At 41.2% G+C, this 56845-nt stretch overlaps 2 protein-coding genes across 2 annotated transcripts; one reads left to right on the plus strand and one right to left on the minus strand.

Moving 5' to 3' along the window:
• Positions 1-30254: 30254 nt before the first annotated feature.
• LOC120044342 (E3 ubiquitin-protein ligase RNF26-like) lies at positions 30255-33254 on the plus strand. The gene is made up of 2 exons (XM_038988959.1): positions 30255-30405; positions 30753-33254. The coding sequence occupies exon 2, from the start codon at positions 30764-30766 to the stop codon at positions 32165-32167; it is 1404 nt and encodes a 467-aa protein (XP_038844887.1). The 5' UTR covers positions 30255-30405; positions 30753-30763; the 3' UTR covers positions 32168-33254.
• A 9837-nt stretch (positions 33255-43091) lies between these two features.
• Positions 43092-49331, minus strand: mis12 (MIS12 kinetochore complex component). The gene is made up of 2 exons (XM_038988960.1): positions 49274-49331; positions 43092-44312 (listed from the first exon to the last, which is right to left on the minus strand). Exons 1-2 carry the CDS (start codon positions 49296-49298, stop codon positions 43651-43653), a joined length of 687 nt encoding a protein of 228 aa, XP_038844888.1. The 5' UTR covers positions 49299-49331; the 3' UTR covers positions 43092-43650.
• Positions 49332-56845: the final 7514 nt, after the last annotated feature.

The following is a 56845-nucleotide window of genomic DNA, read 5'->3' on the forward strand; positions in this document are numbered from 1 at the left end:
ATGAAGAACAGTTTCTAAAACTGCATATCTAAGGCTCTGGTCTGTCTAAGAAGTGAGGATAAACGGTAGACATGTTCTCTGTTATCCATTATGTTTTAATTATTATACTGAACAAAAATGTAAATGCAACATGTAACAATTTGCACAATTTTACTGAGTTACAGTTCATCCTTGTGAAGATACTGGAGGAAACAGGTACAAAAGTATCTATATCCACAGTAAAACGAGTCCTATATCGACATAACCTGAAAAGCCGCGCAGCAAGGAAGAAGTCACTGCTCCAAAACCGCCATAAAAAAGCCAGACTACAGTTTGCAACTGCACATGGGAACAAAGATGGTACTTTTGGAGAAATGTCCTCTGGTCCGATGAAACAAAAATAGAACTGTTTGGCCATAATGACCATCGTTATGTTTGGAGGAAAAAGGGGGAGGCTTGCAAGCCGAAGAACACCATCCCAACCGTGAAGCACCGGGGTGGTAGCATCATGTCGTGGGGGTGCTTTGCTGCAGGAGGGACTGGTGCACTTCACAAAGTAGATGGCATCATGAAGACGGAAAATTATGTGTATATATTGAAGAAACATCTCAAGACATCAGTCAGGAAGTTAAAGCTTGGTTGCAAATGGGTCTTCCAAATGGACAATGAACCCAAGCATACTTCCAAAGTTGTGGCAAAAGGGCTTAAGGACAACAAAGTCAAGGTATTGGAGTAGAGGTCGACCGATTATGATTTTTCAATGCCGATACCGATTATTGGAGGACAAAAAAAGCCGATACCGATTAATTGGCCGATTTGTATATATCATACACACACACACATTTTTGTAATAATGACAATTGGTACAATACTAAATGAACAATGAACACTTTTATTTTAACTTAATATAATACATAAATACACACACACGCACACAGCTCTGAAGTGACAATGATACTGAAGAGTCTGCTTAGGAGACAAATACTCTCAACTGTTTGAATAAAAATAGAGTTTAAGTTACCTGTGATGAATGTTGAAAACAAAAACTTAAATTTCTATATGCAGGAAATCCTATTTTAATAATGGGCATGGTAAGAATTGACAACCAAAGTGCGAGTCATAATTCCCATGACACCTTCTAGCAAAATCTGAAAAGCGGTTCCTTTATTTATTCCATAGGATATTTTTAGATTCACTTAAAATACGGTCTGTGTTTCGTGTAGGCTTACATCACCGTGCCAATTTTATAACTGTGTAGATATCCATAGGACAAGGTAACTCTGATCAATATTGGCTAAATATAAGCGAAGATAAAAAAAATTGTAGAGTGGATTTATGAAAATATGTTGACAAACGTTACCTTTTCCTAGTGAGATTTACACGGGTATCAAAACGTCGAGGCGGTTTAAGCCTGCACGAAACACAGACCTTATTTGAAGTAGATCAAGACATTCTCTATGGAAGACATGAACGGTAAAATAACGAAGGAACCCCTTTCAAATTCAGCCGCAAGTTAATACAGGAATTATAACGCGTCGACTATTTCTCTCTAAACCATATACCTTTGACTAATCCGGAAACTATCACCTCGAAAACGAAACGTTTATTCCGTTCCGTATTTTATCTAACGGGTGGCATCCATGAGTCTAAATATTCCTGTTACATTGCACAACCTTCAATGTTGTCATAATTACGTAAAATTCTGGCAAATTAGTTCGCAAAGAGCCAGGCGGCCCAAACTGTTGCATATACCCTGACTCTGCGTGAACGCAAGAGAAATGACACAATTTCACCTGGTTAATATTGCCTGCTAACCTGGATTTCTTTTAGCTAAATATGCAGATATAAAAATATATACTTGTGTATTGATTTTAAGAAAGGCATTGATGTTTATGGTTAAGTACACATTGGAGCAATGACAGTCATTGATTGATTGTTTTTTATAAGATAAGTTTAATGCTAGCTAGCAACTTACCTTAGCTTACTGCATTCGCTAACAGGCAGGCTCCTCGTGGAGTGCAATGTAATCAGGTGTTAGAGCATTGGACTAGTTAACTGTAAGGTTGCAAGATTGTATCCCCCGAGCTGACAAGGTTAAAAATCTGTTGTTCTGCCCCTGAACGAGACAGAACGTTCCTAGGCCATCATTGAAAATAAGAACGTGTTCTTAACTGACTTGCCTAGTTAAATAAATAAAATAAAAAATAAAATATAAATAAATAATCTGCAAATCGGCGCACAAAATACCGATTTCCGATTGTTATGAAAACTTGAAATCGGCCCCGATTAATCGGGTCGACCTCTATATTGGAGTGGCCATCACAAAGCCCCGACCTCAATCCTATAGAACATTTGTGGGCAGAACTGAAAAAGCGTGTGCGAGCAAGGAGGCCTACAAACCTGACTCAGTTACACCAGCTCTGTCATGAGGAATGGGCCAAAATTCACCCAACGTATTGTGGGAAGCTTGTGGAAGGCTACCCAAAACGTTTGACCCAAGTTATACAATTTAAAGGCAATCCTACCAAATACTAATTGAGTGTATGTAAACTTCTGACCCACTTGGAATGTGACGAAAGAAATAAAAGCTGAAATACATCATTCTCTCTACTATTATTCTGACATTTCACATTCTTATTTGGCTAAGGTGTATGTAAACTTGCGACTTCAACTGTATCAGGGCTCTATATTGCGACCATTTTACTCGCTGTTTATGAGTTTGACAAGGCGGGCTTTAGTGTGTAATTAAGTGCCACAGTCCCTCAGTGTGCCCTGACCCGCCACAGCAAAACAAGACCTCCCTTCAAGTCCTGTTGTCAGGAAGGACGAGTCAGATATGAAATCTGGGAGACAGCTGGGAGGAAACTCAAGATAAGTTACAAGGAGCTGCTCTCTCCTCTAAATCCAAAAAAGAGCAAACAGATTTTTTACTAATGCTGTTAAATCAGCATGTGTTCTATTTTCATTCCAAATTAAAAAAGACACAGAGGTCAAATACACCAAACAGCTATGACATGAAACAAAACAAACTGATTGAAGTTGTCAGTTCTGATTGTAACTTATAAGCATTGTATTTCCAAGCAGGGAGTGCTTGCATTGCTAAAGACAAATGGGTACAAGTTGTTTGATGACAACATATTATTGGTCTCTGCATTCTAAAATATGCCATTGAATGTACCATGATTTATTTAGGACATAAGCAGAGTTTTTATGACAAATTCCAGGTGTACAGATATCCTGCAGGATACATTTCAGGGTTTAAACCTGAGCTGAGCCTTAGGTCACATTACCACTTTCACATTACTGGGCTTCAAAAAGTACCATAGAGAAGTGCCTCAGATCCATAAGCAACTTTGTGCTGAAGTATATTTTAAATTCCATCTGCTTAACAAAAAACCCATGTGTCACTGCCAGGCTGCTCCTCTGTGTCTAGGTCTAATCTGGTAACACAGACTGCCTCAGTTTATTATCACATTTCCTGGACCCTTCAAACGACTTTAAACTTAAATGGAACTCTTGAGAAAAACAGACACACTTGGAGAGCAAATGTCCCCTCAAGTTTACTCCAAACTGGCTGAGTTTTGTAGTAGTTTTGTGCATTGACACTCTGAAGCACCCCTGAACAGTTGTCTCTACATAAATTCCGCCACACTAAACGACACATTACAGAGCCTGTCATAAACTAAAGTGGTAACTAATGTGGTTACATAAAGTCTTCTCTAAAAGCTAACATTTAGTGACATGGACTCCATAATGGAATTGGAAATAAACTGGGATACATTATCAGTGAAAGGTTGTGGACGAGCTCTGAACTGACTAACCCAGAGAAACCAGGGTTGGCTGCCGAAAGCAGTTGGCTACTGAAACTGTGTTGTGATTTTCAATGAATCATTTGCATCCGTGTGTGAGGCAAAAATCTGAAAATAGGAAATTATTTTCCTCATCCTATTACGTTCTTTCCTTTCCTTCCTTTTTGTCATTATGCGTCTGTTTCACTCCAAATATCATGGTATTTCTGCTCGTCTTTTTTAAATGACTTCACAAGCATGAGTGGGATGAATTAATGCATATTTTTATTATAAGATACACGATTCCGGTTCTCCTTGGAAAATCAGCTGTACTGGATGGATAAGAGGGTTCATTGTCCCACATTCATCAATGCTAAATGGAAAATACATACTCACACAGATTTTAGGGGCAGACTTCTATAGATAACACAAACAAATTGCTGAGTGCAGTAATATTCTGGATTACTTCCATTATTTGATCATCAACACCCCGTCTCCACCCCCCCCCCCCCCCATCTCTGTCCTCTCTCTCATGATCCCCTTGAGACACACTTAAACAAAGAGGTCTGTCCCATGGGTGTCTGGGCCAATGACACGGTGGATGAATAAATGCCCTGAAACTCAGAACGTCCACCCAGCCAGTTAATAATAATAATAATTACCCTATGAGCCTCCTGAGGGTATAGGAACACAGAAAACAAAGTTATTTAGCCAAGTTTTGCCCTTTGTCATCACAATGCTCATTGCCCTCTGCAGCAGCACGTGTGCTAGTCAAGTAGCCATAAGGCAACCTTAACACTTAACCACCACGGTGTGACTGTTTTTACTTTCTGCTCATTGTTGCATGGCATGCAAGTGCAATCCATGATGCAATTACCCTTGAATCAGGGTGGGTGGTTCCTCTACAAAAGCTCTTTCCAGTGTTTAAGGATTTTTTTTGCACTATTCCATAAACCAGAGTTATTCTGATAAGGTGCTTTCTTAACAGCAAATATCATGGCCTGGAAGGATACAAGTTATGTTGAACAAGCAAAGCTATTGCAGACATTGAACTATGGAACACTTTTGACCATTTCCTTTGGAAAATCGATTCACTATGCTGACACAAAGTGGTCACTTTGAGACAACCCATTCTACAGATGACCGAAATTAATGTACTATAAGCAGCATTTCCTGTAACAGACCAATTCCATCTCTGACACCAAAGAAACTGATGGAACATCTCATAAATTGACACCCTATCCCCATACATTCTGTCACTAAGCTATATCAGATGCTAAGTGTCCTGCAGTCACATTCCAATTAAGGTACCTTCACACCATTCATCCTAAGGGGCCACCCACTAAACACCATAACACAAATCATTTTGTCAATGGTAAGGACAGTAGGAAAGTGAAGGAGGACAAATACAGAAACAGACGCTTTTCCTCAAAGAGCCAGTGTAAACATGAATATTTATGTACATATGCACAGCCTTTATGCATATCTGTCATTTTGCCAAAGCTGCCATTACATACTCATCCGGGAATCATTTTAATTAGGTGAGGCACATGTGAAAGTTTGGGATGAGAGCTGCTGGTGGCAGGAATTTGGCATGGCGCCAGAAAAAGCATCATGTGTTTCACCAATTGGCTTCTCGTATTCACCTGTCTCTGCTTAGGCCCTGCACCAAGTGCCAATCTGCCAAGGGTTTAAGATGGAGCCAGCTAGCGTCTAAGAAGCAAGGTAGCATGGTTAGTGTCATAGCTTCTTTCCACTGGGGTTCTTGACAACTCAAAGTACCCTTGCTGAATAGAGTTCTAAGTTTGGTTTGGCTGGCAATATCGAAAACCATGCAAAAACTGGGCCAGCTCTTTGAGTTCCGCTGGTTTCCTAATGTTTATTTGAAAAACTGCCTCCGGAGAGCAGGACTGAGGAAAACCACTGCCGGGGCTATATTCAGATAAAGAATATTCATGAAGTTAAAACCTGCAATGAGCCCATTGTGCAAAAAAAGCAGCTAATTTGCACACAAAAGCTCTTTCTTTCGGGGGGATTTTTTTATTGTTGCAATTTGAGCCAAGCAACTTCTGGTAAAATGACACAAAAAACAAATACTCCTCAAAAATTTGTCTTGGAGACTTTCTGCGAATCTGATAGCATATTCCAAAATGAAAGTAAGTCATTGGTTAAACTGGTATCTTGACATAACCCTAAGAACAAAATGCGTTAGCAAAGACTCATTCCTCAAGACAATGATATGGTTTAAGGGTATGTTCAGAGAGAGCATTCAGAGAAGAAGGTTGGGAGTTGCATTGTTCTATGACGAAACATTATCATATCTATTACAATAGAGTCCAGACCAAAGATGAAAGTAGAACCTCTATCTTATGACACATTGCCTTGGTCGAATTTCACAAACCCTCAAGTGTGTCCCTTGAGCATTAAGGACAATAGGTGAAGCTAAGTCAAGCTCACATTCCAGCACCCTCACAGCATACTTAAAGCTTTAAGCCCATGTGACTGTGAGTAGTTTTTTTCCTATCAAACTGGGCAGTATTACCGCATGCCCCCAGCACTTACATTAAATGTACTCTGGGGAGACAATGCTTACATAAAACCTTAAACGTGTGACTCCAATGTTCTATGAATAGTTGATTATTATTTTGCAATATTTGTCAATATCCAGGCTGTATCACAACCGGCCGTGATTGGGAGTCCCAAAGGGCGGCGCACAATTGGCCCAGCATCGTCCGGGTTTGGCCGGTGTAGGCCGTCATTGTAAATAAGAATTTGTTCTTAACTGACTTGCCTAGTTAAATAAAGGTTATATTTAAAAATAATAATAATAATAAAAAATTTAAAAATGGTTTAACATAACAGAAGCTGAGGGAAGTCAGTTGTGGACAAAACAAAGGAACTACTGGGAACTGTTCTGAAAACAAGCCCTCTCTTAACCTATTACCTATATACCTTCTATCTTCAGTCACCAGTGACGTTTTAGCAACAAAAAAAAATTGTATAAATAGGGGAGTTTTAAACCGACTGTAAGACAATTATTATAATTTTTTTATCTATCCAAACTGTTTGGAAAGGTGCACGATACCAAGTTACATTAGACTGCCTATGTCTGTCACACAGACTACGCTCTTAACTTCTGATCAATCGATCTGGACATGATATCAGCCTTCTCTCTGCTGCCCATTCACAGTACAAAGGAAGGGAGTAATAATCCCAGGCCAAGACGACCACAAAGTGCCATGTAGAAAACAAATGTCCTTGAATACACTCAATAAATGAAAGGAATTTAAATTACAATTCATATCAACAATGAATCTCTCTTTGACATGACTGCACATTGCCCCACACCTCCACCCTGTCTGTCCCTTTATCTAAAAACCACTGGTGCTGTTATTCTGCTTTGGATATTTCTATGTTAATCAATACTGTTTACTACAGCAACAGAAACACAGAGGCCTGGCAGCCTCAGGCTCAATCCACCAGGGATACCAGCCAAACAAAGACAAGGGGGGTAGAAAGTGGGAACAAGGGGAGGGGGGTTAGGCATGAGAGATGTGTGGGAGGACATGTTTTTGACTGCGGAGGATAGGGGGTGGAAGATTGGAGGGGGAGGTCCACTGTGGTGTATGTTTTCTCTGTAACCTGAGCAGCGTAGTACCCCCCTCCCCTGCCCATTCCCCCTCCAAAATCTGCATTGTCTGTGAATTTTGCCCCTCCAAAATCTGCATTGTCTGTGAATTGGGTGCCAGGTGTGTGCAGCTGCTGGTTGTTGAACTGTGTTTGAGAGACTTGGGGCAAAGGAAGAACAATGCGGGACTTTTCAGCAAGATCTCTGAGTCCCTTTGGAATCATTGGGATCTCTGCCAGGGCCGAGATCCTGGCCCAAGAGAGTTGCCCAAGAGAGTGCCATGTGTCCCACAGATGGGCGCTCCAATATGAGGGGACATACTGTACAGACGAGATGGCTAATATTGCCCAAAGAGAGTTCAGGCACTAGCTTTAATGGCTATAATGGCATAAAAATGAGGCGACCCAGACTAATGCCTATCATCGATATAATGTACTGTTATACACATTTACAATGCTAATAGACCGTTAATACCAATGTAATTACCACAGCTGTGGGCTTCATCAAGGCTCTGCCCTGAGAAAACCACAAGCAAAGAACAGTCACAGTGTAACCTACTAAGACATTTGTCAACTATACAAAGACATATTTGCAAACAGCTGGACGCAAAGCTTTTGGCATACAAACTTCCTTTCCTACCGCCAACAAGGTGTGAAAGTCCTAAGCACTTGCACCCTACTGCTTTTTTCCTGAAATTAACAGGAAAATAAATATTTTCGCAAGAGCAGTATGCATTATGTGGTTTTTCTACAGAGTGCTAGATTTGCCCTGAAAGAGTGACTGCCCTGGTATCTGTCAATGATAAATTCTTCACCCCCTGGATGCACTTGGATGATTGTTATTCACTCTCACGCCCAATTACCATAGTTGATCTCCCCGTCTGACTTTGATAAACAACCAGTATTTTACAGAAGGCGCTAGATACTCCAAGGCTAAAACTTCCGGTGTAACATCTGGCTATGATTGGGAGTCCCATAGGGCGGCGCACAATTGGCCCAGCGTTGGCCGGGTTTGGCCGTCATTGTAAATAAGAATTTGTTCTTAACTGACTTGCCTAGTTAAATAAAGGTTAAATACAATTTAAAAAATTCCATTCTCATGAAAGAGGTGCCCTGAATAAAACAGTTAAATCTCAAGCAGTTTTTTGTCCGTTTTCTGGCACGAATGCGATAAGTCAATGCTGAGGAAATTCCCTCCAAGAGGGCAGGGATAAATCTAACCACTTCATAAAGAGCAGCTGAAATCCCACACTAAAATCAATAATCCACATTCTGGAGATACTGTATGCATGGCTAAGCCCTCAGCTCAGGCCGGGGTGCCCTGACTGCTGGATGCCTCTTTGATATACTGTCTGTGCCTGGTTTATTTTTTTTACAGTGTGGCAAAGACGTCCAACCAAAATCTAAAGCTATGGGTATGTAACCACAATCATTTGTGGGTGGGCTTACGACGAAAGTATCATGCTTCTAAAGTGCAAGAGGTCCAATAGAGAAGGTAAAACCAAACAAACCAAGACTATCTTGTCTTCAGATCAGCACACAGCCTCTAGACCCGTCTACAGGTCTAGATGCATTTGGGATTAGGATGACCCCCCTCCTATAATGAAAGCCCAGGTGGAGCAACATGGGGCCCTTAGAAGCTCCTACTCATTGTTTTGGTCCACACTTCGGCGGGCAACTTCAAATGGTGCAGGGGAGTGGACCGATTTGGGGCTTCCCTCAGTCTCCGTACTCCTGTCTCACCTCATCATTGCTCAGGGGGCTTATCACAGCAAGGCTCAGGGCCTAACTCCATGGCTCCTTGGCCTTGATGAATGAGCCTCCAGAATGAGAGGTGTCATAGTCGTCTCAGCTCCTGAATGCAGCTGTCAGGGCTGTAGACGTCCGAGGTCAATCAGAATAAAAGATCCGGAAATTTCAATTAATGGTTTGGTAAAGTCCCAGCACCAAGCAAAAAGTAATTGGCAATGTAAACTGCGATGCTTGGCCAAAAAAGTCTGCTGAGATGTGCTGCAAGTAGATTAGTACAGAGTGCACCAACAAAAAGACTTTAAGCTTTGAGACATTCAGTCTCTTATCTACTCGATATCAAATAGGCCTATCAGTTCAAGAGCATATTCGCGACCAATACCATTTTTGGTGTACATTTGTGTCAGTATTTCCTGAGCCTATGGGCTCAGACAGCACTCTCTCTCTAATGAACACAAAGAGTCAGTTTATTTGAATATTTGCCTGCCATGGCTAGCTGTCACTCAGGCTAAAGCAGTAATGCTGTGTGGACGAGGCCCACAGCATCACACATCCCAGCTGCCTCTGTACAGCACACGGCAAATCCACTAAATTTCCACAGCTGCCCATTTCTGTAACGGAAGAGACATGAAAAAAAGATAGATAAAGTCAAGAAAGGTATGAGCCTATTGGCATTGTATGTTCTCATGGCAGTGTCTGACTGCTGGAGCTAGAAGATCATTGTTCAGCTAAACTTCTGTTCTTTCACTCTTGGCCTCAAAAAATACTTCAATTTTATAGATTATGCTTTCCTCTGTAGGAAAGCACGGCTTGGATATAATAATTAATCTGAAGTTTGCTTCAGGATCAAATAAAATAAAATTTTATTGGTCATGTACACATATTTAGCAGATGTTATTGCGGGTGTAGCGAAACGCTTGTGTTCCTAGCTCTAACAGTGCAGTAGTATCGTAAAATAATGGAATTAAGAAATATATAAATGTTATGATGAGGAATGTCGGAGTGGCATTGACTAAAATAGAGTAAAATAGAATACAGTATTTACATATGAAATTAGTAAAGCAGTATGTAAACATTACTAAAGTGACTAGTGTTCCATTAATAAAGTGACCAGTGATTCCATGTCTATGTATATAGGGCAGCAGCCTCTAAGGTGCAGGATTGAGTAACCGGGTGGCAGCCGGATAGTGATGGCTATTTAACAGTCTGATGGCCTTGAGATAGAAGCTGTTTTTCAGTCTCTCGGTCCCAGCTTTGACGCACCTGTACTGACCTCGCCTTCTAGATGATAGCGGGGTGAACAGTCCGTTGCTCGGGTGGTTAATGTCCTTGTTGATCTTTTTGGCCTTTCTGTGACATTGGGTGCTGTAGGTGTCATGGAGGGCAGGTAGTTTGCCCCTAGTGATGCGTTGTGCAGACCGCACCACCCTCTGGAGAGCCTTGCGGTTGAGGGCTGTGCAGTTGCCGTACCAGGCTGTGATACAGCCCGACAGGATGCTCTCGATTGTGCATCTGTAAAAGTTTGTCAGGGTTTTGGGTGACAGGCCAAATTTCTTCAGCCTCCTGAGGTTGAAGAGGCACTGTTGCGCCTTCTGTTTATACTGTATTGAGACCAAATCACTGGACACTTTAATAAATGGATCACTAGTCACTTTAAACTAGAGGTCGACCGATTATGATTTTTCAACACTGGTACAGATACCGATTATTGGAGGACCAAAAAAAGCAGACACCGATTAACTTCTTTGGGATAGGGGGCGGTATTTTGACGTCCGTATGAAAAGCGTGCCCAAAGTAAACTGCCTGCTACTCAGGCCCAGAAGCTAGGATATGCATAGAATTGGTAGATTTGGATAGAAAACACTCCTAAAACTATAATTTGGATAGAAAACGTTTCTAAAACTATAATGTCTGTGAGTATAACAGAACTGAAATGGCAGGCGAAACCCCGAAGACAAACCATCCCCCCAAAAAAATGTCATCCTACCACTGATTTCAATGGCTGGCACTTTTATAATAGGGCAAAATTGTGCCCGATTGCAGTTCCTAGGGCTTCCACTAGATGTCAACAGTCTGTAGAAAGAGTTTCAGCCTGGTTTTTGGAAAAATGAGCCAGAAATTGTAGTTTTTCTAGGTGGCTCCAATTTTGGCTGTAGTGTTTCCAAGAGCGTAAATGAGAGTAAAGACAATAACGATTCTCTGTCTTAAATTGTATAATTTATTTGCGTATTAGGGTACCTAAGGTTTGAGTATCAATGTTGATTGAGTTTACTGGTAACGTTTGGGATTAATTTTGTATGCATTTTGAAGGAGGGAAACCGAGTGGGTTCTTGACTGAAGCGCGCCAGCTAAACTGAGTTTTTATGGATATAAAGAAGGACATTATCGAACAAAATCCCCATTTGTAATGTAACTGGGACCTTTTGGAGTGCCAACAGAAGAAGATCTTCAAAGGTAAGGCATATATTATATTGCTTTGAAATCTGACACGGCGGCTGGATTAACAACAAGTTAAGCTTTATTTTGATGTATTGCACTTGTGATTTCATAAAAGTTTAATATTTATAGTAATTTAATTTGATTTTGGCACTCTGCAATTTCAGCGGAAGTTTTCAAAAATGGGACGCTAGCGTCCCACTGATCCGCAAGAGGTTAATCGGACGATTTAAAAATATATATATATATATTTGTAATAATGACAATTACAACAATACTGAATGTACACTTTTATTTTAAGTTAATATAATACATATATAAAATACATTTTGTCTCAAATAAATAATGAAACATGTTCAATTTGTTTTAAATAATGCAAAAACACAGTGTTGGAGAAGAAAGTAAAAGTGCAATATGTGCCATGTAAAAAAGCTCATGTTTAAGTTCCTTGCTCAGAACATGAGAACATATGAAAGCTGGTGGTTCCTTTTAACATGAGTCTTCAATATTCCCAGTTAAGAGGTTTTAGGTTGTAGTTATTATAGGAATTATAGGACTATTTCTATCTATACCATTTGTATTTCAAATACCTTTGACTATTGGATGTTCTTATAGACACTATAGTATTGCCAGCCTAATCTCGGGAGTTGATAGGCTTGTAGTCATAAACAATGCAATGCTTGAAGCACAGCGAAGAGCTGCTGGCAAACGCAGGAAAGTGCTGTTTTAATGAATGCTTACGAGCATGCTGCTGCCTACCACCGCTCAGTCAGACTGCTCTATCAAATATCAAATCGTAGACTTAATTATAATATAATAAACACACAGAAATACGAGCCTTAGGTCATTAATATGGTCAAATCCGGAAACTATCATTTCGAAAACAAAATATTTATTCTTTCAGTAAAATACGGAACCGTTGCGTAAAGCAGTATGTAAACATACTGCAAGAGATGTGACACAATTTCCCTAGTTATAATAAATTCATGTTAGCAGGCAATATTAACTAAATATGCAGGTTTAAAAATATATACTTGTGTATTGATTTTAAGAAAGGCATTGATGTTTATGGTTAGGTACACTGGTGCAACGACAGTGCTTTTTTCGCGAATGCGCTTGTTAAATCATCACCCATTTGGCGAAGTAGTCTGTGATTCGCTGATAAATTAACAGGCACCGCATTGATTATATGCAACGCAGGACAAGCTAGATAAAATAGTAATGTCATCAACCATGTGTAGTTAACTAGTGATTATGTTAAGAATGATTGTTTTTTATAAGATAAGTTTAATGCTAGCTAGCAACTTATCTTGGCTCCTTGCTGCACTCGCGTAACAGGTGGTCAGCCTGCCACGCAGTCTCCTCGTGGAGTGCAATGTAATCGGCCATAATCGGCGTCCAAAAATGCTAATTATGAAAACTTGAAATCGTCCATAATTAATCGGCCATGCCAATTAATTGGTCGACCTCTACTTTAAACAATGCCATGTGGTTTCCAGTTTGCATAAAGTCCAGTGTAGTTCCTTGAGGGCCGTCGTGGCCTTTCTTCCCGGAGAGTTCTTTATTCCTGTCTGCGCGATGTACTGAGTACCCAGCTGGCTGTATGGACGTGGACAGTATATCCAGAGAGAGCCATGATTCTGTGAAACAGAGTATGTTATAGTCCCTGATTATCTCTAGAAGGAGATCCTCGCCCTGAGCTCGTCTACTTTATATAATCGTAATATAATCGGAAGCGGTGGATGGTGTGCACGCCTCCTGAGTCCGACTAGAAGTCCACTCCCGAATACCTCTTCTCTGCCGGCGGCGTCTTGGAGCAGCCTCTGGGATAAGTTCAATTGCCCTGGTGGGTACGAACAAAGGATCCAATTCTGGAAAGTCGCATTCCTGGTCGTAATGCTGGTGAGTTACCAATGCGCTGACATCCAAAAGTTATTTCCGGCTGTATGTAATAACACAGAAAACGTTCTGGGCAAATAATGTAAGAAATAACACACAAAAAATATGTTGGCGGCATCATTAAGGGTTAAGCATGTTTATCTATTTAGACCAGTGGTCACAAACCTTTTCTGAGTCAAGATTACATTCGCAGTCAAAAAGCAAGCCGAGATCTACCACTCAGATGTGTTATTTAAACATGAATAAAAAAATGTAACATTAAACAAACAAAAAAATGCTGTAGGAATGAGGTTTGTGCAGTAGGAGCAAATAATTTGCTCATTAATTTACTGGACTGATGCTACCTGCATCTGATGGTCATGGTGCTTTCAAGACAACTGGGAACTCTGAAAAAACGAGGTCAAATCATGACGTCAGTGAACTTCAAGTCGGAAAGTCGGAGCTCTAGAAAGATGCCGAAGTTTCTGAGTTGGATGACCGTTCAAAACTATTTTCCCCATTCGGATCTTTTTTTTTTTTTTGAGTTCACAGTTGTCTTGAACACACTGAAGTCGGAGATTTCCGAGTTTCCAGTTGTCTTGAACACGGCATTAGTCTCAGCAAAGGGAGGGAGAGAGCAGCAGACGGTCCGCCTCTCATGGTCCCTGCCTACTCTCTCGTTCCTTTCCTCCGGTGAGACTGACCTGATGGTCACCACATCTGTCTCAAGCACAAATTCATGTTGTTCCTATGACCAGAGAAAATGAAATATCGATATTAAAATAGACATGACAATGCGAGCTGCTAATTATAATAAAAACACAGGGCTATCGATACACTTGGCTACCCATTCATTGCAGCTGCAGCGCAAGTGGAAGTAGAGAAAAGCAAGTTCTATGTTTTGTAATAGTGTTGAATAAAAACAGTGTTAACAGTGCTGAATAAAACTTACGACATGAACTCACTCCTAAAAACTGCACCTCTTTGCTGTATTCTTTGATAGTCTCTCTCTGGTCATGGATTTAAAAGTTATTAAATCTCACGTAGGCTAGTATCAAACTTTGCTGTGGCCGGGGTCGTGAAAGCTGTGGAAGCTGCAGGTAGGCATGGTAATTTGAACTATCCGATTGGCCAGTGCAGCAGGCACACTCAATTTAGCCACAGATCTCCCGGTCCACTGGGAAGGCGGAGTTTGTCTTTTCAGACAAATTAAATTGTTTAAAATGGGAACACTTTGCCTACACGGTGCACAGGGCTTCTGAATGAAGTGTACCCACCGCCAACAGCGCAACACAAAAAAAGTTGCGCAACCCTCCATCGTTGGCTTTTCTACAGAAATGTTTGGTGATCGACTAGGAATGCCAGTTGGCATGACCAGTTGGTGACCACTGATTTAGACCATCCAGAATGAATTACCCTGTTGCTGCCCCCTGTTGGATGTCTATGACATTATATCATATGGTGACTGAAGTGACGATTAACATTCAATTGCATTATGCTCTAATGAGCATGCTGAGTTCCCCCATCAGCAAGTGACACGTCGATATCTCAGCCAGGGGCTCTGGTTAATGACATTATATCTTATCTAGATGTATGTCAGAGAACCACTAGCAGATGTGTATTACTATGCCATGAATGTTTACATTCATGATGAATAGTGTGTAATCTGGGGAGCTGTTCAAATGGATTTTAGGGAGGGCTGAGGGCTCCTTTCCTCACTAAAATAATGACTGTCAAAATGAAGAAAAGTTTTATTCCGTCTCGAAAAACTCTCTCGCTCCCTCCCCCCTCTTTCTAGAAGAGGGAGATCATTGAAGATGTGAAGAGAACATCTTCCTCCACCAAAGATCCTTTAAAAAGGTCCATTGAATTTCCTTCTGTTGTTTTAAAAGTGTCCTTTAAGATGCCTTCTTTAATTTCATTTTTTGGGTCATCTGAGTTCAGTCCCGAGTACATACTTAAAGGACTGTAATAATTCTGAGGTTTTAAGCTGTAAGGAGAAGCAGGGCTCCATTGTTGACGAACCTAGCAGTGTGCAAAGAATGGTCTCTGAGGGGGAACAGCATCCCATTGTGCTTCCATCAGTAGAGGTCAGGGGCTGCTCCATCAAGCAGGAAGCAGGCTCCTTAATGAGTGGGCATAGGTCTACTGAAGCTCCTATGATGGGGGCCAGTAATGTACTTCCATATTCCAATGATGGCTTAATTTGAAGTTCATTATTTCCTTCATCTGAATTATTATTACTGGACAATGCATCAAGAAATATGGAGAGAAATGCAACCCAAAATGCAACCATACAAATAACAGCAGGTTATGTGTCATTCAAAGAAAGCCAGGCCTGTTTTCTCTGCTCAGTGAGCACTACTTTCTTGTTTTTTGTTTTGATGATTTGGTTCTCCAAAACTTCATTAAAGAATCTCCAACCTTAGGAGCCTGATTATAGATTATGTGTCAGTTACTGTTAGTCCTGAAATTACCTCATGTTTTGAGTTACAGTAAAAGGCATGCATGTTCAATATCAATTCTGTTTTACCTGTATTTTTCAATATTCACACAGTAGGCCAATTTTATTGAATTCCTTGTTTTGAAATGCAGTTATCTTCTATTAAGAATTTGTAATACAAGTACCTTGATTAAGGAGCGAACCCTTTATTTCAATTTTCGCCTAAAATTACATACCCAAATCTAACTGCCTGTAGCTCAGGACCTGAAGCAAGGATATGCACATTCTTGATAACACTTGAAAGGAAACACTTTGAAGTTTGTAGAAATGTGAAATTAATGTAGGAGAATATGACACATTAGATCTGGTAAAAGATAATACAAAGAAAAAAGTATTATTATAATTTTTTTTCATCATCTTTGAAATGCAAGAGAAAGGTCAAAATGTATTATTCCAGCTTAGGCGCAATTTCGATTTCGGCCACTAGATGGCACCAGTGTATGTGCAAAGTTCTAGACTGATCCAATGAGCCATTGCATTTCTGTTCAAAGTGTTGTATCAAGTCTGCCCAAATGTGCCTAATTGGTTTGTTGATACATTTTCAAGTTCATACCTGTGCACTCTCCTCAAACAATAGCATGGTATTCTTTCACTGTAATAGCTACTGTAAATTGGACAGTGTAGTTAGATTAAAAATACCTCAATGAGGATGGGAATCCTACTCACAACGGTCCCTGTTTAGGTTCTCCAGAGGGGCCAAGGGTTTCTATCTTGTCAATAATCCAAAAACAAACAGCTTTACCTCATCTTCCAGGGGGCAAGGAGGATTAAGTGGAGGTGACCCAATTAAGACAAGGTTAAAAGAGGAAAAAACTGGGTTCGGAGGCTAAATTAGGGATAAGGCCAGAGCAGAGTGAGTGTTGTCCTGTTGTGAAGTGGTGGAGGGAGAGGGGGAGAATCAATCAAATGTATTTATAAAGCCCTTTTTACATCAGCCGATGTCACAAAGTGCGATACAGAAACCAAGCCTAAAACCCCCAACAGTAAGCAATGCAGATGTAGAAGCATGAGAGGGGGGAGGAGAGGGAGGGCCACACCATACTCAGGTAGATTAATGAACAGGTGAGTGTCAGCGGAAGTGTTTCCCCTATATGCATTTAGCAGCAGCACACCAGGATTTGCATTTTGCATCTGTACACCATGAGGATTTAGTGGATGGGGAGGAAAGGTTGTGGGGGCCTGGTGACCAGCAGGGTCAGACCATAAAAAGAACACTCACACACACTGTTAAGGTGAGCTGCACTTAGTAAAAGCAACACTCAAACCCAACCCATCTTCGCTTAGAGCGTGCATGCACACATACATACACTTGCATGCACAAATACAAACTCACTGTCCTGTAATTCCTTATGATTTTTATCAAAGCAGGCAAAGTACACACAACACAGCTTATATATTTTTTTTAAGGCGCGTGGTTGCCCAAGAGATGAAAAACACAGATATGCCATTGATAGCTCTGGAAAAACAACTCCTAATTAAACCATTTATACCTCTTGATCGTTGGAGAGGGCTGTCTGACATTTAAAACCAGCAAATATCATATGATAATATTGGTGAGCAAAATATGTTCATAATGCAAAAACACAACAAGGTTTAATACCCAGAATTCCACATTTAACACGATGCATGATGATTGACAACGTGATTTCATTGTCACACTGGCCATGGTGCCAATTTAGCTACGGTAATTAAAACCGTATAACTAATGAATAGGCCAATTAAATTCACTAAAACAAAATGACACGGAAAGGAAATGTTCAGTTAACTCTGGCTACACGTAGGCTACGTCAAGTTTTTTCTAGTTTGGGAAAAGGGACGCTTTTTCATTTCCCAAAAACATGCGGCTCCAACGGTTCACATTTCAACATTTGCATTTTGTACAGTTGCACTTGCTCCTAAAATAAGCAACAACATCTTAACTCAAAGTGTGTAGCCTATTATTACTAAATAACTGTCCACAGCTTCGCAGAAGAGTCAAATATATGCTACTAGGTTTTAATGTGATTGCAACGAAATAAATTCCATTTACATTCAAAACAGCCAAATATCGAAAGCCAAGGTTAGGCTGCTACAGCATCCCTCACTCAGTCGAAGTGCATCCCATTCAAACTGTACCCCTTGTAAACATTCGTTAAATCCGCGAGAAAAGTTTCCCAAAATCTAAAACAAAGAAAACATACGTTATTTGTCTTACTTACCATTCCAGCTGAGGGAACAAACAAGAAGAAACACCAATATGAACGAGTTCTTTGGGAAAGCCATGCTGTTTCTCCCGTCTTATCCAGTCCTTTCCAAATGAAACGTAGTTATTAGTCAACTTGGTCCGCGCGCACAAAGAAAGAGCGAGTCAAGTCTGGACGGCTGTGAAGAAAAGGGAGGGAGGGAGTCGAGCTGCAGAAAAAGGTTTGTCGTCTATTGTACTGTCTGTAGTACTTTGTACTTTGATTTCCAAATTCCATCCCCCCTTCCTCTTGTATTTAGTGGGTAACGGTAACACGATTGTTTTTCTTGCGAGAAAAATGTATCTATACAGCTAAGCCTACCATCATTGCCTGGAATAACACCTCTTGGCCAAAATGGTATTCTCTAATTTGGCTATATTTACATTGGGGTGTATAAGGAACTAGGTGCTTTGATAAATGAGAAAATGTGATTTATTGTGCACATTAACCCTAAACCATTTCTATGATGATATACCTCATGAATAATAATCCAATCATGTAATGCAAGGACATAAAAGGATTGGAACAATCAATTCACATTCTATTCCATTAAAATAATCCTTTGTTCTCTCTATAGGTAGAAATACTGTACATTTGAAAAATATTGGAAGAAATACATTGTCCACCAATGTATTTCTGTCCAACATAGTAGTGACCCCAACTCTCCACCCTAGTAAAGGGGCTTCTCTGGGGCAGATCAGCTTGCAGGTCGTTAACAACCTCTGTTTTTTTCATCACTGGACTGTCACCTCAGCTAACAGCTGCAGCAGAAGGGGCTCCAGAGTAAGGCTCCCACTCCAGCTGTCCTGCGGGGTTGGGTCCCCCTCTATAGATCACTACTAGCCTGGCCTGGGACACATTGCAGGGGAATATAGGGTTACAAATGGAGGGAAAATCAACCCATTGGGCAGAAATTAAGAACAGTCTTCAGTGGCGGTAATAGAGCTATGTTGAACAATAGATGTAACAGGACACAATATGTTCTGTTTTTACTTTATTTTATGCTGTGCAGGATATCTTGTTCAGCAAGACATTTCCTTTTTGATGTATTAAAGCATTCAATCTCCTCAATTATAGTATATTTAGACTTCTAAATCATGTTTATACTTTATTTATACTTCTCAGAAGGACCACATCAGAAATAATGGTAAACAATTAGAGAATGTTTAGTTTTTACTCAAGATGTTCCATTTACAAAATGGGCTCTAGAGGTACCGTCTACACTGACAAATGTACTCTCAGTGTAGTTAAGGTCACCTTCTACATCCATCACACACTCCGCATGCATCACACTGTGTGAGTGTGTTTGTTCACCTGCAGATGCAAAAGCACTCATCACTGTACACAGCACCTGCAGATGCAAAAGCACTCATCACTGTACACAGCAGCAATTCACCCTGCAACCACCCCTGCCAAGTGCACCAAATCTTGGTCAGTGAAAGAGGGCAAAAAGGCAGAATGTAGCACAGTCCCTTGAGGCCAAGGTACATTCTACAGAGCAGAGAAGGCAAATCTGAAGCAAATGAGAAAGGGCCTTTGAAGTGGACATAGAGCCCAGGCCCCCTCTGAAATCCCTTATTGTTCCTGTGATAGAGGCAGAAAAAGACGATTCCGTGTTGAAATGTCATTTTCTCCATCTCAAATCAATTGTATCCCTTGCCCCCTCTGTCCATCTATCCCTCTCTCTTTTGCCCTCCATCAATCTCTCTCTCTCTCTTTTGCCCTCCATCAATCTCTCTCTCTCTCTTTTGCCCTCCATCAATCTCTCTCTCTCTCTCTCTCTCTCTCTCTCTCTCTCTCTCTCTCTCTCTCTCTCTCTCTCTCTCGTATCAGAGTTTCCCATCTGTCTCTCACACTGTTGTGTCTTCGGAGAGCAAACAGAGAGGGAGGGGGAGATAGGAGGGAGTGACGGTGAGGATTTAATGGTCAAACACCATTAACCCACACACTGATTATTTTACCAGGTGACAGGTGCCAGTTCAGATGATCTGCACACTCTCGTTAAGTCTCCAAGTTGACTTTTCCAGAATGATTGTGGGCTGGAAAGACAAGTGTGGTTTTTGTAGACTCAAGTACAAGTGTCTCATAAACAAGTCAAGATCACTGTGACGAAGAAGGTTGTCACTCCAGTAAAATGAGGTTCAAAAGTACAACTGGACCGATACCTCAAATCAATAAATTAATTATTCAAGAACTGACAGGTTGACAAGAGGTTGAAACTGAAGTTTCTATCTCAATACAATATTTGTGCTTTCCAGTCTCTTGGACATATTTTTGTAGAAAGAAATGGTTAATGGTGAATAAGATTAAAAAGTCATTATTGAAAATTCACTATCTTGTTAGATGAATATAATGCATTTTCTGCAAATACCAGAATGATCACCATGATGACTAATCATCACATTCACAAAACAGATGTTCTGTATTCCTCACCCTAGTTTCATATGATGAATCCACTCCCGTTGGGTTTACCGTTGGCATCGATATGAGTCAGAATCATTTATTCTACTGTCAAAATTGACTACAAAGTGTAAATAGGAGAATTTTGGTCATAAAGTCATTCTTGTACAAAAAAAAGAGTTTTGTGAGACTTTTGGTCGTGACTGCATCACAACATAAATGAAGGTTGGGTATGTTTCAATCCTGCCCACAGCTGGCAGCACACAAGTAATCATCAATTCGGAGTACAGCTGCATGTGACCCAATCGTAATGCCCATGGTAAATTTGGGTTCACTTTGAATATCTCTATGGGCTAGTTAGGGACCATCAGTAAATTACACAATGTACATGGGACAATATGTCAAAATTCTAATAGCTCCAAATTGAAACTCAGCCAACAATACATGAAAGATAAACTGAAGTTTCTATCTCACTACAGTATTTGTGCTTTCCTGTCTCGTGGACATATTTTTGAAGAAGGAAAGGGTTAATGGTGAATAAGATCAAAAAGTCTATCAGGAATCAAGGTAAGACCCAGATGCGGACACGTTGAATAAAAAATGGTTTAATAGTCTAAGGGGCAGGCAAGAGACAGGTCAAGGCAGGCAGGGGTCAATAATCCAGAGATGGGGCAAGGGTACCGGTTGGCAGGCAGGGTCAGGCAGAGTGGTCAGGTAGGCGGGTACAGAGACAGGACAGGCGAGGCGAGGGTCAAAACCAGGAGGGTGAGAAAAAATAGAGGCTGGGGAAAAAACAGGATCTGACAGGACAAATGCTGGTAAGCTTGACAAACAAGATGAACTGGCAACAGACAAACAGAGAACGCAGGTAGAAGTACACCGAGGATAATTGGGAAGATGTGCGACACCTGGAGGGGAGTGGAGACAATCACAAAGACATGTAAAACAGATCAGGGGTGACAAAGTCATTATTAAAAATTCACTATCTTGCTAGATGAATGTAATGCATTTCCTGCAAATAATTATCACCTTTATGACTAATCATCACATTTACAAAACACATGATATCTCTATTCCTCACTCTAGTGTCATATGATGAATCCATTTCCATTGGGCTTACTGGGGTGAGGTCAGGTGCTGATGATGTGGAGTACATGAGAGGGAGAGAGATGAGCCAACAGAGGATCAGGATGAGCTCTGAGGTGTGACTGGTTTCCGTGGCTGCCTGCACAATTCCCTATCATCAAGATCACAGAATACCATGTTTTTTTCCCATGTCACTCGGTTTGATTACACACACAAAGAAAATCTTCTATTAAGTTCCGAATAAGGGTTATTTGGCTTGTAACCATAGCGGATCCCTTTTTGATACTATATAGATACTTTTTTAAAGATTCTATAAAGCAGGGGTTCTCAAATTGGGGTCCCGGGAGGTGCTATTTTTACATTATAAAAAAAAGAATATTGTCAACAACAACAGATTAAACTAATTCATTTTGGACAAGGGTTCTGTGGAATAAGTTTAGAGGGAGTAATACATTACAATAGAATGCAATATTATTAATCTGCAATTTATGTTCTTAACCCTGGGCAACATGGGCCTGGGAGGCTCACAGGGATATTCGTATCCACATTATTGTGGCAGGTAGCCTAGCGGTTAAGCGCGTTTCGCCAGTAACCTTAAGGTTGCTGGTTTGAATCCCTGAGCTGACTAGGTGAAAAATCTGTCAATGTGCCCTTGAGCTAGGCACTTAACCCTAGTTGCTCTGGATAAGAGCGTCTGCTAAATGTCAAACATACTCAACCAATTTTTCAACTCAATACTTCTTGTATTCCCCCCAAATTATATATAAAAAACAACAACATAAATGCACTGTAATTTAAGCAATTTTTCTATCTGCCTCTTGGCAAAATGTTTAGAATTGCAGGAAGTTTGTAACGGCTTTCGTCGGTGGAAGAAGGAGAGGACCAAAGCGCAGCGTGGTTAGTGTTCATCTTAATTTAATGATAAACAAAAAACTGAACACTTCAAATACAAAACAACAAAAATTAAAACCGAAACAGTTCTATCTGGTGCAGACACACAAAGACTGAAGACAACCACCCACAAAACACAATAGAACACAGACTACCTAAATATGGTTCCCAATCAGAGACAATGACTAACACCTGCCTCTGATTGAGAACCATATCAGGCCAAACGAGAAACCCCACATAGAAACAGAAAACATAGAATACCCACCCAACTCATGCCTTGACCACACTAAAACAAAGAAAATACAAAAGAACTATGGTCAGAACGTGACAAAGTTAGCTTGGGCTGGTGGGAGGAGCTATAGGAGGACAGGCAAATTGTAATGGCAGAAATAGAATTAATGAAATCACAAAAATGTGGTTTCCATGTTTGATGTGTTCGACATCATTTCCTTTATTCCATTCCAGCCTTTACAATGAGCCTGTACTCATATAGCTTCTCCCACCAGCCTCCTCTGGCTTGAAAACTGCTAAATGTTCTCTCCTAATTTTTATTTAACTATGCAAGTCACTTAAGAACAAATTCTTATTTACAATGACAGCGTAGGAATAGCTGGTTAACTGCCGTGTTCATGGGCAGAATGACAGATTTTTACTTTGTCAGCTCGGGGATTTGATCTAGCAAGCTTTCAGTTACTGGCCCAACGCCCTACTCACTAGGCTACCTGCTGCCCCCTATGCCAAGAGGAGGGCCTTAAAAGAGCAACTAATAATTTAGAAAACAGCCTATGTGACATCAATATGAATCAGAAACATTTATTCTACTGTCAAAATTTACTACAAAGTGTAAATAAAGTCAGTCTCACCCAAAACGGAGTTTTGTGAGACTTTTGGTCGTGACTGCATCGCAACACAAATTAAGTTTGGGTTGTTTCAAACCTGCCCACAGCTGGCAGCACACAAGTAATCATCAATTCGGAGTGTAGCTGCATGTGACCCAATCATAATGCCCGTGATAAATTTGCGTTCATGATGGATACCCCTATGGGGCTAGTTAGGGACCATCAATAAATTACACAATGTACATGGGACAAGATGTAAAAATTCCAATATCAAAACAATGTCAATGATTTGAAAAACTCAAACCAAATGTATATTGTAGAAATTAATTTACAAATACTGAAAGCATTCAATGAAAGAGCTAAAAGTTGCCTAACTAGAGTTAGGCTATCCAAAGTCAAACCAATTTTGCCATGGTCGCACAGCAGCTGGCTGTAGCAAATTGGCTAAATAATTTGTATAACTCAACCCACCTGCAAACACACACAAGAGTCACCCACATCAAACCACACTCTGAAACCAACTCACATTTGAATTCAGTCGTCCGAACCTTTAAAATGTTTCTTCCCAGGGCAGGGCCCAAGACTTGGTTCGTCCGGCAATGCACTGCCGAAGTCATAGTAAAACTCGAGTTGTGTTCTGATTCTGAGGGGGTCCCTGGTGGATTTGCTATCACAAAAGGGGTCCCCAGCCAGCCCCAAAGAGTTTGGAACCTTTATGGTGCTATATAGAACCCTTTCCTAAGGTTCTATAAAGAACCATTAATAATAAAGGTTCTATATAGCATCAAAAAATGGTTCCTCTATGGTTACAACCCATTTTGGAGCTGTATAGAACCTATTTTTATGGTTCTTTATAGAACCTTTATGGAGAACGGTTCTATACATAACCCTCAATCTCAAAAGTTCTTTGTAGATCATTTTTAAGAACCATACAGGTTTTTTTTATATTCTTGTTAGCCATATTATATTATAAAAATTCCTTGGGCGTTATTGGGTTGATTGACAAGTGTGCAAATCAGGTGTGCAACATGTAAAACAGCTGGGGTTCCTTGTGGAGAGAATTGAAAAGTACAAATTTATACCATACATGAGTCTTTCACAAGACATGGCTACTGGCCGTTAGTCATATTTAATATATAACATTGCAACACAACATATTAGATACATTGGAATGGTTTGCTTGCACAAACATTTGGTTTGCTTGCACAAAAAAAAAGATGTGAGGAAACCACTTACCAAAATATTTGAATGAGCCACCACCCCTAAATTTGAATTATCACTAAAAGAAGAAAGAACCCTTTTCTAAACTGCAAAGAACCATTGAAGGGCTTCAACAGTTGATTGAGTCATTATGGTTCCACAAAGAACCATCGCCCTTACCAAAAAACACTTGAAGAACCCTAATTTGTAAGTGTGTACAGTTTGCAGTCACCATGGAAATCCCTAACAAAGCTCTGTTTCACGTACTCAAAACAACCATGAAAAATAGTGAATTGAGAATTAAGAGGGAAGAGCTGCTGGGATCAAAGTCATGCTAAAGGTGCTACTCTCCTGCCAAAACTTGCAATCAATACAGGAATCTTCTCCCCTACAATGTTTGATTCTGGTGGTTGGTGTTTGTCTTGAATAAGACCCCCACTGTATGGACTTACTCACGGTAATGATGCAGCATCGGGAATGTGTATTCTTCTGACAAAGACCACCTCCATGGCCATGCAGGTCACACCTGAATAGTCATCTTATACCACAGCGGGAGGTGTTCTGTCGCTAGAGAATGCTGATGAGATGATATCAATGACTGTGTGAGTGAGAACCCTAATGTGCCTGTTCTTAAAATAAAGTATATATTTTGTTTATATTTTCACTGGGTTGATTGATTTGATGGTGAATTCATTAATTAGTGATAGGGTGTGGCTGCACTTGGTCATACTCAAGCACTTTGGTGTACATTTCAATTAAAATAGTGTATCTCTTTTACACCACCAAACTTTTTATTTTTACTCTTTGGTCCCCTCTTCACCTTGCTGTTACATTCGGCACCACTGTAAAACAAATACAAAACAACAGCACTCTACAAGACAACAAAACAGCTTGTAAAGACAACACAGCTGTAGGCCTCTGGATCAAATTCGCCACAGCACCAGGTACGGCAAAGAACCTAACACAAAATGGCACATATTGTTCAATGATATTCAGTGTGGGGCAGCTGATGTAGGCTGGTGATACAGAGCTAACATGATTATCCTGAGCATTCTCCTCCTTGTTGCCGGGAGCGGGAGCTAGCACTGGCAGGTCTGGTTACACAGATTGGGAACAGAGTGTATCTCCACAGGGGTGTCAGACTCGCCAGAGCCAAAAGCGAAGATGACATGCAAGAGCTGAGGACAATGTCAAGGTCCTTTTTCCTCATCCCCCCCCAAGTTCAGATACTGTAAGGTTATTTCTGAAGTTTGTGCTGAAGGTTTTGGGCTCCAAAGATCTTAATTATAGGTCATAGTGTACAAAAAGTGACCTTGACCTCTCGTTGTTCTGACTTTTAAGGATTATTATCAAAGTTAATCATGTATGTCATTAGCTGAAGCTGTATGATCCTTGTTCCCATGAAAGTGTGTGTATCGGGACTGAAATTCACCTCAGGGTATCACACATTTCTCTCATCTCAGTTGTAGCAAACATTTCACTAATGTGTGAGACACAGTGGGTAGGTTGAGTTTAATCTGAATGGTAACCAACATTATGCCTTCTTGAGGATACTAAGTTCTTTCTGGTTATAGTGGCTAGTTTTCCTGTAGCTTATTCAACCAAAATCTGAATTCATCCAGGTCAAGACAAGTTGAAAATCATGTTAAATGTCTGAGTGAGTTAAGCAACTAAATATTCATGCCACAGTAGGACATTTCAAGGATTGTGATTGGGGATTAATTAAAGTAAATTACAATCAGTAGTTATTTAATGCTCATAATCATTAGTTAGGTTATGTTTTATTCACATGACTAGTCATCAGAAGTACTCTGTTAATAGGCACCATTATTCCAGAACATGAGGCATAGGATACATTCAAAGATCAAAATGAATCCACATTGTCAGAAGGTGATTTTCAGCTCGTGGAGCATTCTCTCTATACGGAAGCTCTGACAATACTGCTTATCGTTAATGGAGGTGAGTTCAGACACAGGTGCAGGATTGTGGCAAGAGCAATGGGCTAAACAGGTCTAATCTAGAGGTTGCAATTGAGTTTAAATCAGAGTCCATGACACATTTGTAATGATCATTGCCTGGTCTAGCTGAGGGGGCCTTTTGAATCATTGAGCCATTGTCTGATCTGCACTTTAACCTTTATTTACAATGACGACCAAGCACATCAATAAACAACACATCAATAAACAACAATTACACTACATATCTATATACACATAAATTACACAATACATGAAAGAAAACACAAAATCAAAACACATTCATTTGAAACAAACATTCTTCAGTAAAACGGCCCTCTAACATCCGCCTGAATTGCCCTAAAGGCACCAAATACATAAACTTGATGGACTTTTGGAGATCATTCCACATGAGACGCACAAAAAAACTAAAAGCAGATTTACTTAACTCGGTGAAGATTGAAGGGAACTCCAGGGTTAGCCGTCCCTAAGTCTGGTAACTTATACGTCTGAAGTTTAGCAATGAGGTAAGTTATGGTGGAAGTTCATGCAAGAGGCTTTATAGACAAAAATAGCGTAATGCATCGATCTACAAGACTTCCAGGAGGGCCAGCCTACTTTCTGATAGAAAATGCAATGATGTGTACTGAACCTATCACCCATAATAAAGTGCAATGTGCTATGATAAGGCCAATTGATGAAAGCCTCTGAATAAGTAATGAGTGATACACAGTGTCGAATGCTTTAGACAGGTCAATAAAAAGGGCAGCACAGTGTTTCTTCTTATCCTGTCTCTTCTTCTTCTTCTTCTTGTGTGTGCGGGTGGGTGGAAAGGGGGTTTCTGGGGGGTTTGGGGGAGGAGTGACTGGTGACTGGTGCCAGTCTTCACATTGCTCAGTTACAATGACATGGCTTGTGCTGAAGAGGACTCTAACATCTACGCTGACCCCTTATAACAGCCGTTGCCATGGTGACCCAACATAATTAACAAATGAAACACCTTGGAGTTCCTCAGCTCAGACACATCAAGGTCTGGTTGGTCAGGTGGAGAAAGGGGTGGACTGTAGGCTGAATCCCAGACACAATACTGGGTAGGGTAGAGGACAGGGGTGGAGCCAAAGTGGGACCCAGGTGGCCACTTGGAGCCAAATATAGTGTGTTAAAATGGGATCAGGGCACCTCTTAATCATCATTAGAAGGCTAGACTCTTTACAATAATTTCTCTGTTATCATATTATACCATTTCCCAGTTCTGGCTCTTGTCATTTTTCCATTTACATTATAGTGAGGGTAGCAGTTGTAGCTTATTGAAATTCAGCTCATGATGGTTTGGTGAAGAGTCGGAATATGTTTTTTTGATGCTGTGAAAAATTCAACCACATACTGTAGGTTCCCTATCAAAAGCTTCTTTGAATAGTCATTTCTTATATAAACTATGGGCAACCCTTGCATTTTAAAATGTTGGTATTAATAATTTATCCCTCCCTCATAATAAAGCTGTTACTTAATTAAAGATGAACCGTTTGTTGTAGGTTATGTACATGTGTTGTGTTAAATTGTTTCTGTAACATTTTCAGTTGTGAACAAGGGTGTGATTGTAAAAGCTGTATGCTTCAGGTTAGCCTCGAGACTTCGTTGACAGACCATTGATAAGGTCCCTATCCCCACACCCAGCCCAGGACAAGGGCAGCCAATTCAGTAGATTTCACCTCCGAGCATGGCCTATGAGCATCGACCGAGGAAAGCAATTATAGCTCAGCTGTTCTTGTAAAGGGGACTTTCACAGGCAGAGAACCCCCAACCCTCAAAATTGTCAGATTGACAGAAAATATGAATGCTATTCATTCATTTGTTCAGTTACCAACTGAAGGCTTGCTCTATTTAGGCTATGAAGATATAATTTAGCCTGAATAGACTATAGGCAATGTTGTTCTGTGTGTCCTTGGCTGTATGGGAAAAGATACTTATCATCGCAACAATAAGTTGAGTGTGCTATTACCCCATTCTATTATGTCTATGAAACCAATTGTTTCATTAGAATCATTGGCATTAATCTATTGACCAATCTATGAATGTCAACTATCTTTCCTATTTGATACATTGAAAGGGTTTATATCAAACATCAACCTAGGATACCGACAGTGCACTTCCACCAGCAGAGTCTTTAAAAGCCTTCCTGTTCTCAGAACATCTTAAACATTAAACATGGACAACTCTTTCAGGGTGAGACAGTGGAGGCATCCAATTGTGCTATTAGTGAGGACAAGTGTTGAATGCTCCGAAGGCCTATATGAGGAGTGTTTAGTAGGGGTCCTAATTGGCAGGAGAAGGGTGTCTGATGCCATTTTTCCACATTGGGCTTGAAGGAGAGCAGCAGCTGTGATAAGATGGGCAAGAACAACAAACAGGAGAGGAGTGAGAGAGTGAGAGTTAGAGAGATTGCAGCTGTCTGAAAAATGTCTGGGAAATAACAAAAGACTAACTGTGGACATTAGGTTACCTATCTATTAACCTGGAGGCTCATCCATGGAATACCATGATGTCACTTAAAGAGCAAGAGGGCTTGATGTATGGTTTAAGTCATTTGAAGAGGGCAACACCCTATTCTGGACTCCAAATGGAGGCATTTTGTTGACTGGCTCGCGTTAGTCTGTACACTACCACATATTTTTAGAAAGTCGAGTAACATGAGTGGGGAAATAGTAGTATAGTGGGGAAAACACAGAGGCGGGTGCAAAACAGCTCTCTCTTCTAAGACAACATCACACACGCACAGCTGGGATGAAGGAACATGACTGATTATGCTTTTCAACCCTCCAAAATAAGCCATATATTCAGGTTGTGCGATGATTTGATAACGGCCACGGTTGGCTGCGGTTCCAGAGCAGACAGGATGGGGTGGACATGGGTGTTAAGCAGTCAAATTTGTGATTTTTTTTTGCCACTTCCATTATGACTGTCCTCAGGGCAAGCTTGCTGGTGAGATCAATCACAAATAACATACATTGGTGCTGAGGGATTTATTGACTCATAATGAGATACAAGACGTCTATTAGAAATAGCATGTTAGTCTCTCACAACATGGACTAGGATCTGCCCAAGATACATTTTCTCATTCTAGAGTCATTAGTGAATTGTTGAGTGAGATTACTTGGGATATCCTACAGTACAGTGGTGTTAATGGTGTTACTACTTGAATGGTGTTGCCTCAGGTGAGTGGGTGGGTAAGTAAATACATTAAATATATCAAATTACTTGGCCTGTATTGTCTCTTAAAGCACAGAATGACAGGGGGTGACATGAGTGTGCAATATCTCACAGTTTTGCGGTTGGCCACTGTCTAGCCAGGAAACACCAGAACATGGGAAACTATTGAAATATACATGTGAAAAGAAACTGTAATGGCACTAAATATGTATAAATATGTTTCCACTGTCCATGCAAAAACAGGATAATATGGACATGACAGCATGATAAAAAAATATCTATGATTAAGAGTATAAGGTCACTATGATTGGTGATAAACGAACTACTGTTACAATTTAATTATTAGTTAGAATATAATATTTGTATTTATCATTATTTTATTCTTTGTCGTTCTTATTTCTTTCACAGGCATCAAAGTTGAAGCAGTCACCATCACAAGATCTGAGTTCGATTATTTTGTCTAGATAGGCTTCTCAAAATTGAATCTTCCTGTCTGGTTGGTCGTGTTTACATGGATGGCTAAAATGACAGCGTCTTTAGATTGGAGCCTGCAAACATTTTTATTGATTGTGTCAACCAGGGTTTATGTCAATCCAATTATCCCATTGGTAGCAATTGGTTAGCGTGTTATATACGCTATGTAAGGTGAGATCCGTTTTCTATTTTAGCTGCTATAGCTAGATAGCATAATTTGCTAACTAGCTAGCTGATAGTGGGTGGGGTTTCCATTAGCATTAGAAGTAGCATACTAGAGATGTTTTTTCTTCAATGTGTCATTTTTCAAATTTCTGTTAATCTCAGTTCATGTTATGTCATTGGTAATCAGGAATTATAGCTTTAACTAGCCACTTAATAATGTTGCACAGCTTGAAAGTTAGCTAACTATGCTGCTTAGCCTAACTGATAGCATGCTAGCTAACTGGTGTGTAAGCAAGTTTTTAAACGTAAATGTAGTTCAATGGCAAACTTTAACACGTTCTTGTCTTCTGTAGGGAACACTAATATGGATGTAGTGAACTTTGCTTCCTGTGCCATTGGGAAATGCCTGGATACTTTTTGCCTTCTACTGGACTTGGTCATCTGGTTTGTGAATTGGCTAGGCCGACTTTTCTCCAACATGGGTTCATCAATGCACGACCTGCAAGTGGTCCCGAGTGGCTCCATCTTACTAGAATACTGGAACTGTGCACTGTTCTCTTTCCTCACTGTAACAGAGGTGGTCACAAGCACAGCACACGGAGCTTTCAATCTACTGGAGGGATGGCTTCAGACCTTAGGAGGGGTGTTCGAGAGTTTCAAAATGGTGGGCCACCTCTCTTCTCATGTTGCATGGCGCACCAAGGAGCTGCTACACCGCGGACTCCTGTCTGGACATACTGTGCTTAAACAGACTTGTGACGGTTTTAGCATCGCGTTCAGCCTCGTTCTCTACTTTGTCAACACTATCGTCAACATTCTCCTCATTGGTACCCAGAACTGCTTCTCTGCAATGGTAGGGGCCTGGGAGGCAGTGTCAGGCCCCCTGCATAAAGCCTTGGAGCTGGCCCTCACACTTCTCACCTTCCTATACAGCTGCCTGGTGGGCACCTCTGTACTGCTTTGGACACCCTGCCAACTAGCTCTTGAGTTTCTGGGCTCCCTCGGTCATGTCTTTATCACAGTATTCATGCTCAACATCTATGGCTTGCTCTTAACAGCGGTCATTGTTGCTTTGACCTTGCTATATCTCAACCCAGAGTTGCCTCGTCATGTGGCCCAGCAATGTCTTCACTTTGTCAACACAATCCCAGGAATGCTAAGTCTACAGAGAACCATCTATAGACTTTACCTGCTGGCCATGGAGCAAGCTCAAGCTCTTCAGGACAATGCTGCTGGACCACAGGCTATGGGGCAGGTGGCCCAAGCAAGACAGCCAAGGGGCAGAACAGTACAGCCTTCTGTGGACCAAGGTGGAGTGGGGCACCTAGTTCTGGATCCAAGGGCCCCAGGTATTCCTACTGACCATACAGGTACCCTTCTTCCCCCAGAACAGACTGGAAGAGAACAAGTGGAGTTATACTCAACACTTCAACACCTCGACACTAGGTGGGATGACATCAACCTTGACCCAGACCAATACCACCACCAGTCTACAACAAGGACTCCAGTGAAGCAGCAGCCTGCCTCTGGTCAAGGCAGCCAGGCCTCTCCAGTTGACACCGGCCTCCTCAGCCTATTGAAGGAGCATGAGGAGAGGAAGAAGTGTGTAATCTGTCAGGACAGGGTCAAGAACGTGTTGCTGCTGCCCTGCCGCCACCTGTGCCTGTGTCGCCACTGCTCGGCCATCTTGCTACAGCAGCCCCCCCAGCAGCACAGCTGTCCCCTCTGCCGACAGGCCATCACACAAACCATGGACGTCTTTCTCTGAGGGACCTGGTAGTGCACTTTGGGGTACCATTTCAGACATGCCCCCAGAGTTAAAGAGCGGGACACTGATAAATACATAGAAAGAAATGCAGCCAGTCTGAAAACAACTCCAGTTAGCATAATGGGGATGGCTTCAGCTTGACTTCCAATGGGCTTTAAAAGAGCTTCTGCCATATTACTTATTTCTTTTGTACATTTTAGATCTACGAACACTGAAGGGGAAGACTTTAAACTCAGGATAATGAGTGATGATAGACCTCCACAATGTATAGCTGTGCTGATAAAACACAACTCTTGTCCACTGTCATGTAAAAAATGGTACTGTATGTATGGTGCCTATTTAGTGGGGTGGAACATTCAGATAGACATGAATTTTATAGAATAGCATTGACTGTAGAGTTTTGTTGGCTCTGTGCAGTACATTGCTATCAATGCTCTAACCCAAATAAGCCCATAGGGTTTCTGATGCTCACACTTTGCTTCCACCAGTTCAATTAATTCATATTGCAGCTTGCATTTTAGGCGTTTGGTCCTTTAGGTCTAGTTTATATAATGTGGACATATCCTTGATGGTTTTCCACAGTTGCACTAACTATATTGCACTGGCTACGAAGCTGCTGTGCTGTCTTGTACAGTGAACAAAATATTACGTTTGTAATTGAATAGACTTTGAATACTTCCAGTTCCATCTTTCAGGCACATACTGTATGAGCGCTGCACCTGTACTGTCATATATTTTATATAGATAACTTATAAATGACTTATAGGCCTATAACAATGTATAAATTGTGAAGATGAGGAATAATCCCATTTGTTTGAGAACTAATAAATTCAGAGCGAACTAGACTAACACTGCTCTAATATATTTAAAGGAACTGATTATCATCCATACTGTATATGTATACTGGCAAAATGTTACACTACCTTAAGTTTGTGTTATGATTTGATGCACAAGGTCATGCATTTTTCTATGTTTTGTACTTATAAATGTTTTTTTAAGTTATTCAGATACATGTGTTGTCTATTCATTACCCTTGTCAATGTTTTTGTATCATATCAAATAAACATGCAACAGGCTATGCCTTGTAGGCTATAGTTCCATATTTTTCATGTGTATATGCCAGTGTGTATTTATTCATCAAAGCTGAAATCTACGGAAGTCCAGAGAGGACATATTCATAAAAAATATAATTCCCTCGTTATGTGGAGATCACGACTTATCTCATGATCACTACATACGAAAACAACTTTTGTTATGTTAGGCTTCTTGCAGACAGCCTACAAGGCAGCATCCTGATTTATCATTCTCTGAGGCTGCTATTGAATCTGATCAGGATGCCAGGAATAGATCACGCCCACTCTTGATCATATATACATAATGGACTGATTGCTAATCCGCCTGCAATGAGCTTTACCTATGAAACAGCCTAGAAGTCAGCATTTTGATTTACCATTCTCTGTTGAATCTGATCTAGCTCTGAGGCTGCTATTGAATCTGATCAGCCTGTCGGGAATGTAGCTCACCCACTCTGTAAATGTAAATATTATCCATAAAACATGAAGTGTCCCTTACAAGTATACACATATCAGTTATGCATGCTAACAATTAGCATAGATAACTGGCTAGCTAGCTAACAAGGCTAACTAGCTAGCTAGTTCGCGCACAAGACTAGCCAAGTTAGCTGTGTTGTTGCGTGCTGTGGTCTTGGGGGTGGCACACAACCTGGGAGACCGTGCTGCCTGTCAGGTATCGTTCAGGTCTTAAATGTCTCTTAGCTCAAAGGTAAGGGACAATTAACTTGCTAACATTCTAACTTATAAACTGATAATGAGCTCCAAACACAAATGAAAGCATGGTTAGCATGAAATGTACCATCCCTTAGTGTAGCAAACAATAAAAATGTATGCATTGATCCACCATGGGCGCTGCCGCCTCAGCCATACTGTCAATCTATCATCAATACCTCCACTCCTATTTATAGTTTCTCGGGATCTCAACAAAACAACTTTTATGTCGTGATCATGAGAAAATTGTTTTGATCTAGACAAAAAAACGTTTATGTCGTGATCATGAGAAAATGATTTTGATATTGTAAAGGATGGTTTTGTTCTCTTTTAACATAAATATATGCCTTATAGAAGTAGGACATGTTAATCACAAAACATAGTGTGACTGCAGAAAAGCTGTTGTTAATCTAGGGTGTCGACTGTGCAAACCACAAGGTTGAGACAAGATGGAAAAATGCTGAATAACAAGAAAACAGGAACTGAGGAATGTGTAGGGAAAATGCTGAATAACAAGAAAACAGGAACGGAGGAATGAGTAGAAACCAACAAATCAGCTCAATCTTCACAAGAACCATTCCGGACATTTCAATCCTGAGTGCTGTGACTGGACACCACCGATAGGCTAGCAAGTTTAAACCACGCTAAGCCTCTACTGTGACAGGCCAACTCTAAAGTTGGAACTAACTCTGGAACAGTATAAAATAAGATGTCTGTACTATTTCAGTCAGTTCTCTGCTTTACCCTGCGTGGTGATACAGTGAACCCGTATATACGAAAATTGCATTTACCATTCTGAGCTTATGTTAAATAAAAATACTTAAAGTATATTCGGTGACTTTGAATCACATTTTATCCTGATACCAGATTTGATTGACGCAACCTTTCACAATATCGACAAAACTATTGTTATGTTGTGATCATGAGATAAATAAATTGTCAACTCAACATGAGGGAATATTTTTTTTATTCATATGTCCTCTCTGGACTTCTGTAGAGATCTATATTTTAACCATCGATACAATTTGTCGAGGGTTGCGAATACATTAGTAACACTTCACCATACCTTTATTTGTCACATACTGGGGACTAAGCAAAACTGAAATGTTAACACCACTGCAGATGGTGTGTGTACGCCATAGGGCATGGTGGTAGACTATTCATATGCGTTTTATTCATTGACATAAATCTGGATGATGGATGTCTCACACACAGTGACCCCCAGATATTTTTGGCCAAGGAAATAAATATGCAAACAATGCAGTTTTAAGTGTTTCGCTGTTTTGGTAATCATATTCACTGTATGAGCTCTGATTTGTCATTGTGTCATTTTAATGGTACTGTGAGACTGGTGTGGGCTACAATGATCTTTCACCTGCTCCCCTGTCTACTATTCAATGTATGAAGAACAGTAGTTTAATACACAGCAGTTCCTTGGTTGAAAGTGCTTGAATCCAGGTTACACTGCAGTGCATTCTATCTGAGAAAAGTTTGTATTGGCTTTACACTTTATCCATCAACTAGTATGAAGCATTAAAACGTTCATAATTGATTGAATGCCACCCACACTCAGTCATTACTACCCCGTATTATCATTTAAACACCATTGGGGAATTGAATTCAGGCCTTACGTTTTTCTCTTTCAGCACAAGAGAAAGGACATGAGGGAACAGCAGGGGGGTAAACTGCCCCTTCCTTAGTGGGACGTCTTGCTCTTGAGGCTGGGGAGTGGCCCTGTTCTGCCCTACCTCTCTCTGGACCAGCCGTTATTCCCCTCCTGACCTGGCACTGGGCCAGCAGGGCTGCCATTACGGGGCCTTAGTTGGTTCTGGGGGGATAATTGGCCAGCAGGAGTCGTCTCTGGACCCTCCAGGCTGAGTGACAACTAGGAGAAAGAGAGCCGCGACTCCCCGTGTCCGCTGTGACAGCTGCCTCACCCAGCCACTCATGCCTCGCCCATTGTCTGAGGTGTCCTAATAGCTGCCTATGTAGAATAAAGAAAAAACATGCACGTCTTTTCATAATGAGGCATATTTTTGGAGGGTTTTGTCGTGAGGTGCAAATTGCACATTCTCATTGAAAGGTTTTGGTGTCCCATCAGTTCATGCTGACCTCAAAATTGCCAACAGACTATTTGCTTCACCATAATTTCCTATCGCCTCAATGTACACAGTGGATACCTTTAAGGACACATTAAGGATACCTTTTCTTTCCATGACAGACTGACCAGGTGAAAGCCATGATCTCTTATTGATGTCACTTGTTAAATCCACTTCAATCAGTGTAGATGAAGGGGAGACAGGTTAAAGAAGGATTTTTAAGCCTTGAGACAATTAAGACATGGATTGTGTGTGTGTGCCATTCAGGGGGTGAATGGGCAAGAGAAAAGATTTAAGTGCCTTTGAACAGGGTATGGTAGTAAGTGCCAGGCGCACCGGTTTGTGTCAAGAACTGCAACGCTGCTGGGTTTTTCACAGTTTCCCATGTGTATCAAGAATGGTCCGCCACCCAAAGAACATCCAGCCAACTTGACACAACTGAGGGAAGCTTTGGAGTCAACATGGGCCAGCATCCCTTTGCAACTTCATATTAGGATGGTGTCCTTTATGTTTTGTACACTCAGTGTATATTCAAATTAGACCTCTTCAGAGACTGTATTCTATGTCCATCTCTAGCTGTCCATTGCCTGTCCGTAAAGTCAAGTGTCGGGAGTTTTGGTAACCATGGAGCTCCATATAGACAGAGAGAAGCTCGGGGGGGGGGGTCCTCCTCCACTCCCAGACTGCGGGCCAGGCAGAGCGGGTGGGTGCGTAGGAGGGCTTTTGTCTTCTCCTCTCCCTAACTCTAGTGGGCTGCCAGCCAGGATAATTCAATCTGTCACCAGCTGTCTGCTAGGCTGTACCAGGGCCAGTCCCTCCCCCTCACTGCCCACCACTCTCTGACTGGGTCAGGTCACACCCCAAAGGCCAAGGGATGAGCCTCTGTCTGCTGGGAAGCCCTGTTCCAGGTTATCCACAATTAAATGGTGGAAAATAAGCCTACTTACAAAGTAGCAAACCGTCCCTAACTATAGTATCTGTTTACAGGCACGATGCATCATGGAGTATTGGTGCTAACTATTTATTGAAACTACTTTATGTTGTAATTTAGGCAGTATGTTGCCATTTTTTAATTGCTCCAAAAAACAAATATAATGAGAATGTTTATTTATCAAGGTTCAGATCCTAGATAAATATTTTTCTATAATCACGCTTGATACTTTGTGTTAAGTTTTTTTTTCTTTCTCAAAAGTCTGAAATGTTTCCTTATATTTTGCCAAAAAATTACAAGCTTGAAATTGGGGTTTCACAGTTATTTGGGAACAGAAGTATGTTTTAATTGATTTTACACTCAGGAAAATTTGGAATTTTTTGCCACCGCCCCAGAAGACAGAAAATCCCTTTGAGGCAAAAGCCTAAAAAGTGATGGTATTGTTAGCTTTCCAGAATCCCTGAGCTGCTGCTAAGAAATGACTAGAGTCTGCTTGTATTTGTGCCAGTCTTTTCTTTCAACCGAGACCTTTGAGAAATATCCCCAAGCTGTGAGCTGGACATCTAAATGGTAGGCAGAAACCACCTTGTCTCTATTGTCCTAGCAGTAAACATAGATCAGAGTATAACATCAGTGTAATTACAAGCTCAGGCTCAACTGGCCAGTAAAAACAAATAGAAAAGCTATGGGAACAGTGGTGTCTGGGGTATATGAAGGCGAAGGTTAACCAGTAGCCTTGTTCCATTAGGAGGCTAGGGAAAGGAGCAGCAGCAGGAGAGCAATGGCCTTTCAGCACCCTGGAGAGCAGGCCAGTGCCACCCCAATCCAATGACACAGTCTGTCCTCAAAGGGCAGCCACGGAGGAACAAAGGCTTGGAGACCGTTGGGAGGGGATACACAGGAAAATAAATGTAATTGAACATACTGGATTGGGGAAATGTGTTTTGTGGCCAACAGAAATTCCCAATACAGTTCTGTAATTGTAGGCATATGACAAGGAAAACTATGGTGGAATCAATGAATTCTACATCAAAATACACGACATGACCAAAAGTATGTGGACATCTGCTCGTCGAACATCTCCTTCCAAAATCATGGGCATTAACATGGAGTTGGTCCCATCTTTGCTGCTATAAAAGCCTCCACTCGTCTGTGAAGGCTTTCCACTAGATGTTGGAACATTGCTGCAGGGACTTGCTTCCATTCGGCCACAAGAGCATTACGGAGGTCGGGCACTGATGTTGGGTGATTAGGGGTTCGATGGGGTTGAGGTTAGGGCTCTGTGCAGGCCAGTCAAGTTCTTCCACACCGATCTGGCCAAACCATTTCTGTATGGACCTCGCTTTGTGCATGGGAGCATTGTCATGCTGAAACAGGAAAGGGCCTTCCCCAAACTGTTGCCGCAAAGTTGGAAGCACAGAATGGTCTAGAATGTTATTGTATGCTGTAGCATTAAGATTTCCCTTCACTGGATCTAAGGGGCTTAGCCCGAACCAACAGGCCCAGACCATTATTCCTCCTCCACCAAACTTTACAGTTGGCACTATGCAATCGGGCAGGTAGCGTTCTCCTGGCATCTACCAAACCCAGATTCGTCCATCGGACTGCCAGATGGTGAAGCGTGATTCATCACTCCAGAGAACATGTTTCCACTGCTCCAGAGTCCAATGGCAGCAAGCTTTATACCACTCCAGCTGACGCTTGGCATTGCGCATGGTGATATTAGGCTTGCTCGGACATGAAAACCAATTTCATGAAGCTCCCGACGAAAAGTTATTGTGCTGACGTTGCTTCCAGGTGCAGTTTGGAACTTGGTAGTGAGTGTTGCAACCGAGGACAGACAATTTTTACGCGCTACGCGCTTTAGCGGTCCCGTTCTGTGAGCTTGTGTGGCCTACCACTTCGCGGCTGAGCCATTGTTGCTCCTAGACGTTTCCACTTTACAATGACAGCACTTACAGTTGACCAGGGCACCTCTAACTGGGCAGAAATTTGACAAACTGACTTGTTGGAAAGGTGGCATCCTATGACAGTGCCAAGTTGAAAGTCACTGAGCTCTTCAGTAAGGCCCTTCTACTGCCAATCTATGGAGATCGCATGGATGTGTGCTCGATTTTATACACCTGTCAGCAAAGGGTATGGCTGAAATAGACAAATCCACTCATTTGAAGGGGTGTCCACATACTTTTGTATCTATAGTGTTTGTGACTAGACTTTTATTCATTTCATTTAAGAAATGTTTGTTTCAACTCCACCAAAAATGGCACATAGCTGGTGAAAGAAGGCTACGCTTGGCTACTTCAGAATGCTGTTTGACTGTCTGGAAGAAACTTAAAGCACCTAAGGTGAATAACAAGCATAGTTTCTGCTGCCTGCATTTTCTGGTTGCTATAGGAACGCGAGTGTAGTTGAAACCACAGAAACCCTGAATTTGTGTAATCATTGCTTGAGTGTGGGGAACTCATGCCAGGGTTATTCCCCATGTGCCATGCTGAATAAAGATGAATTCTCTTTTTAATCCATGTTCTGCCAGCCACAAGCGTACTGAAACATACTGTACCCTCAGAGTTTTTTAAATTTTTTTTTTTTTTTTTTTACCTTTATTTAACTAGGCAAGTCAGTTAAGAACAAATTCTTATTTTCAATGACGGCCTAGGAACAGTGGGTTAACTGCCTGTTCAGGGGCAGAACGACAGATTTGTACCTTGTCAGCTCGGGGATTTGAACTTGCAACCTTTCGATTACTAGTCCAACGCTCTAACCACTAGGCTACCCTGCCGCCCCAAATGTGCCTAGTAATGTGCCTAATGTGCCTAAAGTAATGTGCCTTTTATGTCCATGTAAGAATTGGACAGAATATATTTTTTATATAAATGTGCATATTTGAGTCTTATGTGTCTATAATTCAACTGGGCCACTATGTAAACCTGAGTGGGACCAAATTGTGTACGTTTCTCAACGAGGAAATAACTAGCTAAAAGTAGCAAAAACTGTTTAGCCAGTTTTGTTTAACCAGCAATTTATGTATGCATAATTGAGCAGCTATTTTCCATTGATTGGCTGCATAAATTGTCCATGTAAGTTTAGCCCAAGGAGAACTTTCCACAAGCCCTATTGATCATCCATTACTCATACACTTTATGATCTTATCTCAACATCACATTTTCTAAAAGGACTTACCAATAGATGGAAGCACAATGGAAACGGACAAGAGATCATAAAGAATTGGAACTACCTGATTTAAAAAATAAATAATATGTTTGCATATTCACACTACAGGCCTTCTGTAATCACAATTGTAAATTGTTCAACATGCTCTTGAACAGTGCTGGAAAAAGTACCCAATTTTCATACTTGAGTAAAAGTAAAGATACCTTAATAGAAAATGACTCAAGTAAAATTGAAAGTAACCCAGTAAAATAATACTTGAGTAAAAGTCTAAAAGTATTTGGTTTTAAATATACTTAAGTATCAAAAGTAAAAGTATAAATCATTTCTAATTCCTTATATTAAGCAAACCAGATGGCACAATGTTTATTTATTTATTTACCAATAGCAGGGGGCACACTCCAACACTCAGACATCATTTACAAACGAAGCATTTGTGTTTAGTGAGCCGCCAGATCAAAGGCAGTAGGGATGTTCTCTTGGTAAGTGTGTGAATTGGACCATTTTCCTGCTAAGCACTGAAAATGTAATGAGTACTTTTGGGTGTCACGGCAAATGTATGGAGTAAAAAGTACATTAATTTCTTTAGGAATGTAGTGGAGTAAATTTTTTTTCGAAAATATAAATAGTAAAGTAGACACCCCCCCAAAAAAACTTAAGTAGTACTATGAAGTATTTTCACTTAAGTACTTTACACCACTGTTCAAATAAAGTCAAATTCTTTCCCTTCTTTTGATCTCTGAATCACATTTGAGTTACTTCACTATGTCAGTATTCACATTATGCAATTTAACTGAAAATAAAGCTTACATTTCTGTAGCTACATCAGCATAAGACCTAGCCAACCGTAGAGAAACCTCTGACTAGACCCACAATATTGATCATACTACCCTCCTTGCATATCATGACATTCAAGATGTCACCCCTGAAGAGTCACTCTTCTCATTGTGCACAGGTCATGAGTAATAAGGGCACCAAGCAAACCTGCACATACTCAAATCAGCATTATCCCTGTATCCCCCATTGCACTGAGAAAGAGCTCTCACTCTATCACTAAACTAATGGGGTCTCTCTTCCCCCACTCCACCCTTCTTAATCACCCCATCCCAGATTGAACTTCATTAACATTGCCCTCCTGCCTCACTCACTGGCTCCCTATCTGACAGAAAAACTATTTTGTGCCCACTCAGGGATAGCTGCTACTCTGCAGCCCTGTCAGCAATGTGTCCTGGCTGAGTGAGAAGGTGGAAAAAGAAAGATAAGTTATTTATCAGTGGACTTGAGCCCCAGTGTAATCCAAGAGTGGCAGGGTAGGGAGAGAGGGGGATTGGGGAGATGCAAAGAGGGAATGGGAAAGAAGGGGATTGAAGAGAGAGGAAGAAGGAACGAGAGAGAAAGGTGGGCTTACAGTAGGCAGCCGGTCCAGTCTTCCCATTCCACCCTACTGATGAGAGGCTCCATCCCTGCATCCTTGGGCTCGTTTGGGTGCCCCCCTGCTGCTTTGGCTTTAACGGGAGAGAGAGATGAAAGAGAGAGAGAGGGTGGGGCTGCTAACCCAGTCCCCCCTCCCCCATATTCAGACCCCTCACTGCTCTCATCCTTTTTATTCTGCTCAGGCTCAGTGCTAGCCCTCCAGCAGCACTACTTCTAAGACATGTCACTTTTTGGGAGAGCAGAACTACTGTACAGTATACTCTATGTACCATAACATTCACAATAGTTGTATGGAAATTTGGCAAAAATGTAATACATTTTTCAGACGGTACCAATTCTTTGTGATCTAAGTTTCCATTGTGCATACTCACATCTACTGCATCGGATAAATACTTAGTGCTTTTAGACGTCTTGGAATTGTGAGGTGGCTGTGGAACATTCATACATAATAAACCACAAAATTGATATGCTGAGTAGACTAAGATGTGAAAGTATTATTTGAACTTTATTTAACTAGGCAAGTCAAAAGGCCTCCTGTGGGGACGGGGGCTGAGATAAAAAATAAAATAAAATGACAAAACACATCACAAGAGACAACACAACACAACATAAAGAGAGACCTAAGACAACAACATAGCAAGGCAGCAACACATGACAACAGTGTGGTAGAAACAAAACATGGTAGCAGCACAAAACATGGTACAAACATTATTGGGCAGACAACAGCACAAAGAAGGTAGAGACAACAATACATTACGCAAAGCAGCCACAACTGTCAGTAAGAGTGTCCATGATTGAGTCTTTGAATGAAGAGATTGAGCTAAAAGTATCCCAAGGCGTCAGAAATCAAAAGAAACCAGACATATGTCTCATGTTTAATTATGAGCATGAAAAGGCTGGAACCCGACTTCACAGACATGTTATGCTACTTTGATGTTACCTGACTGGATCCACCACAACAGGCTAACAATTGATTCAAATAATTATACAATGAATTTAGAATTGGGTTGTGTGCATGCATGTAAATGTGCATCTGGACATACTGAAAAGAAAAAAATAATTTTGTGAACAGAAACTCTTCTTACAGCATGTCCCCAGCACCAGAACATGTTGGATGTCCAATGCATATTGCCTTGTTTGGAGGGAAATCTGTACACCTATTTGAATGTACTCTCTGCTGGTAAAATGTAGGCCAACATTCAATTAAATGTGTTTTTATTGTACTTTTTAAACATAGGAATGTAATTATAGCCTGGTATCCATTAACAGGAAGGACCCTTTGTGAATATGGAGCCTGGGGTTCCAGCCATGGACATCACACAACTGTATGATCACTGCTGGGACTCCCACCAAGACCATACTGTCAGAGCAGCCCACTGTCAAACCAGCTACTTATCAGTCAGTCAACATCATACAGCATTAGATATCACAGACAAGACTGCATCTGACAGAGAGACCATGATGAGAAAGGATTGGAATGATTTAAATGATACCGGATTTAAATCAGATGCGATTGCACAATTACACTTTTATTCATTCAAAATTATTAAAGTGTTGTACATTTATAATGATTTTGCCAAAAAGATATTACGGCAAAGATATCAAAAATAATTCACACTGTACAATGGCACTGCTTGGTCAATATACATTTGAGATGGCAATAACAAACCAATGCTTCCCCCTTGTGGTGACTATGGCTCCAAAGTTCATTCACTAATTAACATACATTTATAAAAAATTATTTTCAAAGATCCAGAGTTAAGACTGGGAGATAAAAAAAAAAAAGACTAACTGCTTGAGCCTCTTACTACTCAAATTGTGGATAATATATTTTGAATGTATAGAAAACCATCAAAAAGTAAATGTATCAAACCAAAGATGAATTATGGTTTAAAAACTGCTCACATTCTTGTTTGTAAGACTTGTGTCTGACAAATTGTATAATTGTTAATACATCCAAAAGGCATAGAATTCTATTTGTCTTATGTCTGACAGAGGGCGCTATTCCAAGTCAGAATTTTGCCACACCTGCAACCTACCCTTCTCACAACACCACTAACAAGTATTTTACACCATGTGGGTCCATCCTACTGACGAGTCCTCATCCAGTCTTTTGCTTTTCTTATTGATCTCTCCAATGACAGCCTGCAGTTTCTTGACCGACTGCATCATCACACAGAAGCTGTTGTGAAAGCTGCCCATTCCGTCCTTCATCCATGCTGCCTGTAGTTCTCCAATCCATCTCAGGATCCCATCCAGCTGCTCTTGGACCTCTCTTTGCTCCTCAAGTTCAGCCAGCAAGGCCTGCCTGGCACACACTTCCACTTGGTACGCTTGTTGCAGCTCCGCCAGGGAAGACTCCAGCTTAAGAACCTCCTCTAAACGTTGAGGGTACTTTTTGTGTGGCTGGTCGTCAGGCAGCAACACATTAGGCGGGACTGAGAGGACGTTGTTGACCAAAACGGTTTCCATGCGACCAGACAGACGCTTGAAGCGTTCCTGAAGGAATATCTGCAACTTTTGGGTGCATTCTCTTGCCCTTAAACGTAGTTGCTCTCCATTTGGTTCAGTCCCGCTTAGTTTTCTCACGAACACTGCTTCTACGACAAGCAGCAATTCATTCAGGCAGTCCTGAAAGGCACTGTATACTCTCACCATGCAGGTCTGAGGGGTGAAACCAAAGAACTGTGCCTCGTACAGCTTGAGGGAGGAGGGAGACATTGCCTCCTCTAGAAAAAAAGAAGGCAGAATATTGTCTTTACATTGGGATGCACAGGGTTCATACATATTTTGACAGATAGAATTTCCTTGACAAACTGTTGGCGGCATTACCAACAATTGGCGCTTCCTTTTTATACGTACATAAAAAAGTTAGCGTAATGTGGTATCGACACTGGAAGGCTGCTCTCTGATCCCATGCACCATTTCCTGTCGTTATGCAAGGCACTTAACCCCCCCCCAAGTACTACATTTGCACACACTGTATATAGATTTTTTCTATTGTGTTATTGACTGTATGTTTGTTTATCCCATGTGTAACTCTGTGTTGTTGTTTTTGTCGCACTGCTTTGCTTTATCTTGGCTAGGTCGCAGTTGTAAATGAGAACTTGTTCGCAACTGGCCTACCTGGTTAAATAAAGGTGAAATAAAATAATTATTTTTTAAAGTAGAATACCTGTTACGCAACTGTATAAAACATGTGGTCAATCCTCAGTGTGGAGAGCTACTGGGTGTGCAGGCTCTTGATTAAGCCCTGCTTAAAACACATCTGAGACAGTTTATCTAGGTCCGGTTGAGCAGCTAATTTCTAAAATGTGGTTTGTTAGAAGGGGACTGGAATAAAAGTCTGCACACCCATTAGCTCTCCTGGGGGATGGTTGACCACCCTTGATTGCAACAAAATAGGTTTTATGCCTTTTGAAATAATTAGCTCATTCAATATATCAAAGATCGAATGACTATGGTAAGCTACAAATCACTATATTCAGCTAAAGCAAGCCCACATATTTTCTTCAGGAAATGTACCTATTCAACTTTAGTCAAATTTACCTTAGAAGTGTTTACATTGCAGGCTGACTAGCGTCTACTGAGTTGCAATGTCCCATGTATTTGATCCCCAAATCATCTGCTAGTATCTACAAAACAAGTTGAAGCCACATAATCCAAAAGGCCACATCAAATATTTTTTCCCAAAATAACTGTTTGTGATTCACAAATTATTATTTTCATTCACATGATTCGATTCACCGCGATCGAACCAAATCGCAGCTAATGCAATGGCGAAGTGAATCGTTCGTTTCGTCAAAAAGAATAGTTTAAATTATTAATGAAACAAGAAAATTGTTTAAAAAAAAAGCAAATCAACTTTGTATGGCCTTATTTGCAAGTATCGGTGGATTTTTGGGGGGGACATGACGAGAACAATGCATACAAATAATAGCTAAACAGCTAACTATAGGGTACAATATATGTTTTTGAATTGGCTACCTAGTTAGTCTGTTCTCTATAATATTTCATAGGCTACGTCTGTCTACCTGCTGCTGCAATGTGCGACTGTCTCTCTCTCCTTGGGCAAAGATCCACTCTTCTCGCACACATGCATAAATTACTATTATATATTTTTTTTTTATGTAACTAGCAAGTCAGCTAAGAACAAATTATTATTTACAATGACGGCCTACACCGGCCAAACCCGGACGACACTGGGCCAATTGTGCGCCGCCCTATGGGACTCCCAATCACGGCCGGTTGTGATACAGCCTGGATTCGAACCAGGGTGTCTGTAGTGACGCCTCTAGCACTGAGATGCAATGCCTTAGACCGCTGCTCAACTCGGGAGCATCACATGCAAGTGATGCGTGCAAATAGACACTAAAGTGTCATGCTGATCCTGGCTGATATGTATATTTTTTATTTGATTGATCAAAATGTTCAAAAATTTGCCTAAATAAAACCACATTAATATAAAATATAAAATTCATTTTCAGGACTTTTCAGATTTTATAATTTTACCAAAACGTTTCCAGGCCTGGAAAACTATTTTAAAATGCCATGACTTTTCATGACAGTACAAACCCTGGATGGAGAACTGTATTTATATTGGTTAATCCTGCGGTCTATCTATTCCTTCAACGACCACATTGGAAATAGGGCCCAAGTTCTGTACAAGTTCCTCTTGGCTCTAATGTGCTTTGTACAAATGTAACCAGTCAAAACATGTACAACTGGCTCATTCTCTCCTTTCCCCTGGTTGTAAAATGTGTTGCTGATATATAGAAAAGAGTTCAGACATTATGATCTGGTTGGATAACATCAACAATAATCACTTTTTATAGTTAACCTCAGGTTTATAGCAATAAAACTACAATCAACTGACCAAACATTCCTGTACTGTAGTTAAAACTACCTAGCTAGCTAGCTATGTTGTTTCACAAAATATGTCATGCAATAGCTATTAAAAATACAGTATCACCTAGTAAGACTACTACTCTGTTCCAGCTGGCTGATGGGCGTTAATACACTGAACAAAAATATACAACTGCAACATGTAACGAGTTGGTGCCATGTTTCATGAGCTGAAATGACACCCCCAGGTGGTGAGGGTAGGAAACAACATCTCCACCCCGCTGAGCCTCAACACTGGGGCCCCACAAGGGTGCGTTCTCAGCCCTCTCCTGTACTCCCTGTTCACCCATGACTGCCATGGCCATGCACGCCTCCAACTCAATCATCAAGTTTGCAGTGGTAGGCTTGATTACCAACAACGATGAGACGGCCTACAGGGAGGAGGTGAGGGCCCTCGGAGTGTGGTGTCAGGAAAATAACCTCACACTCAACATCAACAAAACAAAGGAGATGATCGTGGACTTCAGGAAACAGCAGAGGGAGCACCCCCCTATCCACATCGACGGGACAGCAGTGGAGAAGGTGGAAAGTTTTCAGTTTCTTGGCATACACATCACGGACAAACTGAAATGGTCCACCCACACAGACAGCGTGGTGAAGAAGGCACAACAGCGCCTCTTCAACCTCAGGAGGCTGAAGAAATTTGGCTTGTCACCAAAAACACGCACAAACTTTTACAGATGCACAATCGAGAGCATCCTGTCGGGCTGTATCACCACCTGGTACGGCAACTGCTCCGCCCACAACCGTAAGGCTCTCCAGAGGGTATTGAGGTCTGCACAACGCATCACCGGGGGCAAACTACCTGTCCTCCAGGACACCTACACCACCCGATGTCACAGGAAGGCCAAAAAGATCATCAAGGACAACAACCACCCGAGCCACTGCCTGTTCACCCTGCAATCATCCAGAAGGCGAGGTCAGTACAGGAGCATCAAAGCTGGGACCGAGAGACTGAAAAACAGCTTCTATCTCAAGGCCATCAGACTGTTAAACAGCCATCACTAACATTGAGTGGCTGCTGCCAACATACTGACTCAAATCTCTAGCCACTTAATAATAAAAAATTGGATGCAATAAATGTATCACTAGTCACTTTAAACAATGCCACTTTATATAATGTTTACATACCCTACATTACTCATCTCATATGTATATACTGTACTCTATACCATCTACTGCACCTTGCCTAAACCGTTCGGGCCATCACTCATCCATATATTTATATGTACATATTCTTATTCATTTCTTTACACTTGTGTGTATAAGGTAGTTGTTGTGAAATTGCTAGATTACTTGTTAGATATTACTGCATGGTCGGAACTAGAAGCACAAGTATTTTGCTACACTCGCATTAACATCTGCTAACCATGTGTATGTGACCAATAACATTTGATTTAAAATTTAAAAAAATAGACATTTTCCATATGCACAAAAAGCTTATTTCGCTCAAATTGTGCACACATACATCCCTGTTAGTGAGCATTTCTCCTTTGCTAAAATAATCCATCCACCTGACAGGGGTGGCATATCAAAAAGCTGATTAAACAGCATGATCATTGCACAAGTGCAGCTTGTGCTGGGGACAATAAAAGGCCAATAAAATGTGTAGTTGTAAAAACAATACCACAGATATCTCAAGTTAAGGGAGCATGCAATTGGCACGATGACTGCAGGAATGTCCACTAGAGCTGTTGCCAGAGAATTTAATGTTAAGTTTGTTTTAGAGAATTTGGAAGTATGTTCAACCAGCCTCACAACAGCGGAGGCACACGCGCGGTCTGGTCAGCATGTAAGGGCAGCCCTTAGCCAATGTATATTGGCCATATACCCCCTTGGGCCTTATTGCTTAAATAATTGTCATGGCTAACATATCACCATGGTGAAACTTGCACTACTGTAGATCTGCAATAATTTGATGGTCAAACTTGCCAGCCAACGAGAAAAGCAAGGTGAAACAATTCAGGCATTCTTGAAAGTCAGAACAATCTTTTATATCTTTAAAAATATATTTCGCAAGACATAGGCATTTTAATAGTTAAGGTGACATCACGTGTCCCGCGTACATTGAAAATGATTCGGCAATCATAATATATTCGAAAAACACCGTTTCGATCATCACTTGTCACAATAAAGAAAGTTCGCCCTCTGTCAAACAGATAAAAATGATGTCGATCTTTAGTTTAGAAAATGTCTCCCATCTGCCGTTTCTATTACACGTCGCAATTACATTTATTTTGTCGAATAAACCTGCGTTAATGGAAACCTGCCTAGGATTTGTATTAAAGTTACTTTATGGGGGGAGCACTGATATAATTACGGAGCATTTTCTAAATTCAAACGAATAGCCTGCAACTAGACATGACATGCCACTAGACACGTTTAGAAGACACTGGTTGTCTTCCAATTGGGAAATTGAGGAAATATTGAAAATTCCCTGTGCTACGCTAAACATTAGCTACCTAACATGTATCGGCTAATGGAAGATCACATTAGGCCGTTACAGTCTACTAGTTAATCACGCAAGCCACTTCTAAACACCTTGCCGACCTAAGAAACAACTAGGCTAGCTAGTAGAGTCAGATGAATGATCAATATCTTTGGAGTAGCTAGTTAGTTCACGTTAGCTGGCTACATAGTCTATTACGATGACTACGGACGCGTCGAGGAATGCATTTTAGTACGAAACACATACTATTGGCGTTAATGGATAGGCAACAATTGACATATACTGGAATGTCTATTCGTAAACAATTAATAATTGTCTTATTATTTTGCCCCTTACCCTCACTGGTTATGTACTCCGCCATTTCCAAATTTCCCGCGCCCTTTTTGTCTGTAGTCGTCAGCTGGTACTACAAGATGTTGCATTCACAGTATCGCCGTCTACTTTTCTGGCGGAGCACATAACACATCGTTGGTTGAATTTAGAACTCCGTGGGTGAACCAGGAAGAGACGGGCTTTGTGGACCACAAGGCACAAGTACCATTGTGGAGACCCAAGAAGCCCAACGACGAACCATATCAACATTTTCACACACAACAATTAAAAGGCATTAAAGTACAATTGGATTTTTATTTTGTAACTATTTGAAATAGACCACATTTCTTTGGCTGCCTATGTAACATTTATAACTGAGAATTGAGACCGCATATTGGGCAGCTAGAATGACAAAAACAGATTTTATTAAAGACATAGCTTAGAATTTCTAAATAGAAGGCTAGGTATGGCTCTTGTCTAGACATAACATCACTAACGTTAATAATATTGTATCGTTGTAAAATCTCCATGTCATTATGACGCAACAATAAGGCTAGAACTATAGAACCAAAGAAATAACCATTATCCTGTACTTTTTTAACTCTTCAAAATTGGACGAAAATCATGGAGGAGAGGTAATACTGAATCCGGCCAACAGTTGAGTTAGAAAATGATATGTAGCTAAAAGTGTTTCTGTATCAGTAGAAAAGTAGGCCTACTCACTAGTATTAACTAGATTATACCAGGTAGCCTGAGAGTAACTGAAATTTGAAATCTGGCATGGTCAGACTTGTAAAAAAAATCGAAGAAAAAAGATTCACACAGAATAAAAAATGATGAATACATTTCTCCACATATCAATGCAGAGAGGTGACAATATATACTGAACAAAAATATAAACGCAACATGCAACAATTTCAATGATTTTACTGAGTTACAGTTCATATGAGGAAAAAAGTAAATTCTAATAATTCATTAGGCCCTAATCTATGGATTTCACATGACTGGGAATACAGATATGCATCGATTGGTTACAGATACCTTTTTAAAAAATGGGCTTCACAATTGGCTTTGCGGTATTTTTGTGCATTCAAACTGCCAATCTATAAAATGCAATTGCGTTCGTTGTCCGTAGCTTATGCCTGCCCATAACAACCCCACCCCCACCATGGGGCACTCTGTTCACAATGTTGACATCAGCAACCCGCTTGCCCACACGATGCCATACACATGGTCTGCGGTTGTAAGGCCAGTTGGACATACTTCCAAATTCTCTAAAACGATGTTGGAGGCTGCTTATGGTAGAGAAATGAACATTCAATTCTCTGCCAACAGCTCTGACGGACATTCCTGCAGTCAGCATGCCAATTGCACACTCCCTCAAAACTTGAGACATATGTGGCATTGTGTTGTGTTACAAAACTGTACATTTTAGAGTGGCCTTTTATTGTCCCCAGTACAAGGTGCACCTGTTTAATGATCATGCTCTTTAATCAGCTTCTTGATATGCCACACCTGACTTGTGGATGGGTTATCTTGGCAAAGGAGACATTTTCACTAACAGGGATGTAAACACATTTGTGCACAAAATTTGAGAAAAAAATAAGCTTTTTGTGCACATGGAACATTTCTGGGATCTTATAATTCCACTCATGAAACATGGGACCAACGATTTACATGCGTTTATATTTTTGTTCAGTGTAGTACCACAGTATGAGTCATAATACCCATAAAACCTAGAGGTCAAACAGGGAAATGGTTCCATTCGTTTTTCAAACATTCATTTTTCCCATAGGGGATTTTAGAAACACTTAAAGTAAGGGCTGTGTTTCGTGTAGGCTTACCCTGGCGTGACGTTTTGATAACTGTAAATCTCTCGGACAAGGTGACTTTTATAAATATATTTGCCTATATTTACTCTCAGATTCGAAAATGCTAATTATGGTGCATTCGGAAAGCATTTATACTCCTTGATGTTTTTCACATTTTGTTACGTTACAGCCTTATTCTAAAATTGATTAAATCGTTTTTTCCCCTCATCAATCTACACTGAATACCCCATAATAAAATTGCAAATTTATAAAAAAGCGGTATTCAGACCCTTTACTCACTACTTTGTTGAAGCACCTTTGACAGCGATTACATCCTCGAGTCTTCTTGGGTATGACGCGACAAGCTTGGCAAACCTGTATTTGGGGAGTTTCTTCCATTCTTTTCTGCAGACCCTCTCAAGCCCTGTCAGGTTTGATGGTTTGCTCCGTCCATCTTTCCCTCGATACTGACTAGTCTCCCAGTACCTTCTGCTGAAAAACATTCCCACAGCATGATGCTGCCACCGCCATGCTTCACCGTAGGGATGGTGCCAGTTTTCCTCCAGACATGAAGCTTGTCATTCAGGCCAAAGAGTTCAATTTTGGTTTCATTAGACCAGAGAATCTTGTTTCCCATGGTCAGAGTCCTTTAGGTGCCTTTTGGTGAGGAGTGGCTTCCGTTTGGCCACTCTATCATAAAGGCCTGATTGGTTGTGCTTTAGAGATGGTTGTCCTTCTGGAAGGTTCTCCCATCTCCACAAAGGAACTCTGGAGCTCTGTCAGAGTGACAATTGGGTTCTTGGTCACGTCCCTGACCAAGGCCCTTCTCCCCCAATTGCTCAGTGTTGCCGGGAAGAGTCTTGGAGGTTCCAAACTTCTTCCATTTAAGAATCCTGTCTCGGAGTTCTACAGACAATTCCTTCGACCTCATGGCTTGGTTTTTGCTCTGACCTGCACTTCTTCTTCTATGATGTAATGGCGGTCCACAAACCAAAGTTAAAGGTACATGCCGCCACCTACTGTGCTGGAGTGTATGGTCAATCACGGTTTACAACATTTACATTTTTTTACCTTTATTTAACTGGGGAGTTTCAGTTAAGAACAAATTCTTATTTTATAATGACGGCCTACCCCTGCCATTTCTAAATCCTCCTACCTAGCTCAGTACTTCTGAGAAAATAAAAAAGAGCCCTACTAACTTCTAATAGACCATCCCCATTCCCAAAATCCCTTCCAAACCCCGCCAAACCACAATGACCCTCCACTTCAATCTTTCCCTCTCTTCAACATACTTACAACAATATAACACATGCTCCACCATTTCATCGACCATACACTCCAGACACAAACCATTCACATGCTTGGCAACCAGATGTAATGACGAGTTCAATGTACAATGTCCTAAGCTCAATCGAGCAAACACCACCTCTTCCCTCCTAATCTGACCTTTGAATCTTGGTCCACCGACCTTTTTTTGGAGGGCATATAAATGCCTTGGGCTCAGAGTCCCATCTCTTCTGCCACACATCTAGCAAAAAGGCTCTGATCTTACATTACATCATGGCCTCTAAACCTTCAAGCTGCATACTGGACCCTATTCCAACTAAACTACTGAAAGAGATGCTTCCTGTGCTTGGCCCTCCTATGTTGAACATAATAAAACGGCTCCCTATCCACCGGATGTGTACCAAACTCACTAAAAGTGGCAGTAATAAAGCCTCTCTTGAAAAAGCCAAACCTTGACCCAGAAAATATTTTAAAAACTAATCGGCCTATATCAAATCTCCCATTCCTCAAAAAAAAAATGAAAAAGTTCACTGCCTTCCTGAAGACAAACAATGTATACGAAATGCTTCAGTCTGGTTTTAGACCCCATCATAGCACTGAGACTGCACTCGTGAAGGTGGTAAATTACCTTTTAATGGCGTCAGACCAAGACTCTGCATCTGTCCTCGTGCTCCTAGACCTTAGTGCTGCTTTTGATACCATCGGATCACCACATTTTTTGGAGAGATTGGAAACCCAAATTGGTCTACATGGACAAGTTCTGGCCTGGTTGAGATCTTATCTGTCGGAAAGATATCAGTTTGTCTCTCTGGATGGTTTGTTCTCTGACAAATCAAATGTAAATTTCGGTCTTCCTCAAGGTTCCGTTTAAGGACCACTATTGTTTTCACTATATATTTTACCTCTTGGTGATGTCATTCGGAAACATAATGTTAACTTTCACTGGTATGTGGACGATACACAGCTGTACATTTCGATGAAACATGGTGAAGCCCCAAAAGTGCCCTCCCTGGAAGCCTGTGTTTCAGACATAAGGAAGTGGATGCTAGTTCAAGGTCCCAAGAAACAAAGAGATCTTCTGTTGGATCTGACAATTAATCTTGATGGTTGTACAGTCGTCTCAATGTAACGGCCATCTGAAGAAGAAGTGGACCAAAGAGCAGCGTGGTAAGTGTTCATGATTTATTAATAAAACTGAACACTGAATAACAAAAACAACAACGAGAACGAACGAAACCGAAACAGTTCTGTCTGGTGCAGACACAAAACAGAAAACAACTACCCACAAAACACAGGTGGGAAAAGGCTACCTAAGTATGGTTCTCAATCAGAGACAAGATAGACAGCTGCCTCTGATTGAGAACCACACCCGGCCAAACACACAGAAATAGAAAACATAGAACACAAAACATAGAATGCCCACCCCAACTCACGCCTTGACCAAACCAAAATAGAGACATAAAAAGGATCTCTAAGGTCAGGGCGTGACACTCAAATAAAACTGTAAAGGACCTTGGCGTTACTCTGGACCCAGATCTCTGTTTTGACGAACATATCAAGACTGTTTCAAGGACAGCTTTTTCAATCTACATAACAATGCAAAAATCTGAAACTTTCTGTCCAAAAATGATGCAGAAAAATTAATCCATGCTTTTGTCACTTCTAGATTAGACTACAGCAATGCTCTACTTTCCGGCTACCCAGATAAAGCACTAAATAAACTTCAATTAGTGCTAAACACAACTGCTAGAATCTTGACTAGAACCAAAAAATTTGATCATATTACTCCAGTGCTAGCCACTGGCTTCCTGTTAAGTCTAGGGCTGATTTCAAGGTTTTACTGCTAACCTACAAAGCATTACATGGGCTTGCTCCTACAGTACCTATCTTTCCGATTTGGTCCTGCCCTACATACCTAGACGTATGCTACGGTCACAAGACGCAGGCCTCCTTATTGTCCCTAGAATTTCTAAGCAAACAGCTGGAGGCAGGGCTTTCTCCTATATATCTCCATTTTTATGTAATGGTCTGCCTCTCCATGTGAGAGATGCAGACACGATCTTGACCTTTAAGTCTTTATTGAAGACTCATCTCTTCAGTAGGTCCTATGATTGAGTGTAGTCTGGCCCAGGGGTGTGAAAGTGAACAGAAAGGCACTGGAGCGAGGAACCGCCCTTGCTGTCTCTTACTGGCCGGTTCCCCTCTCTCCACTGGTATTCTCTTTCTCTAACCTTTTTATGGGGGCTAAGTCACTGGCTTACTGTTGCTCTTCCATGCCGTCCCTAGGAGGGGTGCGTCACTTGAGTGGGTTGAGTCACTGACGTGATCTTCCTGTCCGGGTTGGCCCCCATCGGGTTTGTGCCGTGGCGGAGATCTTCGTGTGCTATACTCGGTCTTGTCTCAGGGTAGTAAGTTGGTGGTTGAAGATATCCCTCTAGTGGTGTGGGGGCTGTGCTTTGGCAAAGTTGGTGGGATTATATCCTGCATGGTTGGCCCTGTCTGGGGTTATAGTCGGACGGGGCGACAGTGTCTCCCGACCCCTCCAGTAATAATGCTGCAATAGTTTATGTGTCGGGGGGCTAGGGTTAGTCTGTTATATCTGGAGTATTTCTCCTATCTTATCCAGTGTCCTGTGTGAATTTAAGTATGCTCCCTCTAATTCTCTCTCTTTCTCTCTCTCTCTTTATCTTGGAGGACCTGAGCACTAGGACCATGCCTCAGGACTGCCTGGCCTGATGACTCCTTGCTGTCCCCAGTCCTCCTGGTCGTGCTGCTGCTCCAGTTTCAACTGTTTTGCCTGCGGTTATGGAACCCTGACTTGTTCACTGGACGTGCTACCCTGGTCCCAGGTCCCTTGGACCTGCTGTTTTCGACTCTCTCTCTTTACCGCACCTGCTGTCTCTAACTCTGAAGGATCGGCTATGAAAAGCCAACTGACATTTACGCCTGAGGTGCTGACCTGTTGCACCCTCTACAACCACTGTGATTATTATTATTTGACCCTGCTGGTCATCTATGAATGTTTGAACATCTTGGTCATGTACTGTTATAATTTCCACCCTGCACAGCCAGAAGAGGACTGGCCACCCCTTTTCCTAGGTTCCTGCCTTTCTAGGGAGTTTTTCCTGGCCACCGTGCTTCTACATCGGCATTGTTTGCCGTTTTGGGTTTTGGGCTGGGTTTCTGTATAGCACTTTGTGACATCGGCTGATGTAAAAAGGGCTTCATAAATACATTTGATTAATTGACTTTCTTGGGCACAGGGACTATGGTGGCCTGCTTGAAACATGTAGGTATTACAGACTCGGTCAAAGAGAGGTTGAAAATGTCAGTGAAGACACTTGCCAGTTGGTCTGCGAATGTTCTGAGTACACACCCTGGTAATCCTTCTGGCCTCGCAGCCTTGTGAATATTGACCTGTTTTAAGGTCTTGCTCACATCGGCAACGGAGAGCGTGATTACACAGTTGTCCGGAACAGCTGGTGCTCTCATGCATGCTTCAGTGTTGCTTGCCTCGAAGCGAGCATAAAGGGTATTTAGCTTGTTTGGTAGGCTCGTATTGCTGGGCAGCTCGCGGCTGGGTTTCCCTTTGCAGTCTGTAATACTTTGCAAGCCCTGCCACATCCGACGAGCATCAGAGCCGGTGTAGTAGGATTCAACCTTAGTCCTGTATTGACGCTTTGCCTGTTTGATGGTTCGTCTGAGGGCATAGCGGAATTTCTTATAAGTGTTCGGATTAGTGTCCCGCACCTTGAAAGCGGCAGCTCTACCCTCTAGCTCAGTGCGAATGTTGCCTGTAATCCATGGCTTCTGGTTGGGGTATGTACGTACAGTCACTGTGGGAACGACGTCCTCAATGCACTTATTGATAAAGCAAGGGACTGATGTGGTGTACTCCTCGATGTCATCGGAAGAATCCCGAAACATGTTCCAGTCTGTGATAGCAAAACAGTCCTGTAGTTTAGCATCTGCTTCATCTGACCATTTTTTTATAGACCGAGTCACTGGTGCTTCCTGCTTTAATTTGTGCTTGTAAGCAGGAATCAGGAGGATAAAGTTGTGGTCGGATTTACCAAATGGAGGGTGAGGGACAGCTTTGTCTCTGTGTGTGGAGTACAGGTGATCTATAATTTTTTTCCCTCTGGTTGCACATTTAACATGTTGATAGAGATTTGGTAGAACTGATTTAAGTTTCCCTGCATTAAAGTCTCCGGCCACTAGGAGCGCCGCCTCTGGGTGAGTGGTTTCCTGTTTTCTTATTTCCTTATACAGCTGACTGAGTGCGGTCTTAGTGCCAGCATCTGTCTGTGGTGGTAAATAAACAGCCACGAAAAGTATAGCTGAGAACTCTCTAGGCAAGTAGTGTGGCCTGCAATTTATCACAATATACTCTACTTCAGGCAAGTCGGTTAGGACATCTACTTTGTGCACAACACAAGTAATTTTTCCAACAATTGTTTACAGACAGATTATTTCACTTATAGCTCATTGTATTCCA

Source organism: Salvelinus namaycush, chromosome 3, assembly GCF_016432855.1.
Source record: "Salvelinus namaycush isolate Seneca chromosome 3, SaNama_1.0, whole genome shotgun sequence".
Taxonomy (NCBI): Eukaryota; Metazoa; Chordata; class Actinopteri; order Salmoniformes; family Salmonidae; genus Salvelinus; species Salvelinus namaycush.

Bases quoted from the DNA above. Each gene is read 5' to 3' on its own strand.
- LOC120044342 (XM_038988959.1), top strand. From the start codon at position 30,764: ATGGATGTAGTGAACTTTGCTTCCTGTGCCATTGGGAAATGCCTGGAT.
- mis12 (XM_038988960.1), bottom strand. From the start codon at position 49,298: ATGGCGGAGTACATAACCAGTGAGG. The intron at 44,313-49,273 runs GTAAGGGGCAAA...CTTTTTTTCTAG, and splicing joins GGAGTACATAACCAGTGAGG to AGGAGGCAATGTCTCCCTCC.